The sequence below is a fragment of the Marmota marmota genome, unplaced genomic scaffold (assembly GCF_001458135.2).
Source record: "Marmota marmota marmota unplaced genomic scaffold, marMar, whole genome shotgun sequence".
NCBI classification, from domain to species: Eukaryota; Metazoa; Chordata; class Mammalia; order Rodentia; family Sciuridae; genus Marmota; species Marmota marmota.
The window spans coordinates 268,150-340,238 of NW_025999963.1; positions in this window are offsets into that span (position 1 = coordinate 268,150).

Below are 72,089 nucleotides of genomic sequence, written 5' to 3' on the forward strand. Positions count from 1 at the left end.
GGGGGCTAGGCTGTTCAATCACTATGCCCTGAATTCAGTCCTTGGTCCGGTGCCCTGCGGTGATGCGGGTCGAAGTCTGGCAAGCTCTGATCTTAAATGCTCTGTGAACCTGTGTCTATACACTGCCAGAACTCCACAGCACTCACCTCCACTCCTCAGCGGCCAGATCCCGGACTGTGCTGCCCCTGGCCAGCTTCTGCTCATGGAGCAACTCGGGTTTTCTTGCATTTTGGCCTGCCCTTGTGACAAACCACTGTTTAAAATCCTGTCACAAGCTCCATGAAGCTTAACTTCGTGAATGGGGGGCTCCTATGCTGAAAAGCTACAAACCACTCACATGGGGTCACGCCAGTACAAGTTCTCCTCTACTCCGCCATCTTGTCAGTCTCCTCAGTGGCTCTAAACTCTTGTGTATCTAGGAATCCAAAGGATTTTTTCCTCTAACATAATAATCAGTAATTTGATGTACTTTCAAGTCCTTTGGCCTGGTTTGATTGATCATTTTTAAAATTATTATGTATCATTAGTAGAAATAGAAAGACAATCATAATTATATTAATAAATTAAATTATGTTCTATTTACTTCTTGCTTTTGGATAAAGCACTTCTAAGCATGTTTAAAATTCTCTGTTATAATACATTTAGAATCAGTTTAACTCAATTGCTAAGAAGAAAACTTTGTCTTGACTTCCCATTTAAACTTTGCTCCCTGGATCAACCATCATATATGTGCAAAGGAATTTAAAATACATTAGACCACAAATACTGCAAAACCTCAATGCAATGGTCTATTTATAGAATATGCGGAAGACATAGTATGTTTGTAAATAGTTATATAAAATATCAGAAAATTATCTCTGTTATTAAAAATAGAAGGGGACTAATTTTTATAATTCTGTGTTTCACATTTGTTTCAATATAAATGGTAGAGGAGCTGAAGGCCTAGAATTTTCCATTAACCCCTCCTAAGAGTTTTGACTATTAACTCCTCCTCACCACCACTCTTGCTAAACTCAGTCTGAACAGCTTACTGGTGCTAAAGTGAATGTATAGGTCTACAGACCCTTTACATGAGGAAATTTATCTACATCTGATATTAGAACAGTTAAAACTGAACTTTAACTTGCCTACCTCAGCCTAACATATAAATGCCTATTTGCTGTTCCCCAAAAGAACTGACAGGTTGATGTATTCGCATGCTGTAGTATTTTAAATAAACACTTGAACTAATGACTTTCAAACACAAACCATCTTCTCTCAAGTTCCCAACGTCAGATCTCTTCTGTTTAGCCAGTTTTAATACACCTTGAGAAATAGATATGAGGATATCAAGTCATGTCTGAGAAACCTATCAGCTTCCTTGGTTTGAGTAAATCAACAGCAAACTTCCTTTGAAAACTGAAGTGGGGGAAATCACATCTATTCATTTTTTTTTCTATAGTAAAAACTCTCGGACTCTTCAGCCATTTATCATCTGAATACTTTCTCTGCCTTCTCTAAAAAAGTGGTTCTCAAGCTCTAGCATGTATGTGAATCATCTGGAGGGCTTCTTATACACACCAAAGATTCTTCCGACTTAGCATTTCTAGGGTAGAGCCTGAGAATTTATGTTTATTAGAGGTGTTTCCAGTTTGCAGTGATGTTAGTGTTTCAGGGAATACCACTTAGAACCATTGCTCTTGCTCTTGGATTGTTTTTACTCTAGGAAATAGTTGAACCAAGCACAGAGATTATAGAACCTTCTACATTTTTTTATTATTATTTTTCAGGAAAAGCTTAGCAGAGGACACATATAATGTTCTTTTTAGACACTTGGACAGTAATTGAAATTTTGAACATTTTTGCAAGTATCCCATGAGATGCCCCAAAATAATGTTCAAAAGAACAAATAATTTTAACAGTTGCTTATTACTTGAAGTCATCTACCTTATTATATACTAGTGCAGAGAACCTGGGCATGGTGCAAGCACATCTTTAATCTCAATTACTCTGGGTGGCTGAAAAAGGAGGAGGGTATGTCTGAGCCCACCTGGGTAACTTAGTGAGACCCTGTATCAAAATTAATTTGAAAAATAGGGCTAGAATGTAGTTCAGAGGTAGAGCCCTGTGTTCAAGTCCCATTACTATTCCAAAAGTGTTTCAATTAGTGATTTTATATAGTTTTATGTTTAAATTTTATGTTTAAATTCTTTAACTAGAAACCTCACTTGATTGTTTTAAACAGAAATTTGAAAGTGCAATAATTTTCAAAATAAAACAGTATGATTTTAAGAGGGAAACTAATGCTTATTCTATAATGTAAAAGTAAGTTATATTGAAAGTGAACTTTTTTTTTTTTTTTTTGTACCAGGGATTGAACCCAGGAACACTTAAAAACCGAGCTACATCCAACCTTTTCCTCCAACCCTTTTTTGTATTTTATTTAGAGACAGGGATTACAGGTGTGTTCCACTGCACCAGATGAAAGGGAACTTCTTAAATATAATCAAACCCTAAAATAAGTAAGTAGTTTATCAGATGTGGATGGGTATTTGTTCGTTTGCTTTTGTTTCTTTTTCTATTTAAATAATTTTCAGGTCACTTAGTTTCTGTCTGTAGACATTTTTAAATAACCTCTTTGAAAACATGTAGACATTGTATCATGTAAAATATACAGATATGATCATCATCAGCTAAATGAGGCTAAGTTTCTCTTTCTTTTTTAGTGTGTACCTACATAGTCTTTCCACTCTGAGCTTATCCCTTCCTTACACATTCTGATTTGTATGTAACTATGAATAAATAGCCTTTATTTTTGGTGCCATTTGTTAGAGAAACATTTATGAGTCAATCATTCAGTTTCCTTCTCTTCTCCCTGTACAGGCAATACTAATATTTTATCTCTCAATAAATTCAATGCTAATCTTTCTGTCAACATATGCCTAAACTATTGAACAATGAAAATTAACACATTTTTTCCTCAAAATAACACAATTAGAAAACTTTGTAAAACGTTTTTATTTCACTATCAGTGAAATATGGTGAGATGAATGATTATTTTAATCAGCTTTTTCAATGCTGTGACCAAATGATCCAACAAGAACAATTTTAAAAGAGGAAAAGTTTCAGAGGTCTCAGTTCAGAGATAGCCAACTTCTTTCCTGGAGTCTGTAACTGAGGGTACAAGTACATCATGGCAGAAGATGGTGGAGGGAAGCCGCTCACATGGTGATCAGAAGGCAGAGAGAGAATCCACTGGCTCAATACAAAATATATATCCCAAAGGCATGCCCAGGGTGCTGATCTCCTTCCACAACCTACCTGTCTTCAGTCACCACTCACTTAATTCCCATCAGGAAATTAATTCATTGATGGGTTAAGGACTTCTTAACCCAGTCATTTCACCTCTTGGAATGTTTCAAGCACAAGATTTTGGGAACACCTAATATTTAAATCATAATAATGATCAATTTGTTCAAGAACAATCATCCTTATTCATATTTATAGTAGGATCTAAAAGTCTATTTCACATTTTCTTCACTCCATCACTTAAGATGGAGCCACATAATTTTCTCTAAAATGACATACAGTTCTATTATTTGACAATAGAAACTTAAGCATTATTATTGCTCTATTCCCTCAAATGTACAAATACACATGCCAGTGATGTGTAAACTGTTATCAAGATGTAATATCTATCAACACACTCCCTTAGAGATTCTAGATTCTGTCAGTAATAACACAATAGGTGAAATAACTGAGTCTACCAATTGCAAATTCATCAATTAAAAATATTCACCTAGAATATTCAAATATCAATTTCCTCCTAAGGCAGAATTTCAAGCTAAGATTAAACGTTTATTAACACTGCAGTGTTTCAAACATACTTTGAAGTTAATAATTAGTTCTTTGTGCACTTTCCTTCTCTTCTGTGTGCATTTACCCTGATTGGTGAAATGATACAACCTCTTAGCAAGCTGGAATCTAGTCACCTTGAACACTTTCTTTCTCTACTGGGAAAAATGTAGGCAATCATTGGACCACAATGATTATGTTTAAGTGTCTTTTGAATTCACCCACTTGACTTCATTGCCATCAGTGCAATGTAATGTAGCACTGTATTCATAATCAATTATTTTAATGTTTACTCGCTATAGTAATTTTTGCAACAATGTAAGTTTTTGGGAGGTATCATGACTATTATCCTAACCACTCAACCATCTAAAACTTGTTACATTGTCTCAAATGTACTAGATCAGTAAATATTTGTTAAGTTAATGAGTGAACACATTTTTACTACCACTAATTTTTGCCAGGTTCCCTTTCCGTTTGACTGAATGTAGTAGGACATGTGAGGGTCTATAAATATAAATTTAAAACATTCCAGAGAAGCCACGAAACATGTAAGTAAATTAAGTGTGAGTGCTATGGTCATTTTGGTCATAAACAAAACAAAACAAAACAAAAAAAACACCAACTATAGTTCCAGCAGACAAATGTGTTAGAGAGCTGCCTGATTTTGCTCTTCTTTGTCTCTATTGGACGAGCTCCAGGTAGATGCTGCTTTATCAGTTTGGAGCCAGAAAACTGATGAAAACAGTCCATGATGAAAATGTAATGTGAGAGAAATAAATCTTTGTAAGCCAGTGAGATTTAGAGGATCATTTGTTGCCTCTGTATGGCTACCTTATGCTGCCAGAGGACTGGTTAAAACATTAACTTATTTTTATTCTGACCTTATGCTATCCAAATTCTATTTTCTCTCTCTCCATTAAATGCCTTCCTTTGAAGTCAAATGGCATAATTGAAGTCTATGCAATCCATATCAGAATAATGGTTTATATCATATATAATAGAATACATATGATATAATGAAAAAATGATATTGATACGTATTTTAAAAGATCAAAAATATTTATTATATTATTTTATATGCATTCTTTAGCTTTATTAACATGTGGAATATAAGATTTAATGACATCTAGTAGTTACTTAATTTTCATATCATGGTTAAAGTATATGATTAAAATACTCATTATTCCTATTTCTGAACTGTTGCAGAAACTGTCAACATTACCATGACTTAAATTCTTATTTATAAGAAAATGCTGTTTTTCAGAGAGAGGAGTCTTTAAAACTGAGGCAATATGTTTTTCTTATTCAATTTCAAAGGAAGCTTGAGTTCTATCCACAGATATCCAACAGGATTTGGGGACTCCAAATACAGAATTGGTGATGCAACAGAGAGAAGTTTGTCAGGGAAAAAAAAAAGATATGGAAGCTCTAACCAAAACTCTAAAGTGGTTTCTAAAAGACTAAGTAAAAAGGAATGGATTCTATTTACTTCTCTTTAGAATGATGCATAAATAGAAAATGTCCATTAAAAAAAAACAGTTTTCATAGTGTGCTAAAAGATTCAAGACAAGCTATCTTATCAATCTTATCAATTTCTTCAGAACTTTTGATAAGTTACCAAATGAAGATCAGAAAGTAAGTTCAATATTTAAAGCCTAAGAAAAATATTAAAAGAAAATAGTGAATGAACATAAAATATTAACTTTTTAAAATGGGCATCTGTTCTTGTTACAGATTTAATGCTGAGCTGCTGCTTATTTCACAGCAGGAAATCATCCATCACGTCATGAATGTACTTGCTACACCAAGGAACTATCACTTCTATTAGGCTGAGTAAGTTGAATGGAGTCCTCTTCAGCTCAGTAGCATCCATGTACACACATATGTCACAGTATGTTTGTGTTGCATAGAAAATAAGTTCAAAAGCATCCACTTTTAATAATGTACTTGGTGAACTATTAAATTTAACTCCTTTAGTTGCATTTAAACATGGAAATATAAAACTTAACAATGCAATGAACCACCAATTAAACTTACCTAAATAAAATGGTTTACAATAGTCTTCAGGTTTGAAATTATTATTGAGTATTTTCATTTTATACTTAAAAATTCCTATTACCCAGAGTGATAGGAATATTATTCCTAAATAAACCAACAAAATAGTCATCCAAGAACATAAAATGGAATATAGCTTTTGTATCTATGTAAGTGTGTGTGTGTGTGTGTGTATATATATATATATATATATATATATATGTGTATATATATATATATATATATATATATAGAGAGAGAGAGAGAGAGAGAGAGAGAGAATGAGAGAGAGAGAGAGAATGAGAGAGAGTGCATATATGTGTGTGCATGAAATAGTGTGTATATTAGATTAGCAAGTCTAAATATGAAGTCATAATTGAACTCCTTGAAAGAGAGAACAGAAACCAGGAAGTCATTAAGGAGAATACTGAAGTAATTTTGAATTTTCAACATTGTAATGTTTTATGGTTTCAATGTAATATTTTTTTCAAAATATAAGATAGTGTATTCATAAGTCTCTCCACTTTTTCTTTTTCTTTTGTTTTTGTTTTGGTTGGAAATGTGATTATAAGAATCAAAGAGTTTATAAAAATTGTGAAAAATAAAGATTGTACAATTTTGAGCCTCACCCCCATTCTGGATTCCTCCCCCCACCCCATAGTTAGAATCACTTATACTTATCCATAGGCTTTATATAAATTTTTACATATTTTTCAAAGAAAATAATGTAAGGCATAGACACATATGTGTGCATGTATATGGTGACATCTTGCCCTGCAATTTGACTCTGTATCTCTTACAGAGGCCCATCTTTTACTATTGTCTTGTTTCATTGTTCTTAGTATACCAAAACAGAATGCTGACATGGTCACAGAGCAACTTTTGTTCTCAATAGAACGATGTGTGGACATTATATTTGTGTGTGTGTGTGTTTGTGTGTGCACGTGTGCATGCGTTTTTTTTTTTGTGTGTGTGTGAGAGAGACAAAGAGAGAGAACTACAATGAAAACAAATAGAAACTACCCTATAGTCTATATCTTGTAATAACAACACAGGATGAGAAACTGCTATTTTACATCATTGTAGTCTTGTTATGTAATGTGATGGTAAGTGAACACATGGGACACGTAACCAAAAATAACTTTTTTTTTAGTGTAAAATTTACCATTTTAATCTCTGGAAGGTATACAGACAGTGCTATTTAGTGCATTAGAAACTAAAATGGTGCATTGGTAGTCAGGGGCTATGTGAGGGGTAATGTGGAGTTGTGGATTAATTGGTACAGAGGTCCAGTTGAGGAAGTTGAAAGGTTCTGGAGCTGGACACCTCCTTTTCTTATATCACACATAAATAAAACTACTTCCAATGAAATTATGACACAAAATTTTTGTTCAGTTTGTTTCCAGGTCTGCTATAATGGTGAAATGTACTCATATGAAAGAGCTCGAAATTTCTTGGACCCTGAGTTGCATTTCACATTGTTACATGCAATTCTTCTGTAATAGCTTCATTTACGTGTGTGAATTTTACTGTCTCATGTCACAAAATACGCTTAGTTTGTGCTTTGCTAGGAGATGAGGGATGGTGGTCTTTCCTCCAGCCGTGTTTGTTCCAAAGTTAAATTTATGTCACTATCTTTGATTCCAATGCTGTAACCTCTAGTTTCCTGTTGGAGAGGTGTAAATGTTCCTTTTAGTTTCAGTTCCAAATTACATTGTAACCATTTTGAAGTCAGTGAGAGAAAACTAATTTCACACATGTGGTGTCAAAAATGTGAAAAATTAACCTGTAAAGACAGTGACCTGACAGCCATAACCTCATCTGCGTACACTCAGAAAAATGGCATCTTTGCTATAGCTGCCTCACTGCTGACAGCAATAAGACAAAATAAGTTTTTAGATATATCCCAATTCAGAAGTGCTCATCTGGAACAATATCATCACTTATGCATTGACCTGATGTGGTGCACTGGCAAAATTCAATGATGACAGAAACTTTCTTTCTTAAATTCTGTAGAAAATATGTTCCAATAAATTTTATACAAGAATTCTATCTACCCCTATTATTTAATTTATCTTCATTATCGCTAAGTTAATATAATGTGAATGCCCTAAGAAGTTCTGTGAATACAAATTTTTCCAAAAAATCCAGGGCCCACTTTTAAAAGGTTAATATATCATCCTTTGCATCTATGACAAACTGATTAGAGGCTATTATTGTTTCTGTAGCTAGAAGCCTTGTTGAAAGAAAAGTACCCCCAAATGGAAAATATGTCTGTTAGCATGCACCATTTCTCTTGCCAGTACCATATTTTGAAATAAAACGCTTCAAAAATTCTGTATAAAAAGGCAAAAACAAGTATTTCAATCATTCTGGTCATATTCAAAAGATCAAATGTCAAAAGTGACTGTAATTGATACAGTTTGTACTAGATTATTTAGTTGCTAAAAAACAGGAATGTTGAACAAATAATCTTTAAATTCAGAAGTAATGATAGTTTTATAGGTTTTGTTTGTTTGTTTTAAGTCAGGCAACAAAACAGACACATTTAGAGTTTAAAATAGAAATGGCTTGTTCTATAGCCTAGTTAAGCAGTAGCTCTCCAAGTTTGCTCCTGAGAAATTCAGAAGCTGTTTACATTCCCAAAATACACTAAAACAGGAGGTATAGAGCTCAATAGGGAAGAATGGATCCCCAGGGGTAATCATCCCTACCAAAATAGGGGAAGGAGCTATCAAGACAGCACTAACAGCTGTCCATTACATCTTAACAAATGCTGCAAAGTATGTTCAGTTAATTCTCAAACATTAACAAACATTTCTTTTCTTTTTTCTTTTTTCCCCCTTATTTTTCCTACTACAGACAATCGTCTTTGGGCATTTGTGGGGTTTTATATTCCCCCACTTTTTTTATTTGTTACTTTTTGGAGGTGGAATTGTTCAGAGATAATTAAATATTTTGAGGTTATTTATGCATATTTAAAATATTGTTCGACAAATTATGTAATAAGTTTCCAATGCCATAGCTTAAATATAGTTTCCTTTATCTTATATGAGAATTAAAGATTGGTGTTATTCCCAATAAACAACTCTGCTTGAAGTTCAAGGCATTGTTCCATTTCCATCATGTCCCATTAAACAGAAAGAAGGAACGAGTAGGTGGGAAGAAAAAATATGAACTTCAGAGACAGAATAAGCATTGCTAAATTAAGACTTTACACTCCCCAATCCATAGTATCCAATATCCAAGCTGTAGAGTTAGTAAGAGAAAATCTCAAAGAAACAAAGTAGTGGTTATTTTAATTCACTTCCCTCATGATATGTCAATTGTGGAGACCAAGAAAGAAACAAGGTAATAAATTACCTAAGTATTAACTGATGAGGCATATCATATACTTGAAACACACATATATATAAAATATATTTTACATATTTAGTAGTTAAATACATATATATTTTAAATTTGCTTAAAACATTTAATTCACTAACTTTCATGTGCCTGTAGACTCTGGCTAAATTTTTCTGTATATGTATGTGCAAGTCAAAATATAAAAAAATACATTTGTATTTGATTTTACACTCTTATAGACAAAGAATTAAACTTGAAATTAGTAACAAAAAGTAAATCCTCTTACTGGTGAAGCTCTATATCAGTAAAGCTTTCCTAGATAATGCTTGATTAAATCAAGAATTAAATGAAATTGTTTGAAAATACAATATCCATGTAAATACATAGGGCTAGTAGAAATGGTGTCTGGAATAAAATTTATAGCATCAATTTTTAATATTACAACATAAGATTAAATAATTTTTTTAAAAAGTAAATAAGAAGATAAAAATTTTAAACTGAAAAAAACAAGACTAAATAAGAAAAGATTTAAAATAAAGTCTCTAAATTGATTATAAAATACTCTAAACAAAACAAGATCTTGATTTTTTTAAAAAAATCTATAAAATTAAAATAAATAAAGCAAAGTCACTAGTATAAATTGTAAATTATTGGAGCTATAATAATAGATGCAAAAGAAAAAAAAGTGCTTACAAATAAAAATTTTTAACCACATGCAAATGAATTGACCATCTTGTTGAGTTAGCTAAAATTTGATGGAATACATGTGAAAAAATAATAAGAAATGTTATCCAGGATTACAGCATAGACATAGGGAAGTTTCATCCTACACAATGATAGTAGCCTAATCCACTTCACATCTTACCCTGGACAGTCCCACACCTGAGGAAGGAAGGTTATTTTCTGTATTCACAGAATGGTTCTGTATGATTTAGCTTTATCTTTTCTGACTCTACAGGAGTACAATTTCTTCCAGACTATTTGAGCTGGGCATTCAATCAAGTGCCATCAGCTCTCCTACGTCTCAGTCCTTCAGAGCCAGCCTAGAATAGATTCTCTCAGCCCTCAAGCTCCCATGCCTTTGAATTACATCACAGGCCTTGCTGGGTATCCTGCTCATGGGCAGTAGATGATGGGACTTTTCAAAGCACTTTTCAATTCACTTAAGTCAATACCTTAAAACAAATTTCTTCCTAGAGAGCCAGGTAGGTAGATTGGTAGACAGATTCTGTGGGTTTTGTTTTTCTGGTGAACAATGATTAATATAGGTTTTGCTATCAGGAGTGGTTCAGAGGAACATAATGTATTTTTTTTAAAAGTGTTTTCAGGGTCATCTCTGGATTTTCTAATCTTGTTAGATTGAAAGACACCAATGATCTTGATTCCAGTAGTTTATAGAACTCTGATTGGTTGTATGACTAGGCAATATAGATATAGGAGGTATCTGCATTGGGCATTTTAACGCAGCCACTTATAAAGAGGAAAGAGCTGGGTAACTATGGATAAAATAAAATAATTTTGAACACTTGTGTAAAAATAATGAATGAAATAAGGTTGGCTAGTTCCTCACAATGTTTGTTGGGCAAACTTGTAAAAGAAAAAGGTGAGCTCAGGGATTACAGTTCCCAGACCAAAGGCTGCCTAACTGCCTTGCAGGTATTTATGTGTGTCCTGAAGGAAGCCCTTATCTCCTATAGCATTAGGGCTAAGGTTGTTGAAAATCAAATACAGAATGTCATCCTGTGTCTGCATGAATTAAAAGCAAATTGATCTCCCAAATTTTCAGGGAGTCTGCTGTTTTAGTCAAAAATCAAAATCTATAAATTGGAAATGTGTAGAAAGATCTTGATGAAGTGTCAGACTTTAAAGTCATCAATTCTAGTGAATCTTTTATGCCAGCAGAAAAAGGCTCTTAATCCCCATGGCAGCAACATTGTGAAATTGCAGTGACAGTGGCGTCCCCAGTCCTAGTGGTGTCATACTTTATACCCTAACCGAGTGAATGCATTTTGCATTGCCTGAGAGTACCTCAAAACCTCCCTCCCTACATATACCCAGGTCGTTTCTGGGGAAGATAGTGATGATGTTTCTCAGTACCTGTATGTATCATTTCTATTTGTTTCTAGACTTACTGCACAACACAAGTTTCAGCATATCCTAAGAGTTGAGGTATATACCAGGAGGATGAGGTTATGACCCAGGAGGCTGTATGCTGTACTCCTAAAAGAGCCACTTTGGTTTTATAATTTCGACAAACTAGTTCATCTTCTTGGGGATAGATATGAAGGGGATAGACACGAAAGATATGAGATTGGGATGTAAAGAAAATAAAGTTGGATCAGGACAGATTTATAAATGCATGCACAATAAGCAGAGATTCAATTTGCTTTACCTCAGGGAGTAACAACAACAGTTGATTTTTGTTTGTCTGAACATAGGTAGAAAGGTATTCCACCTTGACTCAATTGGAAGGGGCAGTGAAGAATTGGTTTAACTAAAGTTTGAGGACATTTAATGTTGAAATGTAATTATTGTTTAAGACATAACTAACCAAAGTGGGAAGGTCTAGGAGACACACCTTTTCCTAATACTATGAGAAGAAAATGTGAAGTGAACCCAAAAATGTGTAAGGTGAACCCAAATCCCTTTGGTGGATTACTCTTGTCTATAGGTTACAATATGTCATGGGAACTGTAGCCACTGATTTAAGGGAAACAAATGCAATAGAAGTAATCAGAGCCTTTGATGTCTCCAAAGACAACATGGGCATGGTTACCATAAGGGACAATAAAATGAAAGGAGCAATCAAAGTAACCTGACATGCACAGACCTATATCATGATAACTTGATCATGGTATTTCTAGAATGAAAGAGATGGAAATCTACTAAATTTTTGCTTAATCTGTGCAAGCAGAAAATTCTATGTCAAGTGAACAAAATTCTGACATGAATTACAAAAGTTCAGGTCCCTCAATCAGTGTCCAGATTGGAGTCAGTTTATAGATCTATAACAGAACTCCTTGAATGAAGGAGAGTCAGATTCCCTTAAAAAATCTTTAGTAAAGGGATTTACAACTTTTTTTCATCATTGGGGAAAAGGAAGCAATTAGACCTTAAAGTGACTACTGAGCTGACCCTGATTCCAGGAGACCCCAAATATATCTGTGATACCTCACCCAGTCATTATAGGATTTTATGGAGTTTAAGTTATCAATGGAGTTTAATCTCAGGTCCATCTCCTACTGGGATTAGTGAGTTCTCAAAGCTGTTCAATGGTTATTTTCCCAGCTTCAGATATATAATTGGAATAAGCATACTTAGAAACTGAAAAAGTGCACACATTAGCTCTCTGATTTGTGAAGGGAGATCTATTATGTTGGGAAAGGCAATTAGAAGCTGTAAGATTTCCCTCAAAGAAAAAAAAAGTAAAAGAATAAAATGAACATGAAGCAAAAAAAAAAAAAAAAGTGCAAGAGTTGCAAACATTAGTATCATGAGGACTGAAAAGGGTGGTGAGTCCCACCACATTCCTATCCATTGCTCCCATTTGGCCTGTGCAGAAGACAACAGATCTTGGAGAATAGCAGTGGATTATTGTAAGTTTTGACAGATATGGCTTCATTTTTTTACCAAATTAATACAAAACCTGGTACTTAATAAGCATCAATATTGATCTGAAAAATGCCCTTTTATTCATTAATGTTTGCAATGTCTGCTAGAATAGTTTCTATCAACTTGAATGGCCAGCCATGTAGCTTCTCTGCCCTATAACATGGTTGTATCAGTTCTCCAGCCCTGTGATATTCTTTAATTTGCAGGGATCTTGATCACCTTTCCCTTAATATTGATTAATTTGATTGAAGAAATTGTACTTATTGAGCCTAACCACTACTGTAGACTTATTGTTAAGATATTTATATGCCAAATAATTTACAAACCTGGTAAAATTCAGGGTCCTTTTACCTCAGTGAAACTTCCAGGACTCCTATGGTGTGGGACATATCTAAACATCCCTTCACAGATGAAGAATAAGTTGTGGCTATGGCACCTCCCACAACCAAAAATGAGGCACAATGTCCAATGCTTACTTCTGTATTTCCCAGTAAACATGTTCTTTATTTGGGGTGTGTTACTCTATCCCATTTATTGAATAAAAAATGTTCATTTGCAAGAGGCTCAAGAAAAATCACTTTAACAAATATAGGCTTTTGTGCAAGTTGCTCTGACACTTGGACCTAGCAAGCACTATCATGCTTTAAGTGATGTTGGCAAAAGAGGATGTGGTTTGGAGACATCAATAGACCCTAGATAAGTGAATGGAAATGTGGCTGTCAGGATTTTAGAGTATATCCTACTTACCAATGAGGATAACCCCGACTAGCAAAAAGCTCTTATCCTGTTACTGGGTCTTAGTGAAGAAAAAAGGCTTATCTATGACCACAAATTTATCATGCATTTTGACCTACCAATCATGAATTTGGTATATCTGACCCACAAAGCCTTAAAGTTGGGCATTAACAGCAGTACTCCATCATCAAATAGAAGTGGTGCATCTGTGCACGGGCCTGTGTTGGCTCTGAATGTGCAAGTATTTTACATAAAGAAGTGTCACAAATGCCATTTGTCCCCACTCCTTCTATGTTGCTACCTTTTTCCAGGTTGTACCTGTGGACTCATGGAGATATTTCTATAGTCAGTTTTATTATATAGATTTCCTTGGGTCTGAAGAGTAATTTTTTTCTATATATTTCAAAAGAAACTATTTGGCTTGTACCTTTTATGATTTATAATGCACCCTACTGTGTATTTATTTAGTTTATTTAGAAATTTTGTCTTTATGAATGTAGTTGTCCATTTTCTTCCCCTGATTTTGGAATTTGAGGTCATTATTTCTCTAAATAGGCTTTTTCACCAATATTCAGTCTTCTCTGCTCAGGGACTCATATGTACAATTCACTTGATGGGGTTTGAAAAGGCACACAGTCTTTATCTGTTCAATTCCCCTTAGCTTTGTTCCACTCTCTGGCAAATTTCAAATGGCCTGTCTCCTATTTAACCGATTCCTTCTACTGCTTGATCAAGCTTGCTGTTGGACTACTTTAGTAGACTTTCATGTTTAATTATGTTCTTCATTTGAAAAATTTTTATTTTATTTAATTTTTATAAATCTTTATCTTTGTCGATATTCTGACTTTGTTCATGTATTATTATCCTTATTTAATTTGGTTGTATGAATACTCATAATTTAAAACTTACTAAATTTCCTTAGGAGCCTTAATTTTTATTCTTGGTAAGGCTCTTCATAATTTCATAGACATTTATTTTGTTCCTTGCTTATATTGTCACTTTCACCGATCACGTTTCTTTATTCTTCATATTACTCATAGGTTTGTCTTGGTGTATTCAAAGATGAAAAACTACTATCTCTCTCAGTTTTTATGGACTGTCATCAACCAAGGAAATCCTTCTTTGAGCAGTCCAGCTGGAGATTTTGCATAACTCTTTCAAACCTTATGTGTAATATATCCTTAATGGACTTCAGCATTCAAAATCTTAATAAGAGGGATTTATTGGTTTCTTTCTTTGCTCAACTTATGATCCTGTAATTTTTACTCCTTCAGGTTTCTTGCTGATTTGCAGTTTCTTAAAATGACATGTGGGAAGCATGCTCCACCACTCTCCCACCTCCATAAAGAAGCCTTAAATCCTATTTTTCCAGTCTTTCACAGCTGTGTGGTTGATACAGGAAACCACCCATCCCTTTTTCCTTGTTACCAAGTGCCCCCACCAAATAATTCTGTCAGCATACCTAAAAGATGAGACAGAAAATAACACTGTGAGCAGTAAAACAAAAGACCAAAATGTTAAAAAAAAGTATTCCAATCTCTCTTTTCTGCAGAAGATGTAGTTGCAAGCCAAGGTCTCTCTCAGCTCTATACTGTGCCAGCTTGTCAAGAGCTGATATGGATAAAGTAAAAGTGCCCTTCTTGCCCATTTCAAGTCGGCTGTCCTTAACCGTGTGCTCATTTGGAATACTGTAACATCTTAACTGGATTTTTGCACTTTCCATTAAGATATTTGGATCTATATATAATTGTTAAATAAGTTTAAATATGAAGAAACAAGGTCTGGGACTTCCTATTCTCCCATCTTGCTGATATTACTCTTAGTATTTGTATTGTTCATGTTGTGCTAAGAACATCAATAGAATACTTCAAAATCACTTTTGTACATATTGTAGAATGTAACTAGTGAATAAATGTATCAATGCTGTGGGGAACCAGGGTTCTCAGTGTGAGAAGACAGAATCAAATGTGAGAGGATGATAGGAATAAGGGGAAACTTATAGAATTTTTTAATTGCACTAATCTATATTTCTATATTTATATTCCTAGGTATCATATTTTTTCTAGCCTTAAACCACAAGCAATGTTATAGCCAATGTGCTTAGCTCTTATTTTTGAAATATCATTCTGCGAGTTCACAACTAAAGAAAACAATAATTCCAGCACTTTAGAAGAGACAGTCTTCTTTACTATTGATCTATTTGTTTATCTTCACAAAAGTATAGTGTCCTGATTACTCTCTTTCTATAGTAAATCTTGAAATCAGATAATGTCAGCTTTCTAAAATGTGTTTCTCTCAAATTTGTTATTTTTCAAAATTGTTCTGACTATTTGAGGCCTTTGAATTACATATAAATTTCACAATCACCTTTTGATTTTTTGGACACACTGCTATAGGGTTAAATAGGGTTACATTGACTCTGTACACCAATTTGAAGAGAATTTGTTTCTTAATACTATCTTCTAATTCCACAAGGATTGCATCTCCATGTATATAGACTTCTAAATTCTTTCACCTATATTTATAGATTTCACTGTAAAATGTGTGCACTTCTTTTATTAAATATATGCAAATTTATTCCATCTGATGATGTTTTAAATGCAATCTATATTATATTTAAATTATTTTATATATTTTAAATATATTTTTAAATTATTTTTTATATATTTTGAATTATTTGATGTTAGTATAGTGCCCCATTCACCACATGGAGCTTTTCTATAATTCTTTGCAGATAAAAGGAACTCTTCCTTTCAAATTTGATAATAGCATTGTGTTTAGGGAACAGAATTTGGAAATGTCAGAAATAAAAACAAAATTTGTAGAGAAGATGGTTGGGTAAGTGGTGGCTGTGCAGAGAGAGAGGGAGACAGAGACATAGAGTAAAAGACAAAGACAGATTGGTTTATGGGTTTGGCAACAGACTCAGAATGTGGAACGAAAGGAAAGAAAAAGAACTATGTTAAATCATACTTTCTTCTTAGTAAAATAAATGCTGGAAGAAAATTGAAGAATTTTTAATTTGTATTACCCAAGAGCTCAAAATATATATTAAACATTTAGTTTAAGGAGTGTAGAATCCAGAATGAAGATGTGAATTAGAACACATATAGTCATGACATTTTTTAAGTGGACGTAAAATTCAAGGAAGAGGAAAGACAAGAAAAACGTTCAAAATGTCTCACCCTGATTACATCTGTGAAGCAAAATACCAACCTTAAAATGTTTTAAACCATTTGGATTGCTTTCTGAATTACAGAATGCCAGATATATAAGTAAATGAAAAAGACATAGTTTTAATTAAATGGAACTTTTTTTTTTTTTCAAAGCAGTATGTGTTCATCTTGAATAAGTATATAAAGTTTGGTAAAGTCTTTAGTACTTTCTCTGAATCAATTTGACCTTTTAGTGTGTTTCTTCAGATTACTGATGCTTTGGTACATTCCCTTTATTAAGTCATATTTTTGAATTTCATTTTACAAAATTATTTTGCAAAGGCTTGAGAGTTACCAGTTGTATGACTTTGTGTAAACCTTTCTCTTACTTATAGACACAGTTAGAGCATAATTATAACCCATTAAGCTCTCGTTTTTAACATGTGTCAAACACTGGTAAACAGCAAGCCTGGAGAGAATCAGCAGGGTGCTGACTTTTCTTAAGAAACTCTCTTCCAGAAATATAATAGATGGAATGATTATTTAGGAAGCACTGATAGAGCAATATATGTCCATTACAGGAAATGCTACTTTCCTTTTGAACTTTTGAAACAAAGGAATAAATGTGCAACAAGAAGTATGAATGAATAAAGATTAAATTATGAAGAATAAATGACAAGTTGTAAATATGCATGGGATTTATTGTATCTTAATTATTCACAGCTAAGATTTTGACTAACATTTATAAGATTTTTATCTGAATGTTGAAAACCGAATAACGATTGATTGAAAGGAAAGAAGAAAAAGAACTAGATTTATTTAGCTTTTCCATTTTTATTAATAGTACTATACGTTCAATTAAAGCATTGAAAATCTTCTTAATACTTTAGTTAAGATTCATGTCTGGATTTTAAATACAAAGATACCAGATTTCTTTAAAAAAAGTTATATACCCTAAGATCATTGCAAAATATATATTTTTAACATATTTGAGGTGGAATAAAAAATAATGCCCAAAATATATGTAAACATTCTTTAGAAGTACAAATATGACTTTATTTGAATAAAAGACCTTTCTTTGTATGTATACTTAAGGTCCTTGAGGTAGGTTACCTAAATAGTACTCTTCTGACAGACAAAACACCAAAAGACAGACATAGAAGAGAAAGCCATGTGAAGATACAGGAAAAAATTAGATCCACTAGAGGCCCTGACACCTGGATTTCAGCTACCTTTTTCTAGGAACAAAAGATAATACAATTTTTCTCTCTTCTTTTCAAAATAGTCTTTAATTTATAGAGTATATTTAAATTAAGCAATATTGAGTAAAAAAGGTACGTCAATTTCCCATATGTGCAACCACACAAGCACCACATCCTCCACTCACAATGTCTTGCACTAGTGAAACATTGTTACACTTGATAAATCACTTGAAGTTCAAAGCTTACCCAAGAGTTTATGATTAGCATAGTATATTATATGCATTTGGAGAAATTTCTAATGTTACGTACCAACCACTATGGTATTTAAAAAAATATTTTCACTCTTATTAAAATACTGTGTTCCGCAAATTCATCCCTTCTTCATCTCTAACTCTTGGTAACTGATAATTAAAAAAAAATAATAATCTTTTAACCTTTTCCAGAATGTCATACAGTTGGGATCATATAGGATGTAGTCTTCTCAGTTTAGCTTCTTATCCTTAATAATATTCATTTAATATTCTTCCATGCCTCTTTATGAATCAAGAGCTCCTATCTTTTGAAGACTGAGAAACATTCCATGTCTAAATATAGCACTGCTCATCCACGCACCACTGTAGGACTTCTTGCTTGTTTCCAAATCTGTCAATTATGAATAAAGCTGCTTTAAGTATACATGATGACATAAGTTTTTATTTAATTTGTATAAATACTAGGGAGCTCAATTATTGAAATGCATGTTAACATTGTGTTAAAATGTATAACAAGTCCAAAACTGTTTTACAAATTGATTGTACTATTTTGCACTGCCACCATCAATTAATGACAGTTCCTTTGGTTCCACATCATTACTAGCAGCCAGTATTAATATTTAGTATTTTGGTCACTCTAATAGGTATGTAGGACTGGGAATGCAGCTAAACAGCAGAGTGCTTGTCTAATATGCATGTAAGCACTGGTTCAATTCCCAGTACCACAAAAACAAAATACAGGCATGGAGTAAGTTTCATTGTTGTTTGAATTTACAACTGTCTAATGATATGTGATGTTGAACATCTCATATACTAATGTGCTATCTGTATGTCTTCTTTGGTGAGGTGTCTGTTCTGATCTTTTGCATTCTTTTATTCTCTTTTCTTTCATTCTTTTTTTTTTTTTTGATACTGGGGTTTAACTCAGGGGCACCTGACCAAGGAGCCACATCCCCAGCCCTATTTTGCGTTTATTTAGAGATAGGGTCTCACTGAGTTGCTCAATACTTCATTGAACTTGTAATCCTCCTGCCTCAGTGGAAGATAGGCATGTGCCACTGTGCCCAGGCGGTAGTTATTTTCTTATTGTTCAACTTTAGGAACTCTTTGAACATTTTGCATAACAATCTTCTATTAGATGTTTTTTGAAAATATTTTCTAACAGTCTTATATGTAATGAGAATGACATATTCTCATTCTTTTCAATTTTGGTTTTAAGAGACCAAGTTTTTTGTTTGTTTGTTTTGTTTTATTTTTATTTTTTTTACACTGTAGCACCAGGAAACCAAAGCAATATTGAAAAAAAAAATGAACCTAGTTTTCTTCAATATCTTTTCTTTGTTTAGAAATCAAAATCAAATATTACCTCTAGTCATGTGGAGTATAAAATTCAGAACTAATCCCCGAAGATTAACTTGAATATTAAGGATAAATGAAGAAACTTAAATATCTTGAGATATGGAATTATACATTGCCTTCCCAATATCCTGGGTAGCTTATCCTAGGGAATATCTAGAAATAAGGGAAGCCTGAATTGAAGAATAGCACTCTTGAGTGCATCACAAAGCTTTACTGAGTGGGTCCCTAATAAACACTGCATATTTTCAATTTGGGTCTCTAAAGGATCCCTCTAGAATAAAAGTAATTTGAAATTATGGTTTGACAGAGCCTAAATCCAAAATACCCCAGTTGTTACAATTAGATTAAAGTGATCAGGGATGGCTAAAGTCCCTTGTCTTCAGCCTGAAGCAATCAAAAAAATTCTCTGTAGAAAGAGCCCATGATTCTGGGCTAAATTTTTCTCCTGCTTTCAAAAAAGTAACCTTCAGTAATCAGTAAAAATCATCAGGAATTTCAGAATAAAAGGTGAAACAAGGGGCAAAAGGAACTAAAGACTGTACCAGAATTGATCTCAAAATAAATTTGGATTAGGAAATTATACGTTATTAAAAATTATAGTCTTTACCAGTTAACAAGCAAACACAGACTCAAAAAAAAAAATCCCCCTTTATTATGCACTGAGCACTGTTAAAGCATGTTTTACTTATGGACTCACTTAATGATACATGCTATTAATGTGCAGATAAAGAGGATCAGACATTTAGAATATGTTCAAAGTTGCACAGCTCCTAAGATGAAGACCTGAGATTCCACTCCACAAGGCCTTGTTCTATGCTGGTGCTCACTCATACTGTGTCAGACTCACTCTGCCCATAAGCATCTGTTCACTGCTGGGTGGGCCAAGTATTCCTCTGTCATCGACTACCCTTCCTTGTTTTGCTAAAGCTAAACCTTGCCCTGAATTTGTCAGTGTCTTAGTTTTCTATATGTATATTCCTACATTTATTTTCAAACTGAAATGCAATTTACTTAGCGTCTTACTCCTCCCTGATTTTATCTGAACTCTTGACTCCTCAGGTCGAATGCACTCTAACTTTGTTGTATTTCTCTTCACTACACTGCTGAGTTGAACGTCTTTTCCTCTTCATATATCCACCTTGTTAATATTTTTAAGGAGCAAACCTCCCATCCTTTTCCTAACCAAAAATGTCTCTAAGATTCTGAGTTATCCATTTACATGATAAATAAGGGTTTTCTGAGTTTATCTCAAAGATTTCTTTTTTTTTAATTTATTTTTTTATTGGTTGTTCAAAACATTATAAAGCTATTGACATATCATATTTCATACATTAGATTCAAGTTGGTTATGAACTCCCAATTTTACCCCAAATACAGATTGCAGAATCACATCGGTTACACATCCACATTTTTACATAATGCCCTATTAGTAACTGTTGTATTCTGCTACCTTTACTATCCTCTACTATCCCCCCTCCCTCCCCTCCCATCTTCTCTCACTACCCCATCCACTGTAATTCATTTCTCTCCTTGTTTATTTTCCCATTCCCCTCACAACCTCTTATATGTAATTTTGTATAACAATGAGGGTCTCCCTCCATTACCATGCAATTTCCCTTTCTCTCCCTTTCCATCCCACCTCATGTATCTGTTTAATGTTAATCTTTTCTTCCTGCTCTTCCTCCCTGCTCTGTTCTTAGTTGCTCTCATTATATCAAAGAAGACATTTGGTATTTGTTTTTTAGGGATTGGCTAGCTTCACTAAGCATGATCTGCTCTAGTGCCATCCATTTCCCTGCAAATTCTATGATTTTGTCATTTTTTAGTGCTGCGTAATACTCCATGGTGTATAAATGCCACATTTTTTTTATCCATTCATCTATTGAAGGGCATCTGGGTTGGTTCCACAGTCTAGCAATTGTGAATTGTGCTGCTATGAACATCGATGTAGCAGTATCCCTGTAGTACGCTCTTTTAAGGTCTTCAGGGAATAGTCCAAGAAGGGCAATAGCTGGGTCAAATGGTGGTTCCATTCCCAGCTTTCCCAGGAATTTCCATACTGCTTTCCAGATTGGCTTTCTTATGTATATTTACATATGTGCCATACTTCTGTATCTTGGTCGTTTGTAAAAATTTGTTTTATTTTATTTTAATTCCTAAAAAAAAACACACAGATGTAGATACTTATACATATGAATATATATACACATATATAAATGGATATTGTGTGTCCTTGCATGTGCATATATGTATATATATAAATGTACATATATGTATGTGTGTATATATATATATATATATATATATATATATATATATATAAATCCACATTTGTGTGTATATATACATATTATTATCTTCCACAAAATATCTAACAAGTACATAAAATTACTCAGAAAACGTGTGGATTTGAAACATTGATTTGTGTTTCTCTTGAAGAATTACGAATTAATGTATCAGAAGAAAATAGAGGCTATTGTGTGTTCTTTTATTTGGATCTCACCCATCAACTGGTCTATCATTTGTCTTTTGACAAAGGCAAAGTGGCATCATAGAGGAATGAGAAATTACTTATTGCACTTCTGGTACTTGGTAAGAGACATTAAAAAACTAGAGAAATGGAACTATGTGAAGGTCAGGACAAACATCTTTCAATTTGATAATCTATTAATACTTATACTGCTGGAAGAAACCATTAAATAAAGATATAAAAGTTTTTGAAAATGCCATTAGGTTTAGCTGAAACTACACTGACATATTCTTTGAAATGACACATGGACTGTTCTTCAAGAGGTATTATGAATGAGTTGTGAAATGTCATCATTTGCACACAAAGTTTTGTGCTGTCTTTCCTGCCGAGTATTTACCATCTCCATTAAAATTAATTGGGATATGAAGGTGGTAAAATTTGATGAGTTATAGTTTGCTTACTCACTTCTTGTTTGCTAAATTAGCTCTATCTACACACAAAAATGTTATTTGGTTCATATTTATTTTAGTTTCAGGTTATTAAACAAGTTTTAGTCTCTGGGTCTGGTATTCAAGAACCAGTTTTCTGTAATTTATAAAATGTTGTGTGAGTAGTACAGATATGAAATTCAAATTGCTGTGCAATGAATTTCTTTCAAATACAAATTTATACAATGTGTTGAATGTTAATTAAGTCTCTTTTAATTAAAGATTCATTTTTACCTTTACGAAAGAGAAAAAATATTTTTTAGTATCTTTCTTTGAACAAAGAAGTTTATAAATATTGTCCTTACAACAATCATTGTTAATAAGTAGTATTGCCACCATTTAAATAAATAAAATAAAAGGACACTAAAATTGAGTCAGTGTAAGTAATTTGCTAAAGTTGAAACACCTTGTATGTCATGGATGGGGAATTAAAAAGTCCATTTCTGTAAGTCTAAACCTATGCAGTTTTTATTGTTCCACATGTTAATAATAGTATGCTTTGGGATGTCTTAAAATACTTTCTCCATCAATGTTGAGCACAATGCTGTGACATAATATTCATTAAATTCACACTGACTGAATGTCTGTCTTAAAAGGCAATTATTATGAGATCTTAAATGATTTACCTCCTTTCGGTACTTATGAGCCCAACTGCTGTAATTTAATCCTCTCATTGTTTGTAATTCCTACATCAATACCTAAAAGTTAGATTTTGTTATTTTCCATTCTATGTTTGCATAAAATGAAACCCTGGCATTTAATGTATTCAAAGAATAATATCAGTACCAGATACTCTTTTAAGAAGAGTTAAAAAATTGGGGGGGGGGTGATTATGTTCTGTGCCCATATAAATCCTAGGGTTGGAAAAGAACAAAGGTATTATTTTTTAAATCATATGAATTAACTTTAAAAGGCTTTTTTTTTGTTAATTTTTGCAGCAAATGCTAGCTGTGCTCTGGATGTCAGTAATAGGAAAAGTTAACCTACCATAACTGCATTCCATATATACTGGTGTTTCTGTTAGGTTCATTTGTTAGTTTTCTAGACCATTATTTACCCCAGTTTCTCCCCCAAAGATTCAATGCCTAATTCCTACAATATATTTCCTAGTCTATAAAACTACCTTCCTCATTGGGTCCTGATACACATGTGGTGCTAAAAATGCTCTATAACTTACTAATATCTACAGGAAAAAAACCCATTTCAATTCACAGATCTGATTAGCCAATAATTAACCTCAGTGTAATTGGAAATGGGATGACCAAATGTTATAATCCTCCATGGAGACAGCAAGTTAATATTTTTGTTCTATTAGGTAACAATCAGGAAGGGAATATGCTGTTCAAGTCCCTAGAAATTTCCAAACCTCAGATTGTCCTATTACTATTTTAAAATCTATGCAAAGAGAATAACAAAGGCTTATATCTATTCTGTAGTTTGTGATCCAAAAAGAGACTGGTAGGAGATGAAATCTGAGGCAAAAGGAGCCAAATTCCATAAGCCTTTATATACTATTAAAAATATTGATCTATCCTACACACAGGATTGGAAGTCACTGACAGGTATAAATGGCATGGCAATACCGACTTGTTAAAGAAGCACTCAGGCTGCTCTGGGAAGAATATTACCAAAAGAGGCTAAGGACCACATGGAAAGCCACCAAGAAAGGAAGAGAGGAAATAAAAGAAAAGGAAAAATGGCAATGACAAAGAAAGGGGAGGAGTGACGGCATGCTCGTGTTGAAAACTGTGAGATTCTATTTGTTTTAAGCAGAGCCAACAGAATTTTGCTGAAAGATGGAATGTTGGATGAGAGAGAAAGAAAAGATTAGAAACAATTGTAATAGAATGACTTGAACTGCTGAAAGGTTCAAAATGCCATTTGTCTAATAATGTGGGAAAATCAGAATTTGAGGGTTGAAAGGACAGAGTAATTTCTGACATAAATTTGAAATACCAGTTATATGTCCTTCTGAGAACACTAAGAAAGGAATCTGTGTAAAATTCTCAGAAATATCAAAAAAGGAATTTTCTACCTGGGAAAAAATTTAAGGCTTTAAGAATGGATAAAATCAGCCAAAGAGGTCATAGGTCAGTTGTGGGCGAGTTGGGTCTGGACAGGGACACAGGATGCATTTGTAAGAATTGTAGGTGAGGAAAAGTTTATGGGCAGGGAGTTAGGTCATTGAATGATGGTATGAAGGAGTTTATAAAAGATCTCTTCTGATGCTGGGCTTTACTCAGTAAAATAAAAGGAAAGAAAATGGACTAGAGGCTGCGGTTCTGGCTCAGCTCAGCAGTGGAGTGCTTGCCTGGCACATGCAAGACCCTGGGTTCGATCCTCAGTACCACATAAAAATAAATAAATAAATTAATTAAATAAAGGTATTGTGTCCAACTACAGCTAAATAATAATAATAATAATAAGAAGAAGAAGAAGAAGAAGAAGAAGAAGAAGAAGAAAATGGACTAAACCTGAAGGTGGAGAGAGAGTGATGATGTTTTGAGGGAAGATCATAGGTTAACTGTATAAATAAGGATTACTAAACATAACTTATTTAAATGATATTGGTTACTATGGCTGTTTTGCACTAATCAGGACCCTCTATACAGAGGAAGAATCCTGGGAGGTTAATCTAAATAGGCCTGGTGTTTTGCCAGAGTAATACCATAAAATGAGGGAGGAAAATAAATATTTTTTTTGTATTTTTAATAATGAAAAAGAAACCCCAATATCAAAAACATGCTAAAGATCCTTAAAGACAAATCTCAGTCAAAGGGGCTTTGTGAGCAATTCTGCAATTTTACATAGTCTATATTTTAGAAAAAAAAGCTTAATGGAAGAAATTTGTGAACAAGATCAGTACAAAAGGGCCTTGGGTCTTAGACTGTCATTAAGATCAGAAAGACATGAGCCAGGGGCAGTGTACTCTGAGGGACCAAGTGCAAATTTGTCTTTTATTTCTTTCCCTGCTCATTATTCAAATGTAGAGAAAACTTGTGCATGTGAACAAATAAACTAACAAAGAAATTAAATCTTAGGAAAGAGATGCCCCACCTCTGTGGATACAGGACCTAAGGGATGATGAATTTAGTTAGATGCAAGGCAAAAGCCACTACCCATGTAAGAAACAATGAAGGTGGCCTCTTGCCTAAAGAAATAGAATCCTAGAACCGGCTGGCTCATTGGCCCATTTTTCAGCAGTCCTGCTTGTGACATTACATGTGAGGTCATGGCATGTTAGGGGGAAGTAGCTAAAGTGCTGGTACAGTTAAGTGATAATATGTGATGAATGCAATCCACTGTGAACTCATCTTGTCAGTCTGAGATGGTTGTGAAGGTGATTCAGTGCAATGAGAACATAAAAATTTACAAGCAAACTGATATTTTTATGCCACCTTCAGTGATTTAAACAAACACTAAACTTGTTTAAATAAACATAAACAAAAGCTTGTCATCATTCATGAAAGAAAACGAAACTGAAAGATATTGATAAAGGAACAAATATCTATGTATATATATACATATGCATATGTAAAAAAACATGATTTTCTGCAGAAAATTTATTGAGAATTAAAATATTAAAATGTACATGGTAGATACAGTGGAAAATAGGATTGATAATATTTAAAATCAAGGGTAAATGAGAGACTGAGCTTAAATGGCATTGAATTCTCAAAGGCCACCCACTATAATTTTACAACAAAATGAAATGATGAGCTATAAAGCAAGGGATTTGCAAGAAGAAACCTTTCTCATTGATCTCTTCCATTTTAATTTTAGAAAGAATGCTTTTGATCTTTTTTATTCCTCTTAGTGGAATATTTAACTACAGCCTGTGATACAAAGCTGATGTTCAAGAAGAGTTCAAGTGAAACATGTTCTATTGAAAACTATTAAAGACCCGGATTATTTGTTCTCTCATTCTATTCTTTCTTCCCTTCCTTCCATTCCCTTCCTTAATTTCTTCCTATTATTCCTCCTTTTTTATATTTAAAATAGTTCAGTAAGACTTCACATTAATTTTTCAGGGTTTAAGAGCTGCTTATGTGTTGCTTAATATGTTACAACTTTGAGTTGGTGGCGAAATGGTAATGTAAGCTTTTCATATTCAATAAGATTACAGAAGAAAATCACTGAATATAAGCATAATCCCCTTGTTCAAAGATAGTTGATTTAACAAATTACGTGCAGTAATTAGAATGCAAATAGGAGAGAAAGAAGAAAAGCTGTCAAATAAAAAAGTAGAACTTTTGGTTGATTCTTCTGTAAAGATAATAATTCATTTGTCCTTAAGACTTTCACTTGTATATCTTCCATGTTCAAACATCTAAGAAAGTCATTTGGAAAGTTGTTTTATAAAATAGATAATAATATAATATGTCTCATATAAAATATAAACTCAATTTCAGGCTTATAATCTAATCTATATATACACCTAAATAATTGGAATTCCCTTTCTTCATCTGATCAAAAATAAAGCCACTATCAATACTCTTTTTAAATGTAAGACTCTGTGTTTATGGTTAATCAAATATATATTTCCTATAGAAACAGAAAGTAGTATGCAGAAATACCTCACATCAGCACATCCTAAATCAACCCATTGAAGTTCTGTGATATACTCTTCTGAATGTTTTCCCTGCTCGGTCAACACTACCCTTGTACAATAGTGAAGCCAAGTATTCTCATTTTTTTTCTTTCTCTAACATCACACATCCAGTCTTGTTCTCAATCTCAGCCCAATTCTCTCAGCCTCCATTGCGTTCCAGAATAATTGAAGCTACCTAACTGAACATCTAAAACCACCATATTTCTCATATCTAATCCATTCTCTATTTTTACCATATGTGAACTTTTAAAATCAACCATGAATCTGTGATATATCTCTTCTTCATACATTTTGATTGTCCATACAATGTAGTCAGATTACTCAATATATGATTTAATATACCTTACAAGGTACTTATTCCTAAGTCTGACTGTTGTTTAATTATCCTTTGTTCCTAACATTTGTTTGAATGTGTCACAAGAAGGCGAGAATATTAACCACTGATGTACATTATTGACCTGGAATTACAATCAGTGTTCCCCCACAATCAGTGTCCAAATAATCTATCTATACCTAATGATTCCCCTTTTTTGCAGAAAAAGTATTTGCTACCTACAATTTCTTGGATACTATGCCTGAACTATCAAGAATGTCAAAAAAAAAAGGATGCAATAATTTGTCAAGTAAGTTTTGCAAATGGTCAATGCATAAAATTATTCTCAACCATCTTAAACATTAAAAACGTCAATTAGCATGAATACAAGTAACAATAATTGTTGGCAAGGATGTTGGGCGAAAATGCACGCTCCTATATTGCTGGTGTGACTGAAAAATTGGTGCAAAAACTCTGGAAAGCAGTATGGAGATGGAGATACCTCAGAAAACTTGGAATGGAACCACTATTTGGCCCAGTTATCCCCTCCTGGGTATATACCTGGGTTTTAAAATTAGTATGCTACAGGGACACCAATGCTGATAGCAGCTCAATTCACCATAGCTAAGGTATGGAACCAAACTAGATGCCCTTCAACAGACAAATGGAAAAAGAAAACAGAGTATATATGCAGAATGGAGTATTACTTAGCCATAAAAAATGAATTTTATGACATTTGCTGGTAAATAGATGGATCTGCAGACTATTATGTAAAGCAAAATAAGCCAATCCCCTAAAACCAATGGTCAAATGTTCTCTCTGATAGGTGAGATAACATAACATGGGGTAGAGGAGGAAAAGGATAGAAATTCAGTAGTCTAGATAAAGGAAAATGAAGGAAAGGGAGGGGAAACAGGAATAGGAAAGACATTGGAAGAAATCTGGCTTAACTGTCCTATGTGCATATATAAATATACCAAAGTGAATCTCTACATTATGTACAACCACAAGACTGAGATCCTAATCATAAGATGTACTCCATATTATGTGTGTGTGTGTGTGTGTGTGTGTGTGAGAGAGAGAGAGAGAGAGAGAGAGAGAGAGAGAGAATGAATGTGCTCTACTGTCATGTATAAGTAAAAAGAACAAATAAAAAATAATGTTGAAAAAATGTATATTAGTACATTGAGACAAAATTTTACAGTAAAATATAGGCAAATTCTAATAAGTAGGTGTCATTATTTGTAAGACAATAATGGCAGAATTAGATGTATTCCTTGTTACTAGGAAAAACATATATATATACAAGCATAGTCAAGGTATTTTAGACAGAGAGGAGTGAAAGGAGGGGTGGTGGTATGGGTGTAGAAAGGACAGTAAAATGAATAGGACATTATTACCCTGTGTGCATATATGAATATATGACCAGTGTAACTCTACATCATGTACAACCAGAAGAATGAGACGTTATAATCCATTTATGTATGATATGTCAAAATGCATTTCACTGTCCATGTATAACTAATTAGAACAAATAAAATAATTATAAAATAAAAGGAAAAACAATCTGTGCAAAAAGACAGAAGAATAACTGCATATACCATCTCATATTTACACAATTAAATGTTAGGCAACCATTGGGGAAAACAAGGCATTTATGTTTATTATCTTAAAAAGATCTAGAATAATTTTAGGGGAGATGAGACAATATGCAAGCCAAAATGAATAGTATGATCCAGTTTTAGTAAGAAAACATGCAAAACCTCTTGTGTGAAATGTGATTCCTATTTTGCATAGAAGATACACTTTTGCAAAGGAATTGTATCTAGCAGATATATATGCAGGAAAATAAGTTAGGGACAGAGCACCATTATTAAAGAGTTTTAAACAATTTCTACTGCAGTGCTATGGAAATGTTGCTATTTTTTCATACTTTTAGCAGTTCTGGTCTATCTTTTCATAAAATAAGCCAGAAAAGTGACTTATTTGCATAATAGCAACCCTTTCAAAAGTTTAGCTTTTAGTGATGTGGTGTGAGTGTACTCACCCAAACACACTGCTTCTGGAGACAGTAAAGGGAGAGGATGTCATTCTAGTTGCGTTCCCTTAGTTCATTAATTCATCTTCTTAGTGGCTGTGATTGTGTGTTGTGCCCAGGATGGATTTAATTAGACATCTGGCATATTGTCTAGAAGGTCTGGAAACCAGAGTTTCACCAGGGTGTGAGGAATGAAGCACTTTTGTACTTTTGTATAGCAACTGCAGCGCAACGCCCTCATGACACAGTAATCCTGGCACCTTTTTTTTTGGTGGGTAAGTTCCAAGACCCACAATGGATGCCTGAATTCTTGGCTTGTACCAAGCCCAATATATACTATTTTTTTTTTGTAGATACACATACCTAGGAAAAGTTAAATTTATAAATTAGGCACAGTGGGAGATTTATAGTAACATAATAAAAGATAGCAATTATCACAATATGCTGCCATAAAAATTATGTGAATGCAATCATTGTGTGTCTGTGTGTCTCTCTAAATATCACATAGCAGTTTAACCTTTTCACATAATGGAAACACTTTAGTAGCTCTTGTGGGCATATCTGAATTGCCAGCAAAACTAATCAAGAGCTTAAGAGTCATTTTTTTTTTTTAATAAAATAAGGGTCACTTGAACACAAGCAGTATGATACCTCAGCAGTCAGTCTGATGGCCAACAAGCCTGAGAGGTGACCAATGGGGGTAGCATGTAAAGTACTGACTCAGAGAATAAAAGCTGGATTTGAATTCCTGTCTTTCTCCTGCAGGAGGGACAGGGACAGCACCAGATTTTGTCATGTTATTCAGAATACCCCATAATTGTCAACTTATAAATTATTTCCAAAATATTTTTCCAAAGTTTTGGATTTAGTGTTTTTGGACCACACTTGATCCAGGTCACTAAAACCACTGAAAAACAAAACAAAACAGTACAAACAAACAAACAAAAACAACACAGATAAGGGAAGTATGCCACAAAAATTTACCAACTCCCTGCCCACAGAGACTTTTTGCATACCTTTGGATTTTTTTTTTTTAAGAGAGAGAGAGAGAGAGAAAGAGAATTTTTTAATATTTATTTTTCAGTTTTCGGCGGACACAACATCTTTGTTTGTATGTGGTGCTGAGTTTCGAACCCAGGTCGCACGCATGCCAGGCGAGCGTGCTACCACTTGAGCCACATCCCCAGCCCATACCTTTGGATTTTGACAAAATTAAATGTTTGAATGCCTTGACTGAATATAAAGCAAGTGTCTTGTAGGATCTCAATGAACATTTGTTTGCATATTTTCCATAACTACATTGGTATTTATCATCTGAGCAGTTTTTAGAAATCTTGAAGCTAACCAAATAGAATCATATTCATTTTCTCCACCTGCCAGCTTTTCTAATAATGCTGTTAATAATTAAATATTTCAATCTGTCTGTCCTTCAGCCATAGTCCTATGAGAACTCACTATATTCAAAATTCTTTCCTACATGTGGAGGTCTAATAATGAGACAGTCTGGAGAAATAACAGCACTAATTTCCTTGTCCCAGGGTATAACTTCCCTTCAGATTCTATTATTGATCCTCTCTTTATTTTGCTACCTTCCCAAATCACAAATTAATTTCTACTAAGTGAATTAAGTCTCTAAACAGTACAGAGTGGGTGTATCATAGTAATAATGGAATCACATATGTTTAAAGGCCACAAGTTAGCGGGTAGGTTATATTGTTTTATTTTTAATCCTGACAATATTTCTCTTCATAATTATTAATTGATGAAAATGCTGTCCTGGAATTTTCAGGAAGTAATGAAGAAGGATATGGCCACGTATGCTATGAAGTAAGAGTGTATGTGTAATTCCACTCACTACTTCCTTTAATGAGAGTTCCTATGAGATTCTAAGAAACCTGTAGGAGAGAAAGCAGAAGATCAGACTCAAAAGCCTGCAGTTTCCTCAGCTAATCTTAGCCCTGGGGCTATTCATTGCTGTATCTACATAACACGATGAGTATGATGTTATGATTTTTTGTTTTTGTTATTTTTTTCTCCCAATTTCACAAGAATTCACATACACACACACACACACACACACACACAGCAATACAGAGCAATCTAGTTAAATACTGCAGGAAAGCTGGATGAACTTTTTGATTAAGTTCTCACACTCTTATGGCGTATTCAGTAGACATATTTATTATATATGTTTTTTGCTCCACAGATTGAATTATGAAATAAAATCACATGTAAAGTATAATTTCTTTTTTTACTGATTTTCTCACTAATTCTGATTTTATTAAATGCCTATTCAACATACAAAATAAAATTGAAATGCCCAACAACCTTTCCTGCAAAGGTGAACTACTTGGCAATTTAGTGTCCTATAAACACAGAGGGCAATGCCTTAAGTTGAAGTTACTTACAATACATTTCAGATAGAAAAATCAAAATCAGGTCATCAATTATAAAATATTATACACGAAGAGTTTAGAAAAATGCCTAAAAATACTCCATTAATACTAACTCTTATTAAAAAGTAATATAATTGCTCTTGTAATTTGTACAAAATTATTTAATTGATCTTTCCACTTCTTATCCCTTTTAATGCTCAAGTCTAGATTTTAGATCTATGTCTAATTCAGCCAAGTAGATCAAGAATTTTACCACAAGAAATCTGCTCATTTACTGGAAATACAATATTTACTTCATATGATGCTATAATAAAGATAGCAGAAGTTGTTAAGCTAAAATACATTCCATTTTTCACCTGGGAGGAAGTGAAGGTACATCTCCTCCTAGAAATATGGATCTAGTCAGGCTGTGGGCTAGTGTTGAGGAAAACACATTTACACTATCAAAATGTTTTCAACGGTGTTGTTGCAGACCACTGTGTAAAATATTTCAATAATTTAATGTTGGGAAGAGATAAGAAAAACACCTGTTCTAAGTTGCTCATTCTGCAGGTAATATACATAATGGAATAGGAGACCATATATAATTATCAATTCCATTTAAAGTAACTTTTATATTTATAATAATAATTTATTATAAATTTTACATTTATAGTAAATATATTTTATATCTATAGTAATAATATAATAATATGATTTTATATTTATTATAATAATTCATTATATTTATAATAATAAAATGGTGAAGAAATTAAAAAATGCATTTAAACTTTTGTTCAGTTGTTATTCAGAATAATAATATCTAGGCTTTATTTCTAGGGATTCTTTGACCATATCCTCTTATTAAACATCTGTATATTATTAAAATGCTGCGTAATATTTTGTTTACTGCAGCTTGTGAACAAAGCAGGAAAATGACACAATTTAATATTTTTCTTATAGACGTACAAAACTAAAATAAGTGTAAACTTATTTTAATGAATAAATTTGTAAAGATAAAAATAAAATATTAGTGTATTATTATCTCTCTCACATACTATGTATAGTTTCCAGGTTTCACCAAAGACGAAGTTTAATAACCTTTCTTCATAATCTCATGGTTAAAGCATTAGTTTTTGAAATGCTTATTGATATTGATTTTTTATTGCTATTGATAACTTGATTTTTTATAATTAATATCAGTAATTACAATATTAATGTAACTTAATTTGGATGTTGAACTAATTTGAAATTTTTGATTATAAAAAGTATGATTTTTCAAAAGAAAGGAAATAAATTATATTAAATAAAATAAATTAATAAAATTTTAAATTATCATATCTCCTTAGAAATCAACTCCCAAATTCTACTGTACTGGAGCCATTAATTCTTCTTAAGTAACTAGAAGCTACTTATTAAAACATATCTTTTAATCAAGCCACAAAATTAATATTTACTAAATATTAAAGTAGTAGAGATTTATTATTTAACTGTAAGTACACTACTTCATAAGATGAATCCTGAATTTTTTTAATTTTAGACAAAACAAAAACTTTAAATTTTGTAAAGCAACTTAGGTCAACTAAAGTACAGTATTTGGAAAAACTCAGCATATAGCTAAACTTTCCTTACAGGGCTAGGGATGTAGTTCAGTAGCAAAGCACTTGCTTGGCATGTTCAATGCCCTGGGTTCTATCACAGAAATGCAAATAAAAAAAATCTAAAAATTCTCCACAGAAAAGTAAATAACTGAATTTCAGTACTAAATCTGAAAGTTGAACAAAAATAATTCTAAGGAAAAAAGAGTTTGATATAAATATTAAATTTATTTATTAATTTATTATTAAATAAGCATTAATTTATTTCTATTTCATTATTACTTAAGTTTTGTTTTGGAATATGTTTCGCATTGGGAAAAGTTCTCCTGATATGTCATCACAAATTTTTATTTTTCTTGTTTTATTGTGAGGAAGTAGAATTTTTACTATTTATAACTTGAGATCTACTTTATATATGCTGCTTTGCTAAATTAGTAGTGATTATTTAAAGATTTTTTTGATCCCATGTATTCTTGAGATATAGTGGTGAGTAAACAGAAAATGTGTTTAAACTTCTTGTTTAGTTGGAATTTCTTGATGGAGAGATAGGAAATATATAATGTATAATAAGTAGACACTTGGTAAGTAAATTATATTGGTAGGTGATACCTAATGTGAATTTTTTAAATAGCAATTGTGTACAGTACAGTGCAGACAATTTATGGCTGGTGGTCAGGTTAGCCTTCTAGAGAAAATTATTCTGGAGCAAAAATTTAAATGAAGGGGCGATCCATGTATATCCCAGGGATGAGTTCCCAGAAGTGGGAGCAGCTAATTTGAAGGCCTTGCAGTTAAGTGTTAGAGGAGTGAAGGAGATGTGCTTGGTAAGAGCACGAGTAAGTGTTATAGGATAGTAGAAGGAATGCAGGTGTTAGAGGTAGAAGGAAAGAACATGTAAATCATTATGAGCTTACATTATAAGAAATTTGCCTTTCACTATGAATGAAATGAGGAGTCCAGGATGAGTTTTTTTTTTTTTTTATTGGTTGTTCAAAACATTACAAAGCTCTTGACATATCATATTTCATACATTAGATTCAAGTGGGTTATGAACTCCCATTTTTACCCCAAATACAGATTGCAGAATCACATTGGTTACACATCCACATTTTTACATAATGCCATATTAGTAACTGTTGTATTCTACTACCTTTCCTATCCTCTACTATCCCCCCTGCCCTCCCCTCCCATCTTCTCTCTCTACACCATCTACTGTAATTCATTTCTCTCCTTTTTTTTCCCCATTCCCCTCATAACCTCTTATATGTAATTTTGTATAACAATGAGGGTCTCCTTCCATTTCCATTCAATTTCCCTTTTCTCTACCTTTCCTTCCCACCTCATGTCTCTGTTTAATGTTAATCTTTTCCTCCTGCTCTTCCTCCCTGCTCTGTTCTTAGTTGCTCTCATTATATCAAAGAAGATAATTGGCATTTGTTTTTTAGGGATTGGCTAGCTTCACTTAGCATAATCTGCTCTAGTGCCATCCATTTCCCTGCAAATTCCATGATTTTGTCATTTTTTAGTGCTGTGTAATACTCCATTATGTATAAATGCCACATTTTTTAATCCATTCATCTATTGAAGGGCTTATGCGAGGATGAGTTTTAAAAAGAAAGATTATGTGATCTGACTTAGGTCTCATAATCATCACTTTTGTCAGAAAATAAGAAGGAAAGCTGGGAGACCAGTTAGGAGACTATTGCAATTACCTAGGTGAGAAAGGATGGTGTTTTATAAGAGATAAGAGCAGGATAGTTAGTGAGAAGTGATTAGATTCATAACAGGAATAATTTCCAACTACAGTAGCACGTCTAGAAAATAATGAAATTGAATGTTGTTCTAATCTGCTGAAACTGTTAAGCAGCCTTGAACACTGAGTGGGCTACCAGGTGATGCTGACTAATTACACAACTTCTTGTTGATCCATTCACAATGGTCTTAAAGGAATGGTTTTGCCTTGTTGATGAACAATCAATTTGTTTGAACCAACCAGACTTGCAGTTTACCATCTAGAGGGGCTTTTCATACTTTAATGAACCTGTCACAAATCTCATTTTCCTACACATAAAATTTTCAGGTTATTCTCTTAGTGGTCTACTCATGAAGTCTCTTGTTTGTGTGCTCACTTACATAATAATGAAACAAAGTCAGTTTTTACTTTTTAATTTGAAATCAACTTATAAACCAATGCATTCACCTTTACTTTTTGTATTCAGTTATATCTTAAAACTAGTGCTTGCAGGATTTCCTGATAAAATGAGAAATAGGTATGTGGCGAGATAGACAAAAGGAGGTATAAGATAGGTAAGTCTAAATTATTTGATACAAAGACATATTATGATAATTTTCAAGATATGTCAAAAAAGAAGGTAAATAAATAAGGATTTAGAAATGTGTATGAAATGAAATGAATATAAGTAAAAAGGCATAACTCTACCAAACCAAAATAATTCAAAAAGTGAATGTAAACTTTATTGTTTATTAACGAAAATAAGTCTGTGTTCCTTGTGTATATGTGTCCCTAACTACTTACCCAGCTAATGTTTTTGTCTGTGGTATAACAGAATTTAAACTCTTCGGTTAAAAAGAGCCTTGTTGTTTTTAGAGAGCAAACAAGTATTTGAATTGAAAAACTAAAAGTAGGCTAGCCTAACAAACATATTTCTTACCTGAAAAATGGACATAGCATGAATTATGTAGTCCTTATTTGAAAACATCAAGTAAGAAAATTCAGAAAACCTCAGACAGCTCTCAGGCAATTTGTTCCCAGGCATTATCAAGAAACATCTATTAACCTAATCAGCACCTACAATCAATTTTAAAATGAATCAAATGCATTCTAGGCCTTTTTGTATTCTAGAGCAATATATCTCTCTTTGCAAATTTTAATTAATGCCACAAATGATGCTACTTGAAAATCATCCAACTTTGACGAGGCTCTGGAGTCCGCCTAAATTACCATAACTCAGGTACTCCCATTAGTGCCTTCTGGAACTTCTTTATTGCATAAACAACCTCCTCTCATGCCTTAGGAGATTTCTCACCAACTTATTGTGTTACCATAAGTTGCTCAAGACCTTCTAGTGATAGAAGCTCCCTTTCCCAGTCTTATGCTATATACCATTAGGGTGGAAATGTACTCATTCTACATGCTTCCAGAACAAAGACTCTTCCAGACCATATGAACATGAACCTGTATACTCAACAGACTAATATTATTTGGGTCTGTGAAATTGGAACTTTGTAATCTGGAATATCTAACAAGACCTCCATTTTGAGGCAAACCTGGACCATCCAGCTTATTCCACCTCAAGGAGGGCCTGATTCTTCCTGTCCTCATTTCCCATGAGATGTCACACTATTGGTGGAGGTCATTCCTATCCTAGATCCCTTACCTACCTGGGTAGCCCGTTGGCAAACACAAAGCAATGAGAGTACATATACTTAGTGAACATCAACACTAGAACACCAGGGTTATTTCAAGAATTTTTTTCCTATTTCATGATATTGAATTCTCACCATATTTTAGTTATTCTTGAGAACTACTAGGAAGAGGGCAGGGCGAACTGGATGATGGGTCTAGGCAAGGCCATCTGGAGAACTATCCTGAAGTAGGGTGACTGGACCTCTCCAGGAAAATGAATCCATTCTACTAACATCATATAGTAGGAAAATCTTCAAGAATATGCTCTGTTTTCTGTTTCCAGCTATAAGCTTATATGGACCATATGAGAATGGTAATGTTTGTCTGACACTTTGCCCTGAAAATTCACCTAGTGAACAAAACCATAGGGTAGCAGGGTGATACTTAAAGAAGGGGAAAATGCATTATTTGACCAAATGGGAGAGTGTTCAGGAAATATTTATAAGAAAGAAAAAGTGAACTAATAGTAACCCTGGTCATTCTTACCATATAATATTTTAAGTAAACCAAGAACTGTAGACAATTTTGAGTTTTATTCTTTTATATCTGAAATTATTTGTTTTATGTAGAAAATAATACAATTACTAACATCTACTATGCATAGTAGAAATTAAATTTAAATTAATTCTGAATTAGCCTAATATTTTTAATTTTTTATAACAGTGATGTTTGTACACAAATCTATAATGTTTAAAATATTGAGTTTATATCAAAGATGATGAATTCATTTCAAACTCATTTGTCTCAATGGACAATTAGCTTAGTTTTAATTGATAATTAATTGATAAATTGTGCAAATTTTTTCACAGTTGTAGAAAGTGAGTATGATTAAAAGTATTTATCTGCCAGTGTTTCACTGCCAATCACAAATGAGCTTGTCACTATTTTCATAGCACAAGTGATATAGCCTTGCCTTATTTTCATTCTGGATTTGTTACATTTAAACCTCAATGAATAATCATATTAAAATAGTTTAATCTTCCAATTTTAAAATTTATGTTTAATCATTGTTGAAGAAAACACTGTGATTATTCATTATTGACATTAAACCAATAATAAATGCTGGTCACAGCCTCACATACAGTTTCATATTGAGTGTTACATAAAATATTCAATAATTGAAATAATCTATAATTAACAATAAGTGCACAAGTATGTGTAGCTCAGTAGTAATATGCATGTTTAGCATGTACAAGGGCCTGAGTTCAACCTCAGCTCCAAAAAATGAATAAAATTTAAAAGGATACTTTTAAAAGGTCAAAACTAGAGCTCATCTGATGTCTGATATTAATACTTTACATACAGATTTGCATTTTTTTTAAGTCCCTTTCAAACATTGTCCCTTTGGATAACCACAACTGTCTGTGTTGAGTAAGGTAGGAGGTACTAGACTTCTTAGTTTCCTGGGAAAGTCATCCTTCATTCATTAACTCAACAACTAGAATCTGAAGGGTCCAGGTATAATACCAAGTCTATTTGTATCCAAATGAAGTACAAATTCTTGTGAGTCACAGTGTGTAGACTTATTTACTCATGGAATTAAGATAAAATATCTATGCACTTTAAACATACTTCAGTCTATTCCAAACATCACATACCCCAAAAGGCATGAAATGCTAATGCAACAGAAGGATGAAAGTAAAATAACAAAAGGATACTTGAATCTACCAGGATAATTCTGTTTCTACTGGAAATTCTGATTTCAATGGTGGAGAGTAAAACTTTTAATCAGCCAGAAAGGCAATATGAAGTTTTTCATTCAGAAGTTGGAAAGCATAACATACTGATCAAATTTGTGTACTAAACTAATCCTTTTATTTAATTAGTTAAAAATACCAAATGAGAATTTAACATACATAAGACACTAGGAAGATGTGTGAACATAAAATGGTATAGGATCTTGCTATGTATGGAAATTCAATCCATGGAAATTAAACAAGCAGAAAAAAATATTATAATTAAAAGTTTGTTATGACTTGCACATTCTTTAAGAAGTACATTTAATCAATACAGAATAGTTATTGTACTTTCTATTATATATTAACAAAACTAAGGTTTTTGCAATATGGATTCCATGTATAATCACACAGCTAATGTCAGAGAGAGAATACTAGCACCATTTTGGGTACTAATATTTCTGATATGCTAATATTTTTGATATTCTAACAAAGCTTCTATTAATACCTCAATTATAAGCAAAGGAATAAATCTACCATGAATGTATTACTATTACCCGCTCTGTAATTAGGCCTTACTTTTTCAGGATATCTATTAATAAGACAAGCAGATTTTGCAGAGATAAAATATTTTAGTGCCTTACTATACATGATTTTGTTTATAGTTTCAAATTCAATATATTAATTCCTTATTTTATTTTATTGCAGTCTATAAATAAGGCCTTAAATATTTAGGTACAACAATAGCTAGAAATGTAGTTAATATTCTCCATGTGGATGCCAACTCATTTCTCTTCCCGTCGGCATTGGATTTAACACCAAAGTAATGTTTTATTTATAGCCTAAGGGAAAATCCTGTACTGCTGTAACTTTTAGCAATGTTTCTATTAACCACCTAACTGCTCTGTGGGATAATATTGTATATAAACTCAACACCATCACACCTCCCTTGACACATATATATTTTTTAAAGATGATAAGACCATATGAAAGAAAAAGCAAATATGTTTTAGGAAGAAATTTACTAGTTTCTCAAGAGCATTGTGATTGATTTCTTAAAGTGGATCTGGCACTAACTCAGAGAACATGCAATGAAAACCTTGTTTGAAGTGTTTTGCAGTTATATTGAATTAATTTCCAGTGAAATCCTTTCAATGCGTTATTATCAGAAATTGTAACATACAATATATTTTGTTTATTTTAATCTACCCAGTTATTACAAAATTATGACATGATGTGGTCATTACTAAAATAACTCAAACTAATAGTAAACGACTTCAAAATTTTTCAGAAATGATTACAATCAGTAATAAAAGAGTATCTAATAATTCTTGTGGGCCTACATCATGCACTATTACATTCTTGAGGAATCCTAGTTATTGATGACAATATACCTATAGATAAATTTGCAAAAAACCCCGTTCTGGGTATCTCTTTTTCTTCTCTGTCTTTGTCCCTTACATCCTGTGATCTAATCTTCCTTTACTTCCCCAAGCTTATCTTTTCCTTCATCCTCACTTTGTTTTCTGCCGAGATTGCTCACTACACACAGAAAATTTCTCCTCTGGTGCCTTTCCTAATTAATTTCTATCCACATCACTTCTCATCTTCAATGAAAATTTATATCTCTATGTGTTTTCATGGTATATGGATATTTGAAGTCCACAAAACTGCACTGGGAAACTAATCACAGTTGCTATATACTTTGTTGGCACCATAAACAAAACCAGACAAATAATATGATCTAGGAGTTGAGAAACATATTCAACCCATTGAACAAAGGTACACGCCAACTTGATATTATAATAAATCTATGATTGAGAAATCACACTTCTCTACAAGAAAATAAAGAAACAGATTACTAAATAAATTCACCCAAACCAGCTTTTGGAACTAAATAAATTTTTCTTTGATGTAATAGGCAGTGCTATTTTGTTTTCTTTTAGCCAGCATCTTTAATATCTAACACTTTTTTTTAAAAAAAAGTTATCCATTTACATATTTATCAAGGTTATCACCATGCACTTTTAGTCCTTGGTTGCTAACATTTGCTAACAAATAAGCTACTTTTATTATACAGTCAGAATGCTAAGGTCCTGAGTATATCTCCTGTTGGCCTGGACATGAGAAAAGAACAAAAACAAAACAAAACAGCATATGCCTTTTGAGGAAATGTTTAAACATACTAATATAGTTATATTTATTAAGTGAATACATTAAAAAATGGGTTCAAAATCACTTAAATATAAGTTAAAATTGTTCTAGTCATGTCAAAAGATGATGACAGTGATAGTTTCTTCAATTGGTCTTTAATACATTAAATTTTCTTACTTCTTTTGGGTTCTCTGGAATTATACATTTCATTTGTGCAACCACACCAATAATAACAATTCAAACTGTGATGAAAGCACACTCCATGATAAGAGAGCTAAAATAAAATCCAAAATTACTAAGAATTTTAATTTTATAGTTGGAGAGGTATTTTGTTTCCATGTGCTTTTTATGTTAATATCATTACATATCCTATAAACAACTTTAATTAGGAAATGTATTCTTATAGTAAATGGAACCAAACTATACAGTGCTCCCTAGTTAATCTCCAAATAAGGATATAGTTCAACAGATTAATCACTTTACTGACAATCTGAGTACCCACTAGCACTAAAACTTGGGGATATGTACAGGAATTTTAAAGAAAATAATTTATTTGCCTGTGATGTTCATTTCTAGTTTTGAAGAAGGAATTTAAAAGATTTTTAGATGATATGCAGTATTTCATGCGGTCACCAATTCTTTGAGAATAAAGTACAGGAAAGGGAGAGAGGAATTGAGGAAGATTTGAAATTTTAAAATATGATATTTAGGGAAGAAGTCATGAACAAGGAAATAAAGAGGTGAAGGATTCATCCAGTAGACATGGGGTGAGAATATTTCATGAGAGGAGAACAAGTGGTAAGGCACAAAGAGGGAAGAGGCCTTCATGTCCCAGGAACAACCAGGGGGCCAGTGTGGTTGGCCTGGAGCAAGCAAGTAGGAAAATCCATGGTGAGTATAGAGTAAAAATGCTGAGGATACCTTTTTAAGGTTTATATAGGTATTTCCCAGGTATTGGTTGTTATTCTGAAAGATATAGAAAGCTATTACAAAGTTTGAGCAGAGGAATAATTGATTTGATATTAGATTTTAATCCAAATTAGTCCGGATGCTATAGAGGAAGCCTTAGCAGAGTAACACATACCACTTTCAAGATAATTGCCATATCCTAGCTTAGAGAGCCAAAAAGCTTGAGCAGGGAGCCATTGAATCAAATAAGTCTATGTAGCAAAATCCACAGGATGTGTTCACAGATTGGATGGGACTGGGTGCTAAAGGAGAAGAGGACTCAAGAAGGAAGATAATCTTTTTGTCCTGAGCAATAGAAAGGCTGGAATTACCTTTTAGTTAGATAAGGGTAAGTGTAGGAGGAATAAATTTGACAAGTGTGTGTAGAAGAGGAGTGAACACTGAGGACTGAGATGCCTCATAGATCTTGAGGCCCATGTCAAGTGGGCATTCGTGTACACAGCTCAACAGTTTAAAGAAAATTGTTCATTGGCAACAAGATGTGGGAGAACAGTAGATAGATACTGCTGATACCCGACATAGCTCACCTCATATGTGCTATAGTCTCGGGCACTCACCAATATCGATTTGACAGCAGTTACAAATTTTTGTTTTGGGTTTTTCAGCTGGAGGTGGCTGGAGGCAAGTCAGAATGCTGGAAAAATAATCACCTCCTCAAAGGGCCCTAAATGAAGGAAGGACAGTACAGAGTGCATGAAGAAATAGTCCTGTCTCATGCTTAGGAGGGCGACTTGAGCACGGGTTTTCTGTCATTATCATGCTTCCTCAGAAGGATTTAAAGTTTTCATTTCTACTTATAACTTTTTTAAAGACAAGTTTATTTTCGTCCTTTAGATTCCTGACTTCCTTATGTGTTTAATGATATTTTTGCAGATTTTATTTGTTTTCCAAATAAACTAGTTGGACTTGAATGCTAGTCTCAGGGTCTCTTCTGTGGTGAAACTAATAGCAATAAAGTCAGATCCCAGTGTGCTGGTGGTGTCTATGCTAGGAGACTAAATAAAATCATTAAGCAGTAAATGTAGGCAAGAAAAGAAATGACCTAATGTCTTAAAACATAAGAAACTTTGGAATTTAATAACTAGATAGATGAAGGAGAAATAACAAAGTGTAGGTAAAAACAATCTCAAATAATAAAGAAATTGTATATGGAAACTAATATATCAGAAGCAAAGCAAAAAAATATTTTTCAGGATGAACAGGGTGATAAATTTTGAGAAATTTTACTTATTTTTCAAGGAAATTGAAGATTGTTACACCGATGACCATTATATTTATTAGAATATTAGAAGCTAAAGACTAGAATTTATAGAATTCTAGAAAATATAGGAAGATAGCATCAAAAACAATAACTAAAAAATTTAGGATTATTTTTATATTTACTTGTTTAATCAAACTTTTAGGCTGTGCTAATTTCTTTTCCTTCATTTTCTTTGTTTTGAAAAAAGTCATTTAAAGGCCATATATAAGTGTAAAGACTTTTTTTTTTCTTTTTAGAATTTTACTTTTAGTTGTTGCTGGACCTTTATTTTATTCATTTATTTATAAGTGGTCTGAGAATTGAACCTACTGTCTCACACCTATGAGTCAAGTACTCTACCACTGAGCCACAACCTCAGCCCAGTGTAAAGACTTTTAAAAAGCATTCCATCACAATTATTTCCAATATACCCCATGTTTAGTGAGTACAATTTAGCGATTTTATTTTATTCACAAGTTGTGAATCATCACTACTACTTTCAGAATATCTTTTACTCCAAATGATACCCTATATCCATTAAAAAAATCTCTCTTTATTATACTCTTTATTATTATACTCTTTATAATAATAAATATTATTTATAATAATAAATAATATTCTTTATAATAATAAATAATAAATATTATATTATACTCTTTATTAATAATACTCTTTATTATGCAATCTTCCTAACCCTTGCCACAAATTAATGTATTCTCTATAAGTATCAATTTACCTCTTCTGTATAATCATATAAGTCAAATCATGTCATAAATTGATTTTGATGTTTTTATTTTCCTCTGAGCACAGTTTCAAACTTCATCTGTATTATAGCATGTATAGTACTTCACCCAGGCATCTACATAATATTCTATTGTATGTATACACAATGTTGTGTGTCTGCATTCATCAGTTACTGGGTATTTGGGTTGCTTTCCTTCTTTGCTGATTATCTACAATGCTTCTATGAAGATGGCATGCACATGTTTGTGGCTCTCCTGGATGCCTAGTAATGTAACTGCTGGGCCACATAGAAATCTATGTTGAGGCACCATCCAAGTCTTTTCCAAAGTGGTTGCATCAGTCCTCATCCCACAAAGAAAGGTTATGAGGATTCCCCATTTTTAACACATCATCACAACTGTGGGTTGAGGATCTGTTCGTTTCCAAACTTATGTGAAATGTAATGGCATTGTAACATTATAAGAGGTAAGAACGTTGAGAGGGGAGTAGGCCAGAAGGCTTCCCTCTCCTAGCTTGGATGAATATTGTTACAAAAAGGTGATTTTGTCTCCCTTTTGCCTCTTTGTCCCTCTGCCTCCCATGTAATGTCACTTGTCATTGAACTTCTCAGCTTCCAGAACTGTAAGCAACTAAAGTTTTGTTCATTGTAAGTTCCCAGCCTGTGGCATTATAGCAGCCCCAAACCAAGGCTCACCAGCATTTGCGCTTGTCCATTTTTAAAAATTATTGGATCATCCATTCTATTTATCTTCATTAGCTTTAATCTGTATTTCTCAAATGACTAAAGATGTTGAACATCATGCCATTTGATGTCTATTCATATACTTCTTACAAGAGCTTTCTAATTACTTCCTATGTTTATTTGTAACTGAGTTTTTCACAATCGTATTGAGCACCTTTTTAGATATTCTCTTTTTTTTAGGTCAATTTTATTTATTTATTTTTAATTGGATTATATATTCTTTTAAATATATTTACATATATTATTCACATACTTATATATATATTATATAGTTATATGCACATTTATTATATATTTATATGTGTGATTAGATATTATAGGTGTACATGCATATTAGTGCTTTGTAGTTATACATAGTATTGGGGTTAATTTTGACATAATCACACAAGCTTGAAATACAAATTACTCCATTTGAGCCTCCATTACTTCCTCTTTCCCTCTCCTTCTCCCTCCTGCTATTCCTCTTCTTCAACACTACTGGTCTTCCTTCTGTTTATTTATATATATTTTTTTCAATTAGTGCTTTATAGATACTCATAAAGGTAAAATTAACTGTGGTATATTCATACATGCCCATAGCATAGTTTGGTCAATTTCATACCACTTTTCCTCTTTTCCTTTCCCTCCTCCTCCCCTTAAGCCTCTTCCTCAGAAAGTCAAAGGTTCAGTGCTTTGTCTTATATGTGAAAACTAGACCAAGGGAAAAAGTTACGGTAGGGAGAGTCCCATGAATATAGAAGCTAATTTCTTTTCAATGCTAAACAATATCTCAAAGCCTAGATTTATTACACTTTATCCACTCACCTACTAAACAATGTCTTGGCTTCTTCCAAGTTTTAACAATTATGAATAAAGCTGTTATATAAACACCCACATAGGCACATGTTTTCAGTCCTTTTGGTAACAGCAGGGAGCATGATTGCTTAATTACATGGTAAAATATGCTTAGTCTTCTAAAACACTGTCAGGATATCTTCTGTAGTGGATATATTGTTGTATTTTTCCACAAGCAATGTATCAGAGTTTCTGTTGACCCAAATTCTCACTAGCATTTGGTTTTGTCAGTGTTTGCAATTTTGGCCATTTTAATAGATGCATAGTAATATCTTATTGATGTTTTCATTTGAATTTCCCTGGAGATTGCTGTGAAGTGTCTTTTTTATTTTTAATGCATTTGCATCTGTATATCTGTTTTGGTGAGGTGAGATATGTTAAGATATTTTGTCCATGTATTCATTATGCTATTTACTTCCTAATGTTGAGATTTGAGATTTCTTTATATATTTTGAAGCATAGTCTTTTATCAGATATGCCTTTTACAAATATAAAATATCTTCTCGCAGGCTGTGTGGCTAGTCTTTTTATTATGTTACTAAATCTTCTGCAGGACTGAAATTTTTGTTCTGTTTAAGGCCAACAAATCAATCCTTCTTTCATAGACTTTGTCTTCAGTATTACATCTAAAATGTCAGCAAAAAAATGTCTACAATTTCTTCTATTATGTTTTTTATCAGTTTTATAGTTTTTCATTTTAAATTTAGGTTTGTGATACATTTTGAATTAACCTTAGAGAAGAGTGTAAAGTCTGTAAGTATATTCTTTTTTCTCTCTCTTTTTAAATTTTGCATATACATGAACATTCTTTATAGCCCCATTTATTGAAAAAGATGTATTTTCTCCATCATATTGCCTTTAAACCTTTGTCAAATATTAGTTGACTTTATTTTGGGGGACTATTTCTTGGCTTTCTATTCTGCGATTTCTCTTATTTTCCAATACAGCACTTTGTTGATTATTGTAGGTTTATAAGAATCCTTGAGTCAGGTAGTTTAAGTCCTCCAACTTTTTCTACAATATTGTGGTGTAGGTATAGTGCCATAGCCCGGCTACAGCAAACTAACCGGGGGCTGACGAGCAACTTGTGTAGATTGATACAGCAGGAGTGGGAGCCGTTTATTTTAGGACAGGAGGGGTATATATACATTCCACACAGCTTATCTTAATTAACATCAACTAGATACAGCAGTCAACCAATAAGGAATCTCCACACTTAATGGCTCGCTGGCTTTACTTCACAAACCACTCCTTCTGGCAAAATGCCAGGCGCCATCCAGACTTGTTTACAGACCTTAACAGTATAGTGTTTTTTTTTTTTTTTAAACCCTCTCCATAAGAACGTTAGACACCATTTGTTGATATCTGAAAAATAATGTGCTGAAACTTTTTACTGATATTGCCTTAAATTATATCCACCAATAAAGGAAAAACTTAGATCTTGATGGAACAAAACAGGGCCTTTTTAGATATATGCCTTGAAAATATTTTCTCTAATTGTGTGGTAATCTTTTGCTTTCTTGCTGGTGGTATTCTTTGAATCAAGTCAAGTAAACATACAAAATTACATTTTTTTGGTTATTTATTTTTTTATTGCTGTTCTAACCATGAATTTATTATCTAATGTTCACTCACAAAAATATTGATTTGCTATTTTTTCAAAGTTATGTAGTTTAACTCCTACATTTAAGTGTTTGATGCATATTTAGTTGATTTTTAAATGTAGTAGGATGTATATGTCTTTTACATATGGATAGCCAGACTTTCCAGAGTCATTTATTGAAAAAAAGTTATTCATTTTGCATTCAATTCCTTAGATATTCCTGAAATATTTAATTATCCATGCATACAAGAGTTTATTTCTGAATATTTAGTTAATCTATATTGAAAGCATCCTCCACACAAGACAACTCGCCGGGGAGAATTCCAATTTTATTGCAAAAGGCTGTGTGCTTATATAGATCTAAGGAGAAATGGCAGGGCTTAGATAAATGGCAGGCCACTCATTTATTGGCAAGTTCTTCCAGATATCAGTTCCAGAGCCCAGGAATTAGTTCTTATTGGGGCTAAGGTTCCCTGCCAGCGAGATTTGAAATTGGCGCCTGCAGGAGAGTTCACACCTGTGGGAACTTTTCATACCAGTGAGAAAAAAGGGGAAAGTAGGAAGAGAAGATCCTTAGGCGCCATGTTGGGGTTTTTCTCTGGGGTGCGGCTGCCGTTATACTTTTCCCAACATATATGTCTATGCTTATGAAAATATTTCAGTCTTAATTACTGTAAACTTATAACAAGTTTTCAAGTTGGGAAAAATTTAAGTCCTCTAATACCTGTATTCATTATATAATTGTAGTTTGTTTTACTTTGAAGGATTTTCCTACTGCTACTTCACTACTGCTCATCCAAACAACTCCCCCTCTTTTCTCAGAAAGCTTTGAAATGAGGTAGAGTAGTAAGATGGATACCTGTGGTAAAGAACATACATGACAACTCGCCATTTCAAGAGAATCCACTTTTGAAAGTACTTTGAAAGAAAGTGACTTTTCCAAATGTGAGGAAGAAGCAGAAAGCTGTGATTCATACCCAGAGGAAGGAAAGGTGTTAAGGCTCTTAGCATAGGCATTTATTCTCTTGCTGATAGCAAACCTGGACTTTTTTTTTTTTTCTGGATGTTAAACCTAAAATAAACCTGGGTCTATACCCCAAGAACTTAAAATCAGCGTTCTGTAGTAACACAGCCACAATAATGTTTATAGCAACTTAATTCACAGTAGCTAAACTGAGAAAACAACTTAGATGTCCATCAATGAATGAATGGATAAGCTATTGGGCTAGGGATGAGGCTCAGGAGGTAGCGCGCTCACCTGGCATGCGCGGGGCGCTGGGTTTGATCCTCAACACCACATAAAAATAAAAATAAAGATGTTGTGTCCACTGAAAACTAAAAAATAAATATTAAAAAATTCTCTCTCAGGGCTGGGGGATGTGGCTCAAGCGGTAGTGCGCTGGCCTGGCATTCGTGTGGCCCGGGTTCGATCCTCAGCAGGACATACGAATAAAGAAGTTGTGTCCGCCGAAAACTAAAAAATAAATATTAAAAAAAAAATTCTCTCTCTCTCTTTAAAAAAAATTCTCTCTCTCTAAAAAGAAGAAGAAGAAGTTGTGGTATATATACATAATGACATATTAGCATTAAAACAGAAAAAAATTATGTCATTTGCAGGTTAAATGGAGGGAGTTGGAGAACATTATGCTAAGTGAAGTGATCCAATCCCAAAAAAATCAAAGGCCAATTTTTTTCTCTGAAAAGTAGATACTTATCCATAAGGGGGGGGGATGGGAAAAATGGAGAAATTTTATTGGGCAAAGGGGAAGTAAAGAGGGGGATGGGGCTTGGGGGCACGAAAGATTGTGGAATGAGATGGACATTACTACCCTAGGTATATATATATGACTGGGCATATGGTGTGAGGCTACATGGTGTACAACCAGAGAATTGAAAAGTTGTGCTGCAATTGTATACAATGAATCAAAATGCATTCTGCTCTCATGTATACCTCGTTAGAATAAATAAATAAGTTTAAATTAAAAAAAACTAATATAAAATATAAATAATTCATGTAACTATGAACATCTTAATATAAATTTATATAATTATAAATATACTATTATATGTTTACATAATATGTACTAAATATACAGATATATAAAACATCCATCTACAGAACAAATCATTGCTCTAATTAACTGCATTAAAATTAAATTTCTGTTTTTAGAAGAATATGTGCAAAGAGAAGTTCCACACAATATAGTCTCCTCCTCCATGAGGAATCATGGAAGTCATTATTTATCAAAAGAATTTAAAAATCTGATTCATCAAAAGAATTTAAAATGAAATACATATGATTATATAACACATAACTTATAAAAACAGTCCCTTGTATTTAGTTATTATATTGAGAGCAAGTGTGTGTATAGTATAGATTGAATATTTATTGATAAACTCATTGAGAAAATGAGCAAGGTCTTCTTCAATAGTACATTTTCCTCAAAGCCAAGAATATTCTTTGACACTAGGAGACGCTTGTCAAAATAACTGCTAAGAGAGTGACTCTTAAGAAAATAACTGTTGAAAGAAAAAGATCGGTTAACTATATTGAGGGGAAAAATGAGATTCCAGTTTGGCAAATTACATATTTTAATTCTATTTTCTTCCTTATGTGTTATTGTAAATTTATTTGTCCTTTGCTCTCTCTCATCTTTGTTATACAGAACAAAATTCATATTCTCCATCTCTTTAGTGATAAAATAGGCAAAATATCCAGATATTGTTGAGAACAATAAATGTTTCTCTTTCTTTTTAAAATTCATTAATTTTGTTCCCTTTTCTTGTAAATTAAGAAAGCCTGAGTACCCGACCTTTTACATCTTTGTTACATATGATAGTTCCCTAATAGACAGGTGGAAATGGGGGAAACTACCCTTTCTAGACCTGGTGTGTTTTAAGCCGAAAAAGAAGAAACACTAAATAAAATATGCTAAGGGTCAAGCTTCTTGTTTCTATTTGCATGGAAGTTGGTTTTTAAGTCAAGACAATTTTGAGATACCATATGTGCATAGGAGAAAATGAGATAATCATGGTAGTGATGAAATTCTATAGAGTGTCCAGGAAGAGCTCTGTGATGTTAGCAAAAAATCACATGTACAATAATGTTATTCTTGTAGTTTAATACCTATATCTAATATCCAGCATTTTGGGGGTGACAATATAACAATATGTCTGACCTGCGGTGAAGAAGTGGGTATTTTGTTCCCTTAGCTTAAATATAGAGGAGAAGCAAAGCTTCTGCTAAAAAACTGTAACAAGATGGCCCCAGTGAGAGGATTTGGAGTCAGAATGAAGTCTTTGCATATGGGCAAGGACTTCAAGATCTGAGGTGACATACAAAAGTCACAAAACAACACTAACCAACAGTCCTAGAGACCTTAAAAAGTAAATCACAATTTCTGGCCACATTTTTAAAGGTTTAGCAATTGTTTGTTCATCATAAGAGACTAAGATGATTGAGAACCCTTGGTTCCTTTGAGGATCCTATGTTCTCTCTGCCACTGCAATCACAAAAGTCACATTCATGTTTTATATATGTATATACATTTTCACAATGCTATGAGAATACAGAATGAATCAGTTAAGCAAAGCAAAACTGAGAAGAAAAAAAAGTAAATCACTTTTTTATGATTATCATTATTCTGTCTACATGTTAATGTCCTTTGAGTAAGTTGTTTAAATTCACTAATTAGTCAAGTAATCACATGATTATTGAGTATTATAAGATACACGTCTACTAACATAATATTAAAAATTATGTAAAATGCTTTTGAAATTATGATATAAGATAATTGAAAACTTTATTAACATTGTAATTGTTATCTAAGTAGTAACACATTACCAGTGGATCACAGGGAGATAAATGAAAACCCTTGTCAGTACAATTAAAACAAATAATCGGGAACATAAAAACACATTTGAGTTTTATAAAGTGGATGGGGATATGGTCCTCCTTAAAAGCAAGATGTTGTTCAGGATAATGGGAGTTTTCAAAATACATATGTTTTAACCAATTTAACTTTGATTTACTCAAAATTAATAAGCATTTCTTCTTTTTTCATCTATAATTATTTATTTATGTATTTATTTTTTTGTACCAGGGATTGAAATCAGTGGCACTCACATCCCCAGCCATATTTTGTATTTTATTTAGAGACAGGGTCTCACTTAGTTGCTTAATGCCTCACTTTTGCTGAGGCTGGCTTTGAAATTGAGATCCTCCAACCTCAGTCTCCCAAGCTGCTGTGATTACAGGTGTGCAACAGCCTGCCTGACTTTTTCTTCTCATTGGGTAAAATCATGAGAGATTTTGGACTTTGAAATAAAAAGAACAACTAAACACAGATGTTTATTCAATCTAAGTTCTTGATCAATAACTTAAATATCAGTTTAAAAAAACTAATTACTTACAAAGGCCAAAAAGAAAAAGTACTATGAAAAGATTCAAATATCAGTTCAAATACTAAATCAGACTGAAATGTAATTAAATAGTGAATCAGCAAGATGAAGGAAGTCAAAATGTAAAATGTGTACAGGAAGAATATATGGATAATGTTCAACCCTCTAGATCTCTAGAAAGTCTCAAATTCAAGATGGATACGGGAAGATGGGGTTGATGATTTTCTATGATCATTAAATATTTAAAGGATCCAACAAATTTTTATAATAATTTTTGGTCTAAAGTATTGTTTGAAATTGGTCTGTCATGTTCAATATTGGAATTATTCTTCATTCTTTTTTTTTTCTTTTTCTTTTTCTTTTTACAAACTGATGGTATTCAAAAATAATTTTGAAGGCCAACTTTTTCTTAGTTAAAAAATAATTACCCTTGGCAAATTATATCAGTGTTAATTTCCATCAAACAAGCACAGCATGTCATTTAAGATGAATAAACTTCTAGATTGCTTATTCTTGCAGAACAAGAAAGTTAATTGCTAGAAATTTTTTCTACTTTAAGGCTACTTACAACTACAGGAAACTTCAAGTGAATATGACTGATGAGTGTTTTAAAAAACTAGGATAAAATTCTTCAAGTTGAGTTTTTCATACTAAAATCTCAATCACCTTTATGTTGTAGAATATGAGGGGCTTAAGTAAATTTTAATTTCAAGCCATGTTGCTCAAAAATGCTAAAATATATTGTCACTTGATTTATTTTTAATGAGTAACATGATTTCAGAACTATGAAATATTTAAATTGAATCAGATGTAAATAAAATATTAGCTAAATTATTTGTTGTGAGAATTTCTCTTGGTCTATTTTCTATTTGAGCATTTTTATTAATATTAAAGGATTTCAATTAATACTTCAGAATACATATACAGTAGAAAATTATTTTTTTTTTTACAAAGTAACATTAATCATTCCATGAGATTGGATGATTTAGATTAATTTTCACTCTTAAAACGTTCTTAAAATATTCAGCCAAATATACATAATATATTTTGATAACTAAGATGGGCAGAATTTTTAAAGTTCAAATATAACTAGACAGTGAAATAAGGTATTTCACAGCTATTATCATGAATCTAGTCCAAATTGTATATGCATTTATTTTTAATGTATTTAGATTTTAACATTTCTGCTATACTGTGGCTAGTCACTAGTTGTTAGAGTCTTTAAACAAGTCAAGATGGAGCCTGGCATTTTGCAGAGGGAGTGGTTTGTGAAGTAAAGCCAGCGAGACATTAAGTGTGGAGATTCCTTATTGGTTGACTGCTGTATCTAGTTTGTGTTAATTTTTTTATTAATTAGATAATTTTTTATTAAATTAGATAAGCTGTTTAATGTATAAATACCTCTCCTGTCCTACAATAAACGGCTCCCACTCCTGCTGTATCAATGTACACAAGTTGCTCGTCACCCCCCGGCTATTTTGCCCAGCCAGCAGGACTGCGACAACTAGTATATTCTGCACATTGAAAAAACTGTGCATTTTTTTTTTCTCATGTAGTTGTCTTAAGATCAAATTCTAAGCTAAATATTTTCAGACATTTCATGTCAAGTTTTTCCAAGTATTTTATTCATGCCTTTTAGTGAGAGATAGATCTATCTATATAAATAGACACTAATCAGAGTTACATATCTATGCTCAAATTTTTGATCAAATGAATAAGTTGAAATTTATGCAAAATAAAATAATAGTGATTTTTTTTTTTCAAAATTTCCAGATAATCTTATCTGAGAGCCACCTAATAGTTACCCCCAAAGGTTCTACATTTATATTTACATGCAATAAATCTTACTACTGACTTTAACTATGATTTATATAATTAAGTTCATGTATGGTTGAAGATAGTTTAATATAAATTTTCAATTTCCCTTTCCCCAAAAAGTCTCTTATATTTTAAAAATGAAAGCGACATATTAAGAGAAATGGATGATTAATACATTTAATTTTATGAATACATATTATATTTTACAGCTTATTATTTCTAATAATCACCTTATATTTTTGAATACTACACAATTAATTTATGGTGAAACTGAGAAGAAAAAGGACTACATTTTGAATCACTGTGAATTAGAGAATTTTAATTCTCAGTAAGTGGAATGAGCCACCATTGTAATTAAACCAAGTTCTATGAATTTCATTTCCTCTATTCTTACCAAAATTATAAGAGAACAAAACCCAAGAGTGAATCTTGGAATAAAAATAAATTAGCAATTGTTGCAGAGAACTTGATCTCATTCCAATTAGAAGTGTGAGCCTCGTTTTAAAAGTCATATGAATTTACATGAATAATGAAAAATAGTTACTGACAGATTTCATATTTCCTTGCTAAAGTTGTAGCTGTGAAATGCTTTCAGTGAGATTATTTTATATCAAAATATTCGACAGAATCAGGATGCCTCAAGGTCTTCACAGCTTTAAGAAACAGGCTGAATTTGACAAGATGAAATGTAACTGATATAATTTCTCTTGGCTAGATTAAAAAATCTACAAAGTCAAAGCACAGCATGGTGCTTAGCAGGAGTACAGGTAAAAATTTCTTAGGAAGTTCTGCCTGTGGTCAGTCAGCAACTGGGGAATCAACAGAAGTCCAGGGCTGTTTGATATGGAAATCAAATCTAGAGTTAGAGGTGCGGCTTTAGGATAGAGTGCTCTTCTTTATTTTGCATTCATAATGAGGTGCTAGAAGATGAGTCACAATATAACAACTTCCAAATGTTACTTCCATGAATCTTAAGTGACATGGCAAATATACCCGAAGATCTAAATTGCCTCATTCCATCAGGATGTAGTGATTTATACCATAAATTAATCACAATACTGCTAATAATGGATATAGAGGTAAATATTTATGTCTAATGCCTGTAGGTAAATGTGAAAAAATAATGACTAACTCATGCCTAAAATCTACTCCATCAGAGATGTCAGCCCATTTTACATTAAATAACTGATAAAAACAAACCCACTTAACAGATATTCTAGTATTCCCTTATCAGAAAGGAGAAAACTGGAACAAAGAGAAAATATTTTGATCAGGGTCTTAGAGTTAATGGCGATGTCTGAATTTTAATGTGTTAATCTAGTTTTTGAAACTGTGTTTTAGTCATTACTTTATACTCTTTCTACCTGAGGTTTTTACATGTTGGAATAAGTTTAGAAAAATAAAAAGATTTTTGGTGTTTTAAGCGGTCATGTTTCCCAAAAGATTAAACTTATAACAAGCTTTTGAAATGAGTTAAAGTGCCTCTGGTTACATTTTGAACCTTGTATAATTCTTTCCCTTACTTTATCACTGACACTGTACCATCTACTTGCATTTATTTGGTTGCTTTCATCCAAAGTCAGATCATGGAGCATAAATTAGAAAGTAACAGTCTCAGATTTATGTTTTCAGCCCAGAATTAGTGGAAATTAATAATTACAAATGTATATTTTCAGCCCAGAGTTAGCTACTGAGCTCCTACTTATAGTCTCCAGATTTTATATTTTGATGTCTCAAACTTTCTGTGCATTTTTAACATGTCAAAAGTTGAAATACTACGGAAAACAGACATAAAGTAAAATTCTATTGGATCACAAACTGTGTTCACTGAGTTCATCACTGTATTAGTACAAATTGGCACAGACACTGAGACAGGTCATATGCAGATTCCAAAATATTTACTGAATTATGTGTAAGAGTGAAAAAAAGATGAAAGAGACACAATATATGCCAATGCCTGTAATGCTGGTACTTACTGTACACTTTAACCAATCGTGTTTCTTATTTGCAAGCCACAAAAGTGAGTATTCCATCTCACAGCACCTTCGTTTAGCCCGTGTGAGCTTAACATATATAACAGAGTTTGTGTTTCCTTTATTGGATGCTAGCTAGTGTAGGAGAACCAATTGACATTTCCAAGAATTTCCAGATTAGGCTCCATGAGGTGAAGATCATCTCACCTCTAAGCCAAGGACCCTTTGCTTTGGAATGGCCTCAGCAAACATTGAGATGGTTGGAAACAAGCTGACAACTATGAGGTGAGGCGTATCTTTAATATTACTTTAAAAAACATTTTTAGTTGTACAAGGACATAATCTATCTATCTATCTATCTATCTATCTATCTACCTACCTGTCTGTCTGTCTGTCTGTCTATTTATTTTGCAGTGCTGGGGATCAAACCCAGTGCCTCACTCGTGCTAGAAAAGCTCTCCAACACTGAGCTATAACCCCAGCCACTCTTTAATACTACTTTAATATTTGTTTTTTAGTGTTAGTTAAAACATTATTCCCAATGGAGTGTAGAGTTCTCATGAAGCTATCATTGTTCTTTCACTTATTTATAGCCAGGTGCTTATTGTGTATCAGAACCCAAGAACAAGTCAGAAGTAGTTTCTCAAAAAAAAAAAAAAAAAGATTTTCTGCTATTTTTACAAAAGAGAGTAAGAAAGTATGACCTTTTTCCAAAACACAAGCACACAAGCTATGAATATTCCATCAGAGTGCACCACCATCTCTACACAATAAATGTTTAACTGGACCAAAAATCAAACAAAAAAATAAAAACACTTATAGGTGTCAAGTGTTAAAACAGTTCAAATCACAGCCCGTGCATTCAAAGACACATCTCTTAATCTGGATCCCAATTAAACCTTGAGATGTTTCAAATGGCATGAAGCAATGTTGCAAACAGTCTTTTTAAAGTAAGTGGCCAAAATGTTCCTTTTTATATGTGATTAGAGAGTTAAAGTATAAAAATGTAGTTCAGTGGTTTTCATTTTGGCTTGACAATGCAAAAATGTCTCTATCTAGCAGTGTATCTTCTCCATTGAATATATATGTCCCCAAACCTCACAATAGGAGCATATTTTTGTTTTAGGTTCTTTAAGCAAATGCCATTTATAAAGTGCATTCTCTTCTTACTTAAAATACGGAGTGACATAAAATTAAGACACAAAGTGAAGAACTATTATGACCCTGCATTTAATTAATTCTTATGTTCTCTGTTTATTGGTATATATGAAGCCTAGTTTTCAAATTAGCTTGCATATGAATGCCCAAAACAACATTAATTTGTCCCAATAAAAGAAAAGTAACCAGAAATTGTAATTAATTGGTCTCAATAGAAAGAAAACAATCAGAAATCTTCTAAAGCTAAAAGATTACAGGTTGTAACTTCAGTTGCAACATGAAGAACATTAGATTGAAATATTCTTCCCTTTAGCTGCCCACAACAGCTATGGTTTAAACATGTTTTAGCTACAAAAAAGTCGTGTCAAAATTTAATCCCCACATTGGGATATTATGAAGTGGGGCCAGTTGTAGTGGTGCAGGTTTATAGTTCTAGGTATTCAAGAGGCAGAGGCAGTAGGAACACTTAAGCCCTGTGCTCAAAAGTAGTGCAGACACCATAGTGAGATCCCATCCGAGAAAGAAAAAAATAAAAAGATGCGAGACCAGGTGTGAATTTTAAAATGTGCTAAAGTCTCTTTCCTAATGATTGAATTGATAATTTTATCCAATTCAGATATACTGGGATAATGTCTTAATGGGACAGCTAAAGAGTAAATTGCTATAAAAACTGATTTTACTAGGTCTTTTTCAAGCTCCCTGTTTCTTGCTTCAAGACTTGGCCAGCAAGAATGCCATCACCAGATGTCACCTTTCAACACTGGACAAGAACCATGAACCAAAAGAAACCTCTCTTCTGTACAGCCTCTTTTATTCAGTGTGGGGTACTGTGCTATCAGCAACAAAAAGCAAATTAAGGCAATTGCTGTCATATCTTACAGTGTTTTTCATTCACTGTATGTGCTGCATAGAGATGGTTGCCTTTTGTTCCATAAGAATTGAATTTAATGAGAACTTTATTTCAGGTGACATTTATTAAGCACTGGAAAACTGCCTACCAGAAGTTGCCAGATTTTCACCATTCAAAATTAGCCAGGATTGAGCATTCTCTTGCATCAGGCCTGATTCTCCTGGTAGAATTCTGAATTTGTCACAATTTTTTTTTTACATGTGATTTAACTTATTTTAGTTACTTTCATCATAAATGTAAGTTATTCCCATACAATTCAATTACTCTAAGCACAAAACATGTTGCTTAAAATCAAGATTAGGACATATTAAATAAAAATTAAGAAAGACACAGAGCTGCCAAGATTAGCCTCCTCAAAACATTGCAGCGCTCTACCTGGATACCCACTACCTCTTCCACCAGGTCTGCTGTGTCTGGACAGGTGCCCCAATCCTGATGAATTCCATTTCACTGGGACATTTAATACTAGGTCATTAGGCTTCCTACTCTGTGATTCTGCTATCAAAATTCTCTAAATGTCATGGAGCTTTTGCTTCATTTACTAAAGAGTCAAAGTCTTCCGTGGTGACAGGAAAAGAAGACAGGACTGGTGAGCTTTCATGCTGCCAACGGGGATGGATTATCTACCCTTCTTCAGTTTCCATGACAGATGGCTTGGTTGGCTTGCACCTATCTTGAGATTTCACCCAAATCTAAAGGGTAGCCAAGGCGAGAAAAATGTCCAGTGAATTAAACAAAATGTGAAAAATATATGAGGTAAATAACAGAAGTAAATGAAACTTAGCAATATAGCTCAAATCTTTAGTTTGAGCCAATGTCATCATTTTAGTGTGCTTTTTGAAGCTATTTTCTTTCACTTTATTGTGACAGTTAATCAATTGTACTCTTTTGAAGAACATATGGAATGTACATTATTAAAATTTATATATATATATATTTGGGAAATATGAATTTTATTTAATATGTGACCTTAACACATAATCTAATAAATGAAAATCCAAAAACCTTCCTATAGAATACTAAGGGTTTTCTGCAAACTACACTATACACATAATAATGGAAAATTAGAAATGAACCAATTGTACCATGTAATATATGTGGAATCCTTCCTTACCACATGCCTGGTCCAAGCACAGTGTCAAAGGCATTGTGACAATGAGCCTTTCTAGGACGCTATGAACCTTGTGCTTGCAACTTAACCAAGTAAAAAGTATGTAAGCTTTCAGAAACTCACAGAGTCTGAAAGATGTAACTGTTCCTAGTCTGTTAGATTCAAATAAAGCATGGCCTGCAGGATGTATTTGTGTATTTGAAGACAGCATCATCTAAACAATTCAATGGCTAATTAGTAGTGAGCAGTCTCATGGGTCACAGGGAAAATAATGTTATTATTATATTCCTAATTTGGAGATCACTAAAATAAGTGAAAATAAAGCTAAATAAAATTATATAGTGTTCTTACATAAGTTGAATAAGATAAATTTATTTTTAAAGAAATACAATGCTTATGCTTTATTATACTGCTTTCACATCTAAACAACAAAAGTTAATTTGATGAAAAATATTTTACAATAAATATAGGGAAGGAAGTTACACTTTGCAAGTGTTCTGGTAAGATTCATATATATAATTGAAACAAAAACTTACCAAATAGCCTTTGTCTGATTTCACTCTATATAAAAACTTTATCTAAAATAAACATTATACATGATGTGAAAAAATTAGGTAACTATAAGGTGTTTGCAATGTTATCCATACAAGGACAGATGGTGATTAGAAGAGAATTATCACCTACACATTTTTACAAGCATTAAAAAAAAAAAAGTTTTGAGTGATGACAAATAAATCAAATTTGATTCTCATGAATATGTAAATCACAATATTAGTGCAACTATCACATTAGGATAACAATTTTTAAATCAACATAAACACAATAATTTAGAAAATGACCAGAGGTTCAAAGAATAGTTAAAATAGACATCTAGGAAACAAAAAAGAATAATGACATAAATATTCATAAGTAATGACTAGTATTTAATAATTCATAAAAATAAATATTTTGGAGTGATTATTTTCTGTGCAATGCTAATTTAGATGCTGGGAATAAGGTGATAAAATTCAGATGAGAACGCTAGCCTTAGAGTGCTCATATTCTCTGGTTGAAAAATATAAGAACCAAGTAAACAAAGATACAAAGATAATTTCATACTGTGAATAACACTGAATATGAGGGGGGAAGACTAGAGAGAACATGTGATAAGGTTTGAGGAGAAGTAGCTCATCCTGGGCAGGTTCAGTCAGTTCTTCCGGGGTGATGAGTTAAAGCTGTGATCTTTCTGGTCATGGTAAGAAGAAGAGACAAATAATATGAAGAGTGGTATACCATGGATAGGTTGTTGAGAATGGGGAGAGCTACATCTCTCATGATTTTCTGGGAAAGCTATAGAAAATATTTGAATATATTCTTATTTCAAAGGGGGAAACTTTAGAAAATTTGGTGCAGGGAATTCACAATGTTAATAAGTCATTTTGATCTTCTGTAGAGAGCTTGGTAATGCTAATGGATAAAGAAGGAAACATGAAGTCCAGGTGGAACACGATTGCCATGGCCCCTGTGTAGGACACTGACTTGAATTATCATAAAAGTAGTAAAGATGGTGAGATGGAGTCTGAGGCATTGGAAAAGGAGATTTCTAGTCTTGCATATATGATAAGGGAGAAGAAAAAAAATCATCTGATTTTTGACCTAAACTAAAGAGATAAAGCTATTGTTTTATACAAGAACATGTGAGAAGATTATGTTTAGAGATGGATTTCTGACTATAAAATTTAGAGTCTCTGAGATAGAAAAGTAGACATACTAATTCAGCTTTTGGAAATTTAAGCCAAGGGAGAGAATGTGATAGACATGGAAAATAAGCACATATAATAAATATGTATATATTTTCTTTTAATTTAGGACTCATTACCATATATTTGTCTTCAAAGGCATGCAACTGAATTAGATAGACATCACATTGTAAATTTACAAAATCAATAAGTATGAAATCTACATCTTAATCCCCAACTTAAGCATTATAGTACTATTATGAACAATGTAATCATAATTCATTTCTAAACAGACAATGCTTATTTATAATTCATTAAATGTTAATAAAAATTTTAATGAATTAAAATCATTTATTGAGCATGAATGTAAGTACAATGATTTAGATTGTTTATGTTATCTTAACAAGTGAATTTGACTGTTATAAAATACTGCTGGGCCTTGTCAGTGCATGTGAGGTAATGATGATGAGATTAGATTTTAACTAAGACTTATGTTAATTTATATTTGTAAAAGATTTTTTTTTAAATTCCCCTTAATCCTTAATTGTTATATCGTCAGTTGTGGATTGATGATCAAATCGCCCTAAAGCACAGAAGTTGAAATCTAGTCTCCAGTGTGCTGGCATTCAGAGGTGAGGAATCAGTTAGTGATTGTACCATGAGGGTGGAGCCCTTACGAATAGGGTATTTGTCATTAAAATAGAATAAAGAATCCAGAGTTCTCGCTTATTGTGCTACCCTGTAAGGGTACAGAAAAAAATGTGCTTTCTATGAACTAGGAGATGGACCCTTACTGGATCATGAATCTCTGGTACCTTGGATTTTCCAGACTCCAGAACTGTGAGAAATACTTTATTATTATTATTATTTATAAAGCTGCCCATTTTTTGGTATTTTGTTACAGCAGCCTAAACAGACTAAACACACTGTCACATTTTGCTTGGAAACAAAGTTAGAACATTAACATGTCAGCAAAGAATATTAAATTAACTTGATTCACCAATATACAGTTCTTGGACCTGAACTGGCATGACCAGGGAACACTGCATTATGTCTAAGTTTTCAACCACATATGATGTCCATTAGTATTAAGGTGTTCTGTGAAGAACAACCTCTCTGGAACACAATGACTACATAAAATCTGGAAAAATCCTATGTAGCCAAATCAAATCAGGATCTCTTATAAAAAGGCTACTCTGTGTTCCTTATAGCATATGGGCTATTTAATTCGGCTACCATCACTCTGAGCATCCCTTCTATACTACATCCTTGTGAAAATGCAACTTTCAGTTTAATTAAATAGGAAAAGAAAATGTGTCTGCCCCATCCAAACACTGTACTAGTGGATGCATGTGTGTTTCAATTTAGAAAAGTTACTCCATTCTGAAGTTATTTGTCCAATAGGAAATGGACTTTATTGAAATATTTTATTTACAAATAAATGCACTCTTTTCTACTTATTTAAGTGTATTTCACAGTAGACATATGAAAGAAATATAAAAGCTAATTATAGAAACTGGAGAATTTGATCCATTTTAAGCTGCAGGTAATTATGAAAAGAAAAACAAAGATTAGAAAGGTCAAGAAAACAGCCATCTGCTTAACAACCTGACCATCTGTGGAAGATAATTCAAGGCCACTTAAGAACTCAGAGGGCCCTAACTGTCACCCAAAAAGATGTTATTCTGTATCTGAACTCAAAATATAAAGCACTGAACATCTGAGCATTGGCATCACCTATTTTTAAATTCAAATCAAGTTCAATATACCTTCTTAATCAGAGAAAATATCCAGTTTCTCATAATGAAATTATGAAGATTAGAATGAAATGAAAAACATAATATTAATTCATTATGATTAACAAATGCTCTGTTACAGTTGATATTTTTGATGAAAATGAACATTTATAAAATATGCATTTCACTTGTATATAGTACTATATTTCAATTCTATTTTATATAAACATAAATTAATATAAAGTAAGTTTCAAATGCATAAATAAGAAAATTGATTTAGTTATTTAGCCAGAGAATAAAGGTAAGTCTTCCATTCATTTCCTCCTAGCAAAATGTCACAGACTAAATAAATATATAAATTCCTCAATAAAATATAAATGTGTGTGATTCTTATTTTGAGCTGCTAGGTTTTAAATTACACATATTTGAAACATCTTGAGATCTCCTTATCAAAAATAAGACATATTCTTTCATTATATGTCTTTTTAATTATATCCTTTAATTAGGTGTTTATTTGTATATTTCTAAAAATTACTGCCAGCATTTATAACTTTCTTCTATCTCCTGCAATTATGATTTTTCTTTATCATGTGGTCTAGTTATTTATTTGTTTTCTGGATATTCATTTTTCATTCAAAGGTAACATAATCTCAGCAAAATTAAATTAATGTTTTTTTTTTTTTATTGCAGTTGGTTCTTTGATAAATCTCTTGCTACAGTGAAATCGTGTCATCTGGAAGTCCCCTCTGTAATAGATATTAAGCACCATTTCTGAATTGGGAGGCAATCAAGACCCAGAGAATGCAGAAGTGAAAAAAGATGGGCTTCTTACCATGCAGCTTGTATTTCATAGGGGAAATAGAAGAAAGTGATGAATGCCCCTATGGTTAAACAGAAAAAAACAAAACTTAAAAAAAAAAAAAATATTGACATTTATAATACCCAAATAAACAATGTTTCTTTTATTCTGGCCTTTTCTATTATTTGCTCATTAATTTTATTCACATATATGGATCTTTTCTTTAAAATCAACTTGTTTATGCATTGTTAAGGAAACTTTTCAAGACCCCGTGTGGTCAAAGATTTCAAGTACATTTTGTACACAGTACTTTCTAGGTTTATTTTTTGGTTGGTTTGTTTTTGTTCTTCATTTTTGGTAGCTCTCAAATTTCACCCAGCTAAAGCTGACTTCTGCACATGGGATGCACTGTAGAGTTGAGCTTGTCCTAAGTCATTTTATCCCAGCTCCACTTTTTTCAAATGTCTCTTCTTTCCTCACTGACCTAATGAGCATTGTCCGTCATCTACTAAAATTGTCTGTTCCTAGGACCTCTGCTGTACTTCATTGATTAATCCTGACTCAACACTACTATATCGGCATTAATATTGATTAATGAGTCCTGGTATTAACAGAAATTTTCCTCTCTTACTACTTGTCAGAAATGAGCTGGTGAACAGTAAGTATTTCATATGTTAGAAAATTTTCTCAACCATTCCCATAAAATACTATGATGTAGAAACTACATACTACATGGTGTATATTTAAATTGGGAGAAAAAAATTCCTTAGCCTGAAATAATTATATCTAACATTCAATAAATGAATACAAGTATTTTTTTTTTCCTGAGTAGAAATCTCACAATCTTCAGCTTAAGAAGTTAAATGGGATTAAAAAATATTTCTCTGAATCTATAATTTTATTTCATTTTAGTTAAATATTATTTATGTTGATTTTGTGGAAGTCTTTAAATATTTGCAAGGCAAGTGGGTATTCAAAAGTAATAAACTAAATGCACTATTTGATTTTCACCAGAATGTTATTAAAATTATGAGTATAAATAAAATTCTCTATTTCTTTGAGTTTGATGTACCTACCCAGAAACTTAGAAATATTGATTTATTGTCATTACAATGTCTTTATAATGATTATGTTATTCATTTTCCTTCACTAAGAAACTAATATGTATTTAACATCATCACAAAAATGGATGTAATAAATGAACATGAGATCTGTATATATTCATGTTAAAATTCTACTTAAATTTCCTGTATCCAAAACATATTCTGATTATATTCATCATTTATTTAAAAAAACCCAAAAACCTCTGGGTAAAAATCCATTTAAATAAAGAAAAGTAGTATTTTCTGGAAAAATATATGTCCTCAGAGTTTCAAGAAGAAAATTGTAAGTATATGTAGGTATTTAAATATATGTGTATAGACATAAATAAGAGTATCTCAAGTTTCTTTAGGAAAAAAATATTGTCAGCTGACAAAGCATGTTTCTGACCTAGAAATGACACTGCCACAAGTGATTAAGTCTTACAAGCAAGACCAGCTCGTGCTTGTAATTTGAAACTTGCTTGAGCATCAGATACCTTTTATGTGTGTAAAATAGCCAGGGAAGTAATTGGGTCTACTTATAGTAAAAGCAAGTTCAGCATTTTCAGTATTTTTTCCCCTTTCCCGAACTGATGTACAGTTTATCTCTACTCAGCTGAGACAAATGTTAAAAAAAAAAAAAATGCAGAGGTTTGACACAGCATTTGTGCTCAGCTTCATTAGTGAACTGAAGAGGAGAAAGATTAAAACCTTTCAGCCTTATTCAATTTAAAAATTCAAATGATGTAAAACAGCATTATTTCTAAAATGTTAAAGTAAACAGAAAAATGTGTTCTTTATTAAGCTAAATTCTTCCTAGTATTAATGCAATGATGTAGAAGGATATAACTTATTTCTCTAAAGCCTAAGTAATAATTTGGGAAATCATGAATCACCTAGGAAGTATCTTGGAAAATTCAATTCCTAGGACATGCCCCCAGAGATTATAATTTAATTGGTCTGTTATGGAGACTGGCATTGTGTTTCTAAGGGCTGCCAGTGTATTTCTCATGTGTAGTGAAGAATCAGAACCACTGTTTTAATATGGCCCCCACTGTTCTGATTTAATTTTGGAAGTCATTAATTTCTTTAGGCCACTAGGGTATTAGAGTCAGCTGTAGATTATCAAAACCCACAGGCCTAATCTCTGATAATGAATAAGTAAAAGATTTATTTGTCTTTGGATTTTGATATTGAGATTCATATTCAAACAGGAACATGCTCTGGAGCACTGGTGTAGGGGCAATCACAAGATCAATCTGACTTCTACTTCTGATTTTGCCCTTTGGTCATTATTTGGAAATATACTGATGACAAAGACAAAGAGGGAGTCCTGTATGATCTACAAAAATGTTATCAAGGGCAAGCCTTACATAGTGTTGTTACCACCTCATGAGTGCCATTTTCTTCTCATTTCTGGGAGAAATGGAGACTATGGAAGAAGAATCCTGACTGTGCCTCCCATACAGAGGCGTAGTTTAACCTCTCTAATTTTCTCAGCATTCTTCAGACACAGACAATGTTTGTAAACAGAACAATTAAAAGTGTCTAAAATTCTGAGAATTGTGGAAGTAGAAATAATATCCACAGCCTTAGCTGTGGAAATGACTAAAGGAATCTGGTAGAAGGGAAGATGTGTGTGTGCGTATATGAATACACGCATATTTTATATATATATATGTGTGTGTGTATATATATATATATATATATATATATACACACACATACATACATATATATGTATATATCTATACATAATGATGGGATTCATTGCTACATATTAATAAAAGCATACAATATAACCATATGTGATGTCATTCACCAATGCTTACCTCTTCTTCCCCACCTGCCAGTTCCCTTTCCTCTTTTTAAAAAATTTCTTCTTTTAAGGTACACATGACAATGAAGCCAGAGCAAAAGGAGAGTCAGTGTAGGTAATGAATGATTGGGTCAAGAAGATGGAGGCTGATTCAAAATGAAATAAAATGTTAATATCTCCAAGCACTTCCTCCTTCTTTAACCTGTTGCTAAGGTTAGCTGCCTCCAGGGAATTGTTCCTCTCAGCCATAAGTTGTTAATGAAAGCCCCACAGGCTCCTACCTGCTAGCCTGTAATCCTGCTTCTTTTCTGCCCTTGGATGACACCACCTTTTAGTCACCATAGGCAGGATGGAAAGAGGGGGCAACAGAACAAAGGAAATATGAAATCTATAAAGGAGACAGGACGCTCCCATTCCCTTGGACACCAACCTGGACTCCCTCTTCTATGCAGGAGTCTCTGTCTCTTTGTTCTATTATTTAAATAAAACTTTTTGCTCTTGCCACGGTGCATGTTCAATCTTCAATACCAGGGGAACAGGGACTGGATCCTTATTTTTAACATTGGTGTAATCTCTGGTCTCTCCTGTAGAGTGTACTTCAAATATTATATATACATGAAGTGTAAATTATTCTAATTAGAATTCCATTCTTTTGTCAGTACATGAAAATGAAAGGAAACTTTTTGTTGTTGTTATTGTTGTTTGTTTGTTTTTGCTTTCTATTCTAAGTTATTATAAAAGATATGGTTCAGGAGCACCCAAATGGAAGAGATATTGGTAAAGGGTCCCAGAACTTCCACAGTCTATCAAGGAACAGAAGCTTCTTAGAACATGTATGTTTCTACTGACCTGGAAGCTCAGAAAAGTTTCTGCTCTCCACTCCTCAATCATACAGGATGTATTGCCTAAAATGTAGATCCTACCAGGGTAGATTCTTCGTTTAATCTGCTGCTGCACCTCCTAAAGGAATGGCAGAGGGAAATACATGGTAGATGCTTTAGAAATGTTTGTTTAAAAGTGAATAAACAAAATTTCAATTTGACTTAAATATTCATTTTATTTAGCACATTAATTGTGTATAAGAACTTAACCAAAAAAAAGCATGCAGAAGTGCTCATGTATTCTACATAGGCACCAGTGTTACTTATAAAAAGCATGTCCATGGACAGGACTGTCACATAGTTAGGCAACAGAGAGTTGGTGTAGGTGAATGGGTTCTTTCAAGCATATGCAACAAGATTTGGACCATTCTGGATGCTAATTAAGTATGGAAGACCAAAGGTTATAACTTTAGTTATTTATTTCAGTAGATACTGTATGAGAAGAGAGTGCCTATTATAGAATTAGAAGAGGAAAAAAGCACTCAACTCACTGTGTTCATTTTGTATCAGACCAGTATTTCCAAGTTAATTCTGATTTTTTAAATAAAATGTATGTATACAAACAATGTGTGTGTATATATACATGTGTACGTATGTATATATGTATGCATATGTATGTGTGTGTGTGTGTGTGTGTGTATTATGTACCCAGAATCTTACCTTCCCAAACGTGTTCACATCATAGTATTTGAGATCTCGGGATACATTTAATTACATGTAAAAATGGACTTTGAAGCTGTAGTTAAGTTTATGAACTTAAAAGCTAGAGAACTAATACACGATTATCCAAGTGGGACTAATCAAATTACATGAGCCCTTAAAACTAGGGAGCTTTCTCCAGCTGGAAGCCAGAGTGTTTAAGCTGACCAGACATCATTCATCTTTGCTGACTTAGAAAATGAAGGAGGCCATAGCCAGGAAAGAGAGATAGCTTCTACCAGCTGATGATGGCTCCCAGTGGACAGTGAGCAAGGGCACAGAGAACTCACTATATCTTTCTTGCTTTTGTCTTTCTGGGGATTGAACTCAGGGCCTCACATATGTTAGGCAAGTGCTGTATCACTGAGCTACACCCCTCCCTTGTCCATTTTTTGATTGTGGTGTTTAATTTATTGAAATTTAACATAGCTGTTGATAAGGAAAATCTTTCTGTTGCCATTCTGTTCGTGGTTTTCTGTCCTGTGCATTTTGGACTCTTTTCCTCTGACTGCCTTCCTTTATGTGTCTGGTTCTGTGCTGATAGGCTTTGATTTTTTTTTTTCTCTTATTTGTTTGGCCTCTAGAATTTTTTTTATGGTTACCATCGTTTGACAAAATATCTCATGATTGTTTATTTTAAATTGCTAGAGACTTACTTTACATACACAAACTCTATTCTTTTACCCTCCACATGTACTTTGTAAATGATGTCATTATTTTCATTATTTAGTGCATGCCTTATGCATTTTCATAGTTGTCTTCATTTTTGATATTATATATATATTTTTTTCTAATATTTAATTTTTAGTTTTTAGGTGAACACAATATCTTATTTTGTTTTTATGTGGTGCTGAGAATCGAACCCAGTGCCTCACGCATGCTACCATGTGAGGGCTCTACCACTTGAGCCACATCCCCAGCCCCTATTTTTTATATTTTATCTACCATGCTAGCATTAAAAGTGGTGCACCTGCAGCATTACAGTATGACAATGTTCTCCACCTGTTCATATACTTAACTTCACCAGTGATTCTTTGTGCTTTTGTAATGCTGGTCAGTTTCATTTTGTTTCAAATGAAAGAACTCCCTTTATCATTCACATAGACAGGTCTGGTGCTGATGAGTTCCTTCAGTTTTTGTTAGTCTGGGAAAGTCTTCATCTCTCTTTAATTTTTGGAGCATAGTTTTGCTTGTATATTATTCTGGTTTGGTGGGGATTTTTTCTTTCAGCATTTTGAATATATCCTTATACTCCCTTTTGACCTGTAAGCTTTCTGCTGAAAACAATTTATTGATAGTCCTAAGTATATTTTTCTTTTGCTGCTTTGAAAATTCTCTTTGTCTCTAAATTTGACAGTTTGAATAATAGGGTTTTTGGAATTCACTTATGTGTGAACTGTTGGAATCCTGGATCTAGACACTCTCTTTGTTTTTCCCAAGTGAGATAGTAGCATGTTTTGTTTAAATCATTTTTTCGCAGCTTTCTTTCTTCTCCTGAGGCTGCCGTATGAGTGCACTGATTTCTACCTCGTGTCCCAAAAGTCCCTGCAGCTTCCCTCATGTCTTTCATTTGTTCCTCTCTTGGCTCCTTTGACTAGATAATTTCAGTGACCTATCATTGAGTCTGCGGTCTCTTCTGTCTGCTCTAGGCTGCTGTTGAGCACTTGTAGTAAATTATTCAGTTCAGTTATTGTATTTTTCAGCTGGAAGATTTCCATTTTGTATATTTAAAACATTTTCCATCTTTGTATTGAAATTCACACTTAGTTAATTTATTGTTCTCCTCGAACCATTGATCATCTTTATGTTAGTTATTTTGTCTTCTCAGATGATTCATATATTTCTATTTCACTAAGGTACATTTATGGAGGTTTATTTTATTCTGTTGTTTGAAACAGATTTCCCTGTTTCTTGCTTTTCTTTTATTCATTTCACTGCTGTCTTCACATTAGGAAAAGAGTCAAATCTCTCAGTCTTTATGGATAGGCTTAGGAGAGAAGACTCTCCCTCCCCCGTACGCCTATTCAGAAATCCTAGAATCTTTGAGTTTGTCCAATAGATATCTTTGAATATCTATTGGACAAACTCAAAGTGTTAGGGTCTGTAAACAAGTCAAGATGGCGCCTGGCAAAATGCCAGAGGGAGTGGTTTGTGAAGTAACGCCAGCAAGCCATTAAATGTGGAGATTCCTTATTGGTTGACTGCTGTATCTAGTTTATGTTAATTAAGATAAGCTGTGTGGAATGTATATATACCCCTCCTGTCCTACAATAAACGGCTCCCACTCCTGCTGTATCAGTGTACACAAGTTGCTCGTCACCCCCCGATTATTTGGTGCAGCCGGACTGTGGCACAAAGCACTGGATATGTTGTCCAATTTTCCAGAGAAGTTTTCCTAGGGATCCATGTGTCCCTAGGAAAACTTCCTGCAAATTCCTTCTGATAATATGACTGTGCTGGGAGTCAGGTTCATATTGTTTTCCTACCTACTCAGAGTACAAGAAGCTTTCCACTTGTTTCTGGATTTCACACAAAGTAAGTTTGTACATGGATTCTTGTTGACTTGGTTTGTTTGGGAAGGAGGGCCCAAAGTTTCCATTCCATTATGTTACTTACATCACTCTTCTCATCAGTCTTTGTGCCCTTCAGTTACCTTTATATCATTCCGGTAGGAGCATATGCCAAAATTCTTCTGCCTTACTTGCATTTCCCATACATTTGCAAGAGTCTGTCTCAAAAGCAGCTCATCTTTAACATTAGAGGTCATGAGTCAATCATTTCCTAGTTGATATTTCACTTCATAATATGGGTATGTGTTTCTGTTTCTGTTCAATATTATTTATTAACTGGTATAATCAGAGTTCTCACTGTTTTGACTAAAAGACCTGACCTGAACAATTGTAGAGAAGGAAAATTTTAGTAGGAGAATCATGATTTCAGAGGTTTCAGTTCATAGATGGCTGACTTCATTCCTAGTGGCTTGTGGTGAGGCACTCCTGGAAGCATGTGGTTCAGGGAAGTGGCTCACACAATGATCAGAAAGCAGAGAGAAGAGACTCCACTCACTGATACAAAAATGTATACCCCCAAAGCCATGCCCCCAATGTCCTCCTCCTCCAGCCACACCCTGCCTGCATTCAGTTACCACTCAGGTAATTCCATGGGGGGGAGTGTCAATCCACTGATTGGATTAAGAATTTCCTAACCCAATCATTTCTCTTCTACACCTTTTGCATTGTCTAATTTAAAAGTTTATTATGGACAAGTCAAGTTAAATGCATCCTGTGAATGACATTCGTTATTGAGAACTCTCAGTCCTTTGGTTTTTCTGGTACTACACATTTCTGCTTCACTTTTGAATACTGAAGCTAGCTCTTTAACACACTGATTCTCTTTTCACTTCCTGAAATGTTGATATAATGCAGATTTGGTGTGCTTTTTTCTATTACTTATTATCTGTATTCTTCTTAACCCCAGGAATTACAGTTGTGTTTGTTTAACAATCATCTCTAGTAAATAGAAAACATTTTACTAATTATAAAAACACTAGGTTCTGCAGTCCACCTCAGGATATAGTCCAATGTGAATAACTCCTGTTCGGAAAGGAGGACTCCATCCTAGGGCAACTAATGGAAAAATAACTTTGACAACATCAAACTTTTGACCTTGGTCTATCTAAATCATTTCTAAAGTAATGATGGTGGTAAATTCAGAAAGTAAACAATTCCATTATCTGTGATCAATGTATGTCAATTTCTGGAGTTGGATTTCTCTCATGAATCACACCTATACATATTTGTATGTTTCCTCTATGTTAAATATGGAAATGTATATATCACATTGAATATAGGATGCTACTGATTTTAAATTATTCAATGGTTTTAGGTATTATTAAGAAAATTATAATCTATTAAATTAACCATGACAACTCATCTATTCAAAAATTTTTTGATTAATAATGAAAATATATGAAAAACTATTGACATAGGTTTTATGGCTTAGATATGAGATGTCCCCACAAAGCACATTTGTCCATAATAATATTTTAAATTAGAAAGGCAATATCAATAATTAATTTTAATTTTTCAAGTTGGGCACAAAATTTTGATGTAATCCTGTAAGATATTAATCCAATAAACCAGAACCAAGGTATAAAATATATAAAAAGCTGTGCTTATAACACTGACTTCTGAGTACTCTAGTTTCTGAAAATAAAATTGACAGGCTAAACAAGGAACATCAGCTATAAGTTTATAAAATATGTCATCTACTATAGGGAACAAAGTAACCTCAAAACACTTAAGACAAAAATCTTTAATATAGTAAAATTGTTTAAATATGTCATTTATCCATTAGGCTGTCAGGCAACACTCCTACACACAGGGAAATGACTGCATTCTGACAGTTGGAGTTGTGCAGAAGATTTTTTGTGCTGTAGAGGCTAAAATACATGCCATGAATATGTTGCAGAAAGTGTATTTGCAGTTAGGAAAAAGATAGGATTAATGTCAATTAACTCTGCATCTGAAATTAGTGGGAAAAATCAGTAATGGAGTAATTCTAGTAATTTGTTAGTAAAAGGAAAAATATATCAATACCAGATAACAGAAATATAGTATAAATTATTACAATTTAATAAACCCATAATGAAATTCAAAAGGAAAAGGATGGATACAATTTGATTAATTTCTTTTTTATCCTTTTTTTATTACTGAACAACATTCTCATTTTTTTTTTCAGACAGGCTCTTACAAAGTTGTTGAGGGTCTAAGTTCTTGAGACTATTCTCAAACTTGTGATCATCTTGCCTCAGCCTCCAAAGTAACTTAGTTTATAGGTGTGTGCCACTGTGCTCAGCAGCTTTAGAAGCAGATGTGATTTGTTAAGATATATAGATACTCATTTTATTGCGAATAAAATATAAATTCATTTTATGTACATTGTGTAATTCATTCAAGGTGCAATTTTACCAAAAGCCCTGCTTAGAGATATGACCCATCATTTCAGATCTAATTTTAGATATGATCCATTATTAGAGAGCATCATTTCAAATTACAGGCTAGAATGTTGTTGACCTAGAAGAACCAGAAATAATCAATAAAAACACCATCACCCAGCCAGCATCACCTCAAAATTCTCAAATGTTTATTTTTCTTGTGGTATGCGTTCAC